The sequence below is a fragment of the Papaver somniferum genome, chromosome 5 (assembly GCF_003573695.1).
Source record: "Papaver somniferum cultivar HN1 chromosome 5, ASM357369v1, whole genome shotgun sequence".
In the NCBI taxonomy this organism is placed as follows: domain Eukaryota; kingdom Viridiplantae; phylum Streptophyta; class Magnoliopsida; order Ranunculales; family Papaveraceae; genus Papaver; species Papaver somniferum.
The window spans coordinates 87,291,062-87,363,150 of record NC_039362.1 but is presented as its reverse complement, the minus strand read 5'-3'; the positions used below and the strand labels follow the sequence as shown (position 1 = coordinate 87,363,150).

Genomic DNA, 72,089 nt, shown 5'->3' with positions numbered 1-72,089 from the left:
TGTTGATAATAATAAATCTAATACTCCCCCTAAAGGTAAGATAGGTAGATTTTTTCAATCCGCACGTCTTTGTTATTCCCATTATCATATGATATGCTACTCCCCCTTAGTCTATGCTTTACTCTTTCGTTAGATATAATGTTTAAGCACCATTGTCATTTCCCTTAGTGATATCAATCAATATAAATCAATACCAGTATCACTTGTCTACTCCATATATTTATCCCCCTTTTTGTCACAAAATGACAAAGGTACGAGCAAATAAAGGACAGACCGAAAGGATCTTACAAATCTCACAAGACTTGTCACTTATAGAGTTAAGCACGAGGGTTCCACACACCATTTTTGATAACCAATATCAAAACCGAAACTACAAAGTAATTTTGTTTTGATATGTTACCAAGGAAACAATTGCCCGAAGTAATTTTCCCTAATAGTTTAGCAAACCAAAAATCGACTAAGCACCTTAGTTCCTTTGCTAAACCGATTGTACAAATACAATCGCTTGTTCGATAAGACCAAAATAAAGATAACTCTATTTTTCTTATCAGGTTCTAATTATCCATATAACTTATACCTTTCACTTTTAAACAAGACAAGTACTAGGTTAGTTAACTAGCATTTATTGTTAAGGCATCCAATTAGACTTGAATAACCGAAACCTCCACTTTGATAAGTCTAACGAATATCATAATTAACTTAGTTTCTCTTATCCGGAATCGAATTGGACTAAACAATTCATCCCGAACACCTTTTCTTTTGTTAAGCCATAAAAAATTCATACAAACCGAATAAATCAACTTGCATAACTATTTACCTCAAGCGGAAGCAATTGAAAAAACATAGACATTAAAGCACCGCAATTGCACCGAAATTTTGTAAGCCTAAACGATTGATACCAAACAATAAAGCAAGATAACAATAGTTTTTCTTAACCGGAAACAATTGAATCACACACACATCCATACGCAATAATGGAATAAAACATCAATAGTACCGAAATTTTGTTAAGAAAAAGTAATAAATATATTCAATAAAATCAGATTTTTCTTAAACAGGAAAACGATTAACTAACAAAGTCGTTACCTCAAATTTCACATCCTCTTCTCCAATATGTTTGCATCTTCTTTCCATAGAGAATTGATACCGAAATATCATTATGTTGTCATCCTTATACAAAAAAAAAGAATAACAACAACTAACCTTTACGAGAGAAAGGTTGAAAACCGATTTTAACTATTGCAAACAAAAGTTGAAAACCCCGAAACACATATGGTTTTATGCTAAACCAAACGATTCAACATATTTTGACTTTTTCACATATTGTTTCAATCAGAACCCCTCATAATCCTTTGATAAAGCCTACCAACATGGGCTAGAACTTAATCCTGCTAAACCAAAAAGTCACCTAAACCATAAGGGTTCACAACATATGAGATCGAATATTAATATCAGAAAACCGAAATCAAACATCCCATAAACATACATAGAAATAAGATAAAGCATTCAAGCACAGGCTATGTAAACGAAAAATTATCACAAGAAAAATTATAAATCAATTAATTGTATTCATAATAAGATAGTTTTATTCATAATAGACCTTATACAATTATTGAAAGAAATCAAAAACTGATGTATATTTTCTTTGCAACTTAGTCCTTCATATAAGTGCTAAATAAAGGTGGATTATTACTTTAAGTCTTCAGCTTGTGAATTTCTTCAAGTAGATAACCTTGTTGCTTGACCAGAATTTCTTGCAGGTGAGAAATTTTCGTGAAGGATTCTGCAAGAGCATGTAATTCTGTCTTTGATTGAACACAAAAATGTGTCAATGCTTCAATACACTGGTCTTTATTTAGCATATTCTCTCTTTCCTTCTTGCTAAGCCAATCTCTCCTTTTGATTTTACTCTTAATATCAAGAGAAGATGCAGACTTATTCTTAAGTTGATCTTTCTGATCTAGCATCTTACCAAGAGAAGATGTTGGATCCAGACTCATGGTTCGTACAAGGAATGACCAAAGAAGGAGAAGGATCTTTTTATAATTTTCATACTTTCGGAAATATAATATTCCTATAAATACGAATATCTCAAATATTTTCAAATATTAGATTTTATTCCCATAATCTACACATAAGTGCCTTGATTTTTCTTCTTCCTCACTCAAAATTTGGCACACATGGTGAGGAAAGAATTCTAATACCGATCAGGTGGTATTAATATGATATTTTCTCTCATTATGGAATTTTGAACAACCAGAGTGTCCTTGATCTAGTATCGTATGAGAAATTCTCCTCTTGTTACCTCGAACTAGCGAAGTATCTTAAGATTGACTTGGGTTGCCTATGCAACTTTTAGCAATTCTGTTTTTGAGACAGTTTTTGGATGATTTAATAACATCGGAAGACATGTCCATTTTTAACATGGGTAAATAACTAATGGAGGAGGAAGAATTAAGATTGATAACTAATGCAATATTAGTTGTTTCCTCTTCTTCAGAATCATATGAATCAGAGCTCTCATCTAGAGTTACATACAGGGCCTTGCTTCCAGTGTATTTCTTGAGATTGGGACAGTCTTTAGCAATATGACCAAACCCTTTACACTTAAAGCATTGCGGCTGATATTCATCATCTTCTTCATGATCCTTTTTGACAGGAATTCGATCATGTGGACGAGAAGATCGATGAGTATCCTTTATGAATCCCTTATTTAGTTTCTTTAAGAGATCTCGAAACTGTCTAATAATCAATGATAATGATTGTTCAATTTCATCATTAGAATTTTCTACAATATGTTCATCTGAATCATCCATCTGTCTATTCATCTCTATTGGAGCTTTCAGAACTTTTGCAGCTTTAAAAGCGATTCCTTTTGTTTGAATAGACTGTGATTCATGATCAAAGATCTTTAACTTTCCAACAAGTGTGCTTCGTGAGAGAGTTGAAAGATCATTTGCTTCTATGATTTCATGTTTCTTGGAATCGTATTTAGATGGCAACGATATGAGAATTTTGCACACTATATCCTTTTCAGAAATAGTCTTTCCAAGAAAGAAAGAGGAATTAATTATCTCAGAGAGTTTGGTTCCCATATATATATGGTATATAACTTGTATTTGTTGCACATGTCCATATGATCGGTTCACAATATCTAAAAACGTGTTGCACATGTTCATAGGATCGGTTCCCAATATCTAGAAACGTATTGCACCTCTTACAAGGATCGATTACCCTCTTGTGATCGGTTGCACCTCTTACTAGGATTGGTTCCCCTTTGCCTAGAGTTGGTCATACCAATAACACTAAATCGATCATACCATATCAGGTGATTGCTTAAGATCGCTTTCACGAATAAAAGTTATACCAATACAAAAGTCAGGCCTTGTGAATAGTTTTACCAAGAACATAAGCAAGTCATGAGCGGTTATACTAATCACACATATTGGTAGTTTAAAAGATATGCAATGAATAACAATACCAATAATCCTAGCGATTTCCCTTTCGATTCACAAAACAAGTTCATGAATTTACTTCCTTTAAACAAATATAAAACATTGTTTCCTATGATGAAATCTTCGCCTCATACCCATACATAATCACAATAGCATTCGAACGATTATGTTGATGTCTTATATACGAAGTTCAAAAGATAAGCGTTACACTTCGTATTGTATTCCTTAATACTACGTCTAACTAGAGTATAATCATTCATGATTCGCAGTTATGTTTTCAATATGCACGACTTGAAAGATATGTTAGGGAATGAAACAGTTCAAGTCAAATATTACTAACCTCAAGTGGAAGGATGATGTTGTCGTTGTAGCTCCTTACTTCTTCACTTCTTCAAGTCTTCACGTAATACTTGTAATGTGTCATATCCTAATACTTTTAAGATAACCTATACGATGTTGACTCTAGTACATAATCAAGCGACTCTTTAAATGAGTTTTGGTTCACTAAAATATGACAACCAAACTTGACATACCAACGCTTGGTGGGTTCAACCGAGCTATGCTCTTTAAATGAGTTCTGCATTTGCGGTTTCCTCGTTAACAAAATCTTGCTGTTTCATTTACTTTTATTTTCTGCAATCATAATTGTTGTTACTATAATTTAATGTAAATTACACAAACGTTAATTCCTATTTACTTGATAGCAATCCTATTGTGTTTGGTTAAGTCCGAACCTATTATCAAGTAAACATACTTAGTTATTGTATTGTCTCGATCTTGTATCCATAGTCAATCACAAAAGTTATCTTTTCGTCGTATTGTCTCGATCTCGTATCATAGACGATCACACGAAGTGTGAACCGATTAGTTGTATTGTCTTGACTCGGTCTATAGACAATCACTTTCGGAGAAATGACTTATAGGTGTAAAAGTTTTAGATTGAGGTATATTTGGGTACCCTCGTCTTTTCACATATCAATAATCGTGTTTCGGAACTCAATACCAGTATAAATAGACTCAAGCGTAGCGTTAAGAAGGCAAGGAAGGCAACAACTTCAGGTATTTCTTGTCCTCCTTTTATTGATTCTCTTGAGACTAAGTCTATTGAATTCTCTAATGCTATTCAAGAAAGAAAAGGATAAATGACTTCTTTGAATACCGACACTACTTTGGTGTGTCCTAGTTGTAACTAGAGTCGTCCTCTTCTTAACCCTTTTAGGGTTTAGTGACTACAAAGACTTCATAGGAATTCGTGAAGCCAGTTATCTTTCCTTGATAACTCGAGTATCCTGATCTTGATCGATTGTTGAGTGTTCACTCGATCAAGATAGATAGAAATCATCAAAGTTATCTTCGTCTCAAACTTTGTTGATTCCACAAGTTTTATACTTGTGAGGTGAATAACAATCTAGGATGCACTTCGGGTTGCATAAGTCCGGATTTTGAGGTTAGCAAGTCTTTGTCTATCACTATCGATTTACATCACCTTTGATCAAACTATTTGATTGTAAAAATAAATCATATATAGGCTTATTTTGTGGGAAGAAAATTTGGCTTAAAATCTTCAATTGAGTTGAAGCAACTCTTAGTTGGTGTGACGTCAGCTAAGGGAATCAATTGCGCGGAGTCCTGCTGGGATTCAAGAGGCATAAGGAGCGCGATTGTACCTTAATCAGTGGGATACCTTTTAGGGATCAATTACATTCTTGTCCGAAGTTAATTGGTAGTAGGCTAATGTCTGTAGCGTCTTAATACAGTTTGGTGTTCAATCTGAACTAGGTCCTGAGGTTTTTTTGCATTTAGAGCACTGCTCAGTCGAACTCGCATGCGTTGCTATCTCAAGCATGTTTGTCAAGTTTAGTTGTCAAAACTATATGTCTTGATTTCTAGACTACTTATAGCTAAGTCTCGGTTTAGGACGCATTAGTGTAGTTGAGCTCCAGACTCCATGGCGATTATCTTACAAAGACGAAGAACTACTCGAGGAACCAGTGGAAATTCATCCGACTAAAAGGTATGTGGAGACTTGAATTTATCTATCACTCAGAAGTCTATCTCTTTATCTCCTACTCTTGAGACAAAGTCATATAAGTATGATAGTTTTCATACATACACATTTGCTATTTCGAGCCGAGTTTACTCGCCTATCTTTTTCTCGAAATACGTGTTGCTAAGCTTTTGCTTTAACCACTTTTCATCTTTATCCTTGACGAAAGTCATGATGACGTTTCAATCTTGAAAATAGCTTTGATGACGATAGTCGTGAATAATGATTGTTATAACATTATAGAAGAATGTTTCAATGATTGAAATGTAGAGTTGAGATTATGTAACCAACTATGGATATAAGCATATATAGTGTGTTCGCACATTAGTGTATAAATACATGTGCCGGAAACCAATTGTGTGCACTTGTGCATGCGACATTGGTAAAGGAGACGGGTTGGGTACGCGTACCCGTACGCGTACTGGCGGAAGTTTTCTAACCGAAAACCTTTGCTGGAGTTTGTAGTTTTCGAACCAAAAATTTCTGCTGAGTTTCCAAACTCAAATCTGGTAGCTAAGGTACACGTACCCGTACGCGTACTCAAGCTGGTTATTTCTCAAATCGGAAGTTCATGAACTTAAAACAATAAATCAATAAGGAATGCAATCTTTGAAAACCATGGTTAGATTGTTCATGAATTGATTCAATTGAATCAAACAGATTTTGTTTCAATTGTGACTATGAATAAAGACCTAAGCAATTGAACAACTCTATCAACTAGTTCTTATGAGTCATTTGAACTAGTTATGAGAAAGATGAATATGGTTGATATGAAAGTACTCATATGGCTAACCTCGGTTAACTATTTGTGAACCAACCAAGTGCACACGTTTAGGTACGGTTACTTAAACCTAAATGAAACACATTTCATTTGTGTATGACAAGCTAAGTTTCGATCTAACGGTTGAAAGATATTAGCTTGGAGAAATCAGGTTTTTCATCTAACGGTGAATATTGAATGCTTTGTTACCAAGGTAACTTAGATTGCAAACCCTGATTTGAAAACTATATAAAGGAGAATCTAGCAACTGGAAAAACTAATCCGCACACCTCAAGTGTGATACTAGTTAGTTTGCTAGAGTCGATTCTCCTTTAACCTTAGGTTTCTTTCCGAGACCCTGTAGGTTAACGACTGAAAGACTTCATTGGGATTGTGAAGTCAGACGAAACTACTTCTCTTGTAGTTGAGCGATCTGATCTTGCCATTTTCTATCGTACGAGTTCAATTGAATAATTGACTTGAGATTATATCTCCGATAGGGCAAGATAAAAAGAAATCACAAACATCTTCGTCTCATCGTTTGTGATTCCGCAACATCTCGTTTCGCTACCATACGATTAAGATTGTTGTGAGGTGATTGATAATACTAGGCTTTTCTTCGGGAATATAAGTCCGGATTATCAATTAGTTCATGTTCACCTTGATTTATCAAAAGACGGAACAAAACTCTTAGGTTTATCTGTGGAAGACAGATTTATCTATCGTCATAGACTTTTCTGTGTGATACAGATTTTTTTATTAAAGTCTTCGACTTTGGGTCATAGCAACTCTTGGTTATGGGTGAGATCAACAAAGGGAATCAAGTGCGTAGTATCCGGCTGGGATCAGAGACGTAAGGAGCGCAATTGTACCTTGAATCAGTGTGATTAGAGCTGGCAAACAAGCCGAAACCCGCGGATAAACCCGTACCCGGCCCGTGAAAACCCTAACCCGGCTTGGCTGGGTTATAAACAAGCCGGGTTAGGGTTAGAGAAATGTTGGATTGTGAGAAAACGGGTTAACCCGTGCCCGGACTGTAAACCCGCGGGTAAACCTGTTAACCCGTGTACAATATATTAACTTTCACCGTTGGATTATCTAGGGTTAATCATATCCCTACATTTAAAATATAAAAACACCAAAAACCCTAGCAGATGGATATCTTTTCATTTCTTCTTCGTCTTTCTTTTCTTTTTTCTCCCCACTGTCTTCTCCTGCGGCTGCGCCTCCTCACCACCTCCATCATTTCTCTGGCTGTTGATTCTGCTGCTGCTGCTAAGTTTCCTTCAAGAGCTGGTATACCCAATTTTCTCTTACTTTTTAAGATGTTTTTGTTTTGTATCTTTCTTTATGAAGGTTTCTATGGTCAGGGTTTTGTTTTGCTGATTTGAAGAAGATATGTTTATCGAGCAGATAAAGATGTTTCTGAATCCGAGAGAGAAGTGGGTGTTTTTGATCGAATTAATTGATGAGAAGAGAAGATTTCTTTTGTTCTTTCTCGTCTGTTGCTGAAGAAGAGCTGCGATTGATTCATAGGATATAGATCTAGTGACTGTAATCGAAGTTAAGATGGGTTTATTTGGTTCGATTTAGTGGTGGTGTTATTCAATTCTTGGTTATAATCAAAAGAAGATGAATTTGAGATGGGGTTGATCGATGGGTTTGTTCCAATTGATACTCACCTGAAGCTGCTAAATTTTAGTTCGTTAGGGTTTACTAAAATCATACGCTTTGTATATTGATTTGGCATGATGTTTTGGTGTCTGGGTTTTGTTAATATGTGCTGAAAACGAGAATTCTTGATTGAAATTTTGATTTTTGTTTTTTGTGAGAATGATTGATGTGGGTTTGTTTTGAATGTTTTTGAGATTTTTGATTACTACTTTTGCTTAATTAACTATTTTGGATTTTAAATTTTGAAATTCATTTATGTTTGTATGAATTTGTAAAAGAATTAGATCTAAGTAAAATTGCTCTTGATTTTTGTCATATTTGAATTGTGTTGCAGCTATTGATCTGTTATGGTGTTTGAATTTGAAGAACTGAAAAGAGGAGAATGTTGCGGATGTGGTGTGAGTTTATGTGAAGCTTGGGGGTGCTACTAATGGGTTGTGCAGGCATGAGGTGTTGCAGGTTATAGAATTGAAGGTGTTGGTGTTGGTGATTATCATGGGCGTGAGTCTGAGTTTGAGCAGAGAACACAACTGGAAAGAGTTCTTGTTGCGATTGAAGTCGTGAATCTCGTGATGGATTGAGATGAAAATGAAGAGATTAGATGTATGTTAGGTGTTACAGCCTTACAGGGAAGGAGTTGAAAGGCCTGAAAATGATTTAATGAATTTTTGATGGGTATTGTATTGAGGTCTAATTTTTGAAATTTGTGTTTGATAATTGTAATTTGTCATAAATTAAGTTGATTAATTAAACAAGCCGGGCTAACCCGTGAACCCGCAAGCTTTACCTGTTACGGACACGGGTAGAAGAAATGACCACCCGTGAAGAATATCAACCCGCGGGTTTTGGCCCGTGGTAAACCGTACCCGTGTAACCCATAACAATCCAGTCTCGGTCCTCCCGTTTGCCAGCTCTAAGTGTGATATTGATTAGGGTTCAACTACAGTCCAGACCGAAGTTAGTTTGTAGTAGGCTAGTGTCTGTAGCGGCTTAATACTGTATGGTGTTCAATATGAACTAGGTCCCGGGGTTTTTCTGCATTTGCGGTTTCCTTGTTAACAAAATTTCTGGTGTCTGTATTATTTCTATTCCGCATTATATTTTGTTATATAATTGAAATATCACAGGTTGTGCGTTAAGATCAATCAATTAGAATATCCAACCTTTGGTTGTTGATTTAAATTGATTGACACTTGGATATTGGTCTTTGGTACCATCCAAGTTTATCTCTCTAGTATTTGATAAAGACTCGCAGATTTACATTTGCTTGAGTAAAGATCAAATCGAGAGATTGAGATATTAACTCTTTGATATACTTTTATCTAGATTGAGTCTGACTATCTAGTTGATTCTCCAGAAAGTATATTGGAGTTAGTCCATACAGATTGCTAATCGAAATATTGAGTGAGGTTATTAGACCCCCGCTTTTTCAAAAACTTCTGGTGTCTGTATTATTTATTTTTTCGCATTATATCGTTTATCTTTATAATTAAAATTTTACAGGTTGTGCGTTAATCAATCATGGTAGATACATCCGACCTAGTTTGTTGGATACGACTTGATTGATTCTTGGACATTGGTCTTTGGTACCGTATAAGTAATCTCTTTATGATTAGCTTCACAGATGTGTTTATGTAAACGTTTTAATCACAAGAGAGAGGGAGAGATATAACTCCATATATTATTCCTTGATTGAGTTTAACTCTCGGAGTTGTATTGAGTTTGTCCATACATATTTCCTAAGAAAAAGTTGGTGGTGCATTTTAGTACCCCCGCGTTTTCATTTTCCATAAGACCTGTTGGTATTTCTGGAAGACTTGTGGATACCAAGTTTAATATTATAAATTTCCCATTAAAAATTGATTCCAGGAATACCACATCTCTTGTTTCATTCATGTATGGGGTTATCAATGACATTGGTAGGAACCTGCACTGGTAATATCTAGATGACATTAGAGATAATCATAATAATAGTTGGGTTTTGATAGGAGATTTAAATTTCATTCTTCATAGTGATGAAAATGAAGGTGGTAATATTCCTATTCAAACTGATCTAGACTATCATAATGCTTTGATTCATAACAGAGGTCTTCATTATATAAGTCATATTTGTTAGAGCATAGCTCGGTCAACCTCGTATGTGTTGCTATCTCAAGCATGTTTGTCAATGTTAGTGATCAAAACTATAAGTCTTGATTTCTATCCTACATATCTAAGTCTCGGACTAGGATAGAAAAGTGTAGTTGGGCTCAAGGACTTCATGGCGATTCATCATACAACGACGAAGATCTATACAAGGAACCGTGGAACTTCATCAACAAAAAGGTATGTGGAGACTTGAACTTATTTATCACTCAAAAGTCTATCTCTTCTATCTCCTACTTCTTATGAGACAAAAGTCGTATGCTATATAGACTAGATCATACACATTTGACATTTCGAGCTGAGCATTCATTGCTTATGTTTTATCTCGAAATCGTGTGTTGGTAAAGCGTTTCGCTTTGATCAAGTTTATCTTCACCTAGTGACGAAAGTCATGAAAAGTTTCAATCACTTTGAGAATTGCTCTGACGTGAATCAGTCTGTGAATAACGGCTACATAGCGTCCTCTGAGAATGTCTCAATGATTGAAATGAGAGTTTAGATTACATAACCATGTATTCCTTGAACCGAAGTTTTCGAACTTTCTTGATCAAGAGAAATCGGTAGGATTGTGGAATTGGCTTGCCAAGTCCGCGAACTATCGGAAGTTCTTGACCGAGAATTTCTGCTGGGATTTTTCAAATACTCGTTTGTGTGCTAAGTCCGCGAACTCAGTCCGCGAACCCAGTCCACGAACTGGCGGAAGTTCTCTTTCTGAGAATTTCTGTTGAGCTTGGAAAACTCAACCGATTAATTTAAGTCTGCGAACTTGTTTGTGAACTTAAGAGGTTATGATCTAAATATGTGCTCTGAACATGAAACATTAAATTACTAAGGAATGCTTTATGCAAACCGTGGCTATAATGTTCATGAGCCGATTCAATCGAATCGAATCATCTTTGCTTCAATTGTGTCTTGTGTAGTTACATAAGATCTCATAGCAATTGAACAACTCTGTAACTAATTCATTTGAGTCAATTGAACTAGTTATGGTGAAGAAGAACAAGATTAATATGAAATGCTCATATGGTTAATCTTTTGGGTTACTATGTTGAACCAACATATACGTATACGTTTGGGCATGGTTTTCACGAACCCAATAAACGTCTACCCAAGTGTGTGTGACAAGCTAAGTTTTCGATCTAACAGTTGAGAAATATTAGCTTTAATCTAAATCAGGTTTTCATCTAACGGTGAATATGGATTGCTTTGTAACTAAGGAAAAACCCTGATTTGAAGGCTATATAAAGGAGACATCTAGCATTGTGCAAAACTAATCCCCACACGTCTGTGTGCTACTAGTGCGCCTGCTAGAGTCGATCTCCATTAACCTTTGATTTTCTTCTCTAAAATCAGGTTAACGACTTAAAGACTTCATTGGGATTGTGAAGCCAGACCGATACTACTTTATCGTAGTTGTGTGATCTGATCTTGCATCTTCTATCGTACGAGTACAATCGATTGATTGGCTTGAGATCGTGAGAGTTCTCCGATAGGCAAGATAAAGAAGTCACAAACATCTTCGTCTCACTGTTTGTGATTCCTCGACAATCCGCTTGTGTAGTCAGGAAGGATTGTAGAGAGGTGATTGATTAATCTAGGTGTTCTTCGGGAATATAAGACCGGATTATCAATTGGTTCCTGTTACCTTGATTTTATATCAAAGACGGAACAAAACCTAGGGTTTATCTGTGGGAGACAGATTTATCCTTTAGACTTTTCTGTGTGAGACAGATCTGTTTATTATCAAGTCTGTGATTTTGGGTTACAACAACTCTTGGTTGTGGGTGAGATCAGCTAAGGGAATCAAGTGCGCATATCCTGCTGGGATCAGAGGCGTAGGAGTACAACTGTACCTTGTCGGTGGGAGACTGATTGGGGTTCAACTATAGTCCAGTCCGAAGTTAGTTTGCAGTAGGCTAGTGTCTGTAGCGGCTTAATACAGTGTGTATTCAATCTGGACTAGGTCCCGGGGTTTTTCTGCATTTGCGGTTTCCTCGTTAACAAAATTTCTGGTGTCTGTGTTATTTCTTTTCCGCATTATATTTTATATAATTGAAATAATACAGGTTGTGCGTTCGTGATCATCAATTGGAAATCCAACCTTTGGTTGTTGATTGATCCTTGGACATTGGTCTTTGGTACCGTCCAAGTTTCCTTGTATTTGATAAAGACTCGCTATTGTTTTTAGCTTGAGTAAAAATCAAATCAAGAGAGAGATATTAACTCCTTGAGATACTTTTATCTAGATTGAGTCTGACTGTCTAGTTGATTCTCTAGCAAAGTATTTCGGAGTTAGTCCATACAGATTGCTAATCGAAATATTGGGTGGTGTTGTTAGACCCCCGCTTTTTCAATTGGTATCAGAGCAGGCAAACACGTTTAAGACCTAACAAGTCTGTTTGTAGCGATCTGACTCTATGGACAAGGTGTTATCTCTATTAACGTACCACCAGTCGATGGCTCCAATTACTTATGGTGGAAAATTGCTATGCGAGCTTTTCTTCAATCGCGTGATTTTCAATCATGGGTATATGTGGTGAATGGTTATGATGCGCCCGTTGTTGCAGCTGGAGACGGAACTGTTCCCAAGAATATTGGTGAATATAATGCTGCCGAGATTCTTGCTGCAAAGCAGAATTCTGAAGGGTTAAATGCTATCATACATGCCATTGCCCCAAGTCTTCAACACCATGTGTCTAATTGCACTAGGTCTAAAGATGCTTGGGATATCTTAGAAACCGTATTTGAAGGAAACTCCAGTGAAAAGGAAGCTAGGCTTCAAAACCTTAATTCCGATTGGGAGAACCTTCGTATGGCAGATGAAGAAACATTTGATGAGTTTAATCACAAAGTGTCTGAAATTGTTAATGCATCTTTTGCATTGGGTAAGACTATTCCTGAAAAGGACATTGTGAAAAATTCTCAGATCGCTGCCATCTAGATACGAGTCTAAGAAGCATGCCATCGTTGAGGGGAATAACCTCAATAATCTTTCCAGAAACACCTTGGTTGGGAAGCTAAAGATCTTTGACCATGAGCATACATCCAAAGTCGGTAAGGATGTTGCCTTTAAAGCACAGAAGAGCACTAAATTACTTGCCAAAGGTAAAAGTGTTCATGTCTCTGAGGATGATCAGTCTGAGAATGATTTTTCAGATGAAGACCTTGACAAGTCGGTCTCCTTGATCACAAGACAGTTTAGGGATCTTCTGTTGAAGAGAAGTAAACGGTTTTCAAGAGACAAACCTAGGTCATCAGACAAACCTCACGGTCGCGTACCTCCTAAAAACAGGGATGCTGACGAGGCTGATGACGAGGACATGCCTCAGTGCTTTAAGTGTAAGGGTTTTGGCCATTTTGCTAACGAATGCCCAAATCGTAGAAAATACACTGGGAACAAAGGTCTAGCTGTAACACTTGATGAAATGTCTGAAACCTATGATTCCGATGAAGATAGGAAATCAAGTGTAGGGCTCCTTGGAAAACATCGATTTTGATACTTGTAGCAATACATATATCAACCTCAATGGGTTCGGAGAAGAAGGAAACCCAATCAAGCTGGAAGATTCTCTAACTGGAAACCCTGTCAGTAATGTTTCAGGATCTACTATGTCTAGCTGCTTGCACATCTCAGATGCCTGAATACTATCCAAGTTTGACGTGCTCGTTTTGTTCGATGAAGGGACACGAACTATCAAGGTGTTACAAGTACAAGCACCAAATAAGGCACGCCAGCAAACTTCAACGAAGAGCAGATCGATTAGCAAGGAAGCTGAAACTTGCTCAGAAGACCGCCGAGGTATGTAGGATCTTATCTTCGTCTAAGAAGTTGGTTTCCAGGGATAGAGTAAGACCATTTGAAAAGAAAGTATGGTCGAATCGTTTTGATAGACAGAAGTCTGAAGATTCCTCCCTTGAGGAAAAAGATGGACAAATCGTTGTTCATCGCAACACAACTTGATTGTGTTGTTGGGAAAATCTTGTCTCATGTGCCTGATCGAAAAGAGACAAGATTGAGTGCTGATTCAGGCTTCAGTAAAGTTTTTCCTTCTTTTCTTAGATTTGTTATTTTCTGTCTATCAAATAAAATAAAGGGTTATTATCGACAATTCTACTCTTTATAGGGTTTTAGAGTTGGGCGTATACGAACCTGTCAATAGGTTTCGAACCCTACATTCCTTTTTTTTTTGACATCCTATATAAGATTGCTTGTTGAGTTAAGTGATTCAATCACACAAATCCAGTTGTTTATAACTGTTCTCAAAGCACCATGTCAGATGGAAAGGATGTCAACATGATTGTTAAATCTTCAATCAAGGAAAAAGAAAAATCTCCTGTTTCTAAGTCCCTGAAAAGAAAAAGGAGGAATACAAGAAATCCCAGGGTTGTGCCTTCTAACTCTCAGAAGTTTTCCGATGTTCATGATGAGTTGAAGGAAGTAAGAAAGGAGATTCGTGAAATAAAGGCTTTTGTGTCAAATTCCTTAGAAATTCAGAGAGCCTTGGTACGACATAATCAGCCAAGACAGTTCGTTGACATAAACTCCTATCTTCGTGAACCATATGTTCCAATGGTTGTTGACAACAAGGAGTTTGGGAATGATGTTGAATTTCTCAAAGGCATTGTCGCCTAGGATGTCTTCTTTTTGGTTTAGTTGGAAGAATAACTAGTTCTTTGAATAGCGATGATTGTGACTACTCACAGCTATTTTTGTTTTCATCTTCTTATGTTATTTTTTTAGGTTTATTGGTTTTAAATTCTAAAAATATTTGGAGCATGATGTTTATTGCAGTATTTTAATGGTTTGTGATATTGCAATATTTTTATGGGATATGTATTTTTTGCGTCCGTGAACTTGAAGGTCCCATATTTTGTCAAAAGTAAAGTCGTTCATGAATCAGTATTCTTATTGATGAAAGGACGAATGGACTTTAGACATATACAAAAGTTAATCCTATGCAATCATGTATTTGACGGAAAATAGGATAAAATCTTTTTTTCAACAAGGATAAAGTCTATTATGTTGTTATGATGGAAAATAGAATAGATCCTTGTATGTTATCCACAATATTGATCTTTATTGATCCATTTTATTATGTTTTACCGTGAAGGCTCCATTGTGTGCCTTATGTTGAGCACCTTACAACCAAGTCGATTTACCTTGGCTTTGTTGGTTGTTCCATAAGATGTTATATGTCGAGCATTAGGAACTAAATTAATCAACTAGTTTTTTATTTAGTTAGTACTCCATAAGTCTTCTTTCTTATGTCGAGTACATGTACGGTTAAGGTTGTCATCTTCTATGATGAACTTAGTCGGGGTTCAATAAGTTCTCTTATGTTGATCCCAAAATAATTAAATTGATTACTTCGGTGATTAGTTTGGTTATTTGTATTCCAATTAGATTAATTATAGGTTCTCTTGTAATTAATCTAGTTGAGTTTTCATATATTCCACAAGTTCATGTGTTGAGTATATGAAATACTACACTATCATGTTCTTTGGTTAATGTAGTCATATATTCCGTAAGGTTTTTCTTATGTTGAGTATTTGAACGATTAAGTTAGTCATCTCCATGTGATTGACTTAGTCGTAGCTCCGTGAGTTTACTTATGTTGAGAACTTTCAATTAAATTGATCACTTTTGTAGTTTGATTTAGTTGCGTATTCCAATTGAATTAATCATGGGTTTACTTGTGATTAATTTGGTTGAGCTTTTGATATAGAAAATCATTCCTATGGTTTTTGGTGTCCAATAAAAAAATCCTTCTTTTATTTCGAAATTAAGGTCGCTCTTGTTGTTCTCTCGGGAATGACATCAAATGGGGGAGAGTTCTTTTGAACTTGTGCTTAATGGTAATATCTTGCGGGGAGTGCGGCTGTGGAATTTTATAGGGATTATCTTGTATCTTAAAACTCCTTGATGAATGTTGTTAGCTTCGGCTATTAGATTGAATCTAAATTAAGTTGGTATGTATTTTTCTTTTGGTCATGAAATGTCTCTTGTGGAAATTTCATTATGATCCCATTCTTGTACCTTTGCCAATTTTATTGACAAAAAGGGGGAGAAATATTGTAGTTCACACTACAAATACATATGGTTTTCGGATCATTGTGTAAGGGGGAGTGGTTTCCATGATCGAGATGGAGTATTGACTAAGGGGTAGTGATACATATCACCGTAGTATTATTGTTAAAGTCGTGATACAATTGGACTTTGATGTTATATAATAATACTATGACACTGTATAATAATGATCGAGAATCTCGATTTCTCTCATTGTTATAGCTACGGATCTTCAACAACAATGGTGCTAAACTTACAACCTTTGGGATCATTGGAGTACTTGGAAGGACGAAGATTTCAAGGAACGTTGGAGATTAGACTATGGAATAGGATCCACTAAAGTTTATCTTTTTTGTATTCCATATGTATTAATAGTTTTGTCGCTAAAATTGACAAAGGGGGAGATTGTTAGAGCATAGCTCGGTCAACCTCGCATGCGTTGCTATCTCAAGTATGTTTGTCAATGTTAGTGATCAAAACTATAAGTATCGATTTCTAGCCTACATATCTAAGTCTCGGACTATGATAGAAAAGTGTAGTTGAGCTCAAATACTTCATGGTGATTCATCATACAACGACGAAGATCTATACAAGGAAACGTGGAACTTCATCAACAAAAAGGTATGTGGAGACTTGAACTTATCTATCACTCAAAAGTCTATCTCTTCTATCTCCTACTTCTTTTGAGACAAAATTCGTATGCTATATAGACTAGATCATACACATTTGACATTTCGAGCTGAGCATTCATTGCTTATCTTTTATCTCAAAATCGTGTGTTGGTAAAGCGTTTCGCTTTGATCAAGTTTATCTTCACCTAGTGACGAAAGTCATGAAAAGTTTCAATCACTTTGAGAATTGCTCTGACGTGAATCGGTCTGTGAATAACGGCTACATAGAATCCTCTGAGAATGTCTCAATGATTGAAATGAGAGTTTAGATTACATAACCATGTATTCCTTGAACCGAAGTTTTCGAACTTTGTTGATCAAGAGAAATCGGGAGGATTGTGGAATTGGCTTGCCAAGTCCGCGAACTGTTGTAAGTTCTCGACCGAGAATTTCTGCAGGGATTTTCCAAATACTCGTTTGTGTGCTAAGTCCGCGAACTAGCGGAAGTTCTCTTTCCGAGAATTTCTGTTGAGTTTGGAAAACTCAACCGATTAACTTAAGTCCACGAACTTGTTTGTGAACTTAAGAGGTTATGATCTAAAGATGTGCTCTGAACATGAAACATTAAATTACTAAGGAATGCTTTATGCAAACCGTGGCTATAATGTTCATGAGCTGATTCAATCGAATCATATTTGTTTCAATTGTGTCTTGTGTATTAATATAAGATCTCATAGCAATTGAACAACTCTGTAACTAGTTCATTTGAGTCAATTGAACTAGTTATGGTGAAGAAGAACAAGGTTAATATGAAATGCTCATATGGTTAATCTTTTGGGTTACTATGTTGAACCAACATACACGTACACGTTTGGGTTGAATCTAAATCAGGTTTTCATCTAACGGTGAATATGGATTGCTTTGTAACTAAGGCAAAACCCTGATTTGAAGGCTATATAAAGGAGACATCTAGCATTGTGCAAAACTAATCCCCACACGTCTGTGTGCTACTAGTGCTCCCGCTAGAGTCGATCTCCATTAACCTTTGATTTTCTTCTCTAAAATCAGGTTAACGATTTAAAGACTTCATTGGGATTGTGAAGCAAGACCGATACTACTTTATCGTAGTTGTATGATCTGATCTTGCATCTTCTATCGTACGAGTACAATCGATTGATTGGCTTGAGATCGTGAGAGTTCTCCGATAGGCAAGATAAAGAAGTCACAAACATCTTCGTCTCACTGTTTGTGATTCCTCGACAATCCGCGTGTGTAGTCAGGAAGGATTGTAGAGAGGTGATTGATTAATCTAGGCTGTTCTTCGGGAATATACGACCGGATTATCAATTGGTTCATGTTACCTTGATTTTATATCTAAAGACGGAACAAAACCTAGGGTTTATCTGTGGGAGACAGATTTATCCTTTTATAGACTTTTCTGTGTGAGACAGATCTGTTTATTATCAAGTCTGTGATTTTGGGTTACAACAACTCTTGGTTGTGGGTGAGATCAGCTAAGGGAATCAAGTGCGCAGTATCCTGCTGGGATCAGAGGCGTAGGAGTACAACTGTACCTTGTATCAGTGGGAGATTGATAGGGGTTCAACTATAGTCCAGTCCGAAGTTAGCTTGGAATAGGCTAGTGTCTGTAGCGGCTTAATACAGTGTGTATTCAATCTGGACTAGGTCCCGGGGTTTTTCTGCATTTGCGGTTTCCTCGTTAACAAAACTTCTGGTGTCTGTGTTATTTCTTTTCCGCATTATATTTTATATAATTGAAATAATATAGGTTGTGCGTTCGTGATCATCAATTGGAAATCCAACCTTTGGTTGTTGATTGATATTGATTGATCCTTGGGCATTGGTCTTTGGTACCGTCCAAGTATTCCTTGTATTTGATAAAGACTCGCTATTGTTTTTAGCTTGAGTAAAAATCAAATCAAGAGAGAGATATTAACTCCTTGAGATACTTTTATCTAGATTGAGTCTGACTGTCTAGTTGATTCTCTATCAAAGTATTTCGGAGTTAGTCCATATAGATTTCTAACCGAAATATTGGGTGGTGTTGTTAGACCCCTGCTTTTTCAATATTGGTAATCCCTTTACTTGGACTAATAGGAAAAATGATGAATAATTGGTTCTTAAAACACTGGATAAAGCCTGTGTTAGTCTTGATTGGCATAACACCTAAAATAATGCTGGTTTGTATCATCTTACAACATTAGGAAGTTATTATTGCCCTATCATGTTTGTCACCTCTAAGATGGATAATATTACCAAAAAAAACCTTTAGAGTTAACAAAGCTTGGTTTGAGGATGATTCTTGTTCTTTTAAAAGAAAAAAAAAAGTGGGGTGGTCATAATACTGGTTCTCATGCTTTTAGGCTTATTAAGAATCTTTTTGAAACTAAATATATCCTTAAATATTGGAACTATAATTATTTTGGTAATATAAAACAAAAATTATTGAAATTCAGTCTCATCTAGTTGTCATTTCTAGGAGTAGAAGTACTCAGAACTCTGAACATATTAGAGAGTTAACTGAAAAACTTAAGTTTTGGTATCAAGTTGAAGAGGATTTCTGGAATTAAAGGAATAAGGATGATGAATTAAGGTTTGAAGATAGGAACACTGCTTATTTTCACCAAAAACCTAATTTTAGAATGAGAAGTCTCAAATTGATATTGTACAGAGTAGTACAGGTTAATGGCTTACTGTGAGGGAAGAGATTGTTGATGAACTGTTGAATCATTTTCCTAATATGAGCAAGACTACTAATCCTAACAATCCTATTAATTATTTGAATAATGTTTTTCCTTGTATTTCTTCAATTGATAATAGTATGATCATTGATATCCCTTCTTATGATGAATTTAAGTAGGTTGTTTTTGATATGAAGCCACGGACAACTCTAAGTCCAGATGGTTTCCCAGATGGCTTTTACCAAATAATATGGGAGACTGTGGGTCAGGATGTAGTAAACATGGTTAAATATTTTTTTTTGAATCTCAACACATTTTAAAACAACTCAACCATAATTTTACTACCCTCATTCCTGAGTCCAATTGTCCTAAATTTGCAGTTGATTCCAGACCAATAAGTTTATGTAATGTGGCTTATAAAATAATATCTAAAATTTTGGCTACTAGGTTAAAAAGGATCCTTCATAAGGTTATTACTCCTAACCGAACTGCTTTCATTGTTGGTAGGCTTATTCAGGATAACATTGTTATATCTCATGAAATGATTGATTCTTTAAAGAAAAGAAAAGCTAAAGATGGAGGTATTGTTATAAAACTTTAATGTGCCAAAAGCATTTGATAAAGTTGAATGGTCTTTTTTTATTGCTAAAAGCTTTGAGTTTATTTGATATTTGGTGCAAAATGATTGAACAATGCATATCTACAGTGTCAACTTCAATTCTTCTTAATGGTGCTACGGGTAAGATATGCTTTCCTCAGATTTCCTTTTGTGTATGAAAGCTTTTTCAAGGGCTACAAAAACTGCAAAAGATTTTAATCTTATCCATGGTTTTAAGGTAACTAAAGATGCTCCTCTCATAACTTATTTGTTCTTTGCTTATGACTGTTTAGTCTTCATTAAAGCTAGAATAAGTGTGTTTGAGGGTAAAAACTGGTTCTGCTGTTTTTGGAAAATTTGGGTGTGTTGATGAGAAACGAATTCAAACCCTAAACAATGCACTGCGCGGGAGTACTTTTAAATTCGAGAGATGCATCTGTAAGACTCTAGCCTAAACCAAGAAATGGTCGTTCCAGATTCAATTCGGTCACACAGTGAAGGAGAAGGGGTTGATCTTAGGGAGGGAAGCGAAGAAGGTGTTTGAGATCAGAATGTTGAATTATGAAGGTGTGGTTTTTTATGACTTGTATCAAAATGTGAAACTGGCTTGCAGAATGTAAGCTATCAGTTCTTGGTGTTTTCTGGATACTTGTGTTGATAACACTTGTTGTCTTGTCGAAATAGGTTGAAAACCTATTTTTACAAGTCATTTGAGAGCAACCTTGATCTCGTAGGAAATAGAGAAGGTTAAGTGATGGAGTAGTGGGGTTGTGTAGGAGATGGTGATCATCACGTGGTCACTACTTCACCCACTTCTCTTATTGTTGTTAACCGTTCATCTTTTCCTGACACGTTCTCGTGATGGGCGTGTTGTACGCCACACGCTGGACCGCCAGACCAATACCCAAGTAAGTATCCCCCAGTTTGTGACATGTGTGATGTCTCGAGTAAGTGGGTCAAGTGATTGGACTTGCCGTAAAGAATAGCATACAGTGCTATTATGTGAAATAACTAAGTTGTTTATGGAGTCGATATTCATAAAATATCGCATGTGTTCGGTGCATTTAATGCATCGCTTTTAAGCAAGCAGCTCAAGATAATCGATATGCATAAAGCATCGTTGTTTTAAAGCTTGATTGAATAAGTCGCGGATTCAGCGTCTTAAAATAGCAGCATGTCCGACCACCTTCGGGTGATCGTTTGAAGGCCGCATGGGCAAGCCATCATTTGGTCGATCGCTCCCCGTGACATAGTGGCGGCCGGTGATCATTGAGGTACCTCATTGATCGCCTAATATCTAATCCAAGCTTGCGAAGTTGGACGGACGAGATGGTTTACGGTATATGTTTGCCGCCGTTGATATAATTTTAGGGGTTTAGGGACGTGCATACGTCCCTTCTTTGGCTAGTTGAATCCAAGCACTGGGTGCTAATTCGAACGGACCGATTGGGCATGCGTGGAGACGAGCTTCCAACGTGCATGCCTACATCTCTTGGTCCATCAAAACCGGATCTAGGCCACTCGATTCGGCCGGCGAAGATGAGAGGGCACGATCAATTTGCGACAGAAATATATTGTCGTAAAGCGCATTAGGGTTTTGGACAGCCGCGGCTATTCCAGTTTGATCGATCAATTTGATGCTTCATTGACCTCCCATAGGTAAGTCGAACGAACACGAATAGAGTTGGGACGGTGGTGAACGCGTGTGCACTTCCCTGATCGTCCAAAATGCAATATAATCCATCCAAATAGGTTGGATATGTTGGATGGTCGTGATCGATTTAAGACGTTAATGTACTTCCGCGACCCAAATTAGGGTTTAGAAGCATCACGCCTGCCATAGTTTGGGCAAACGATTTATTGCCTTATGGTCTTGCCTTTGACAGACCGATCTAGTGGGGAAAAGATGGGTCGCCGGTGTGCGTGCTAGAACTTCCTTAATCACTCGTGGAGCAATCCAAGCCGTCCAACAAGGCTGGCAAAGCTGGACGGCTGTGACGCTTTTAAGACTGTTTAAGACAGTCTATGCTCGTTCGAGATTCTTTCCACAGTGTGACCACCCTACTTAGGGTTGGCATTTGACAACGTTGGGATGCGTTTAGGCAAGGTCCGATCAGTTGGGGCGTTGTTGGGCCCGCCGATGGTCATCATGATGGTTTCCTATTTCCACCAGGGCTTGGCTAGGCTTGTTGAATTGCGCGGCCAAATTGTGTGGTTGTGATCGTTTCTGAGACTGATATGGACAGTCTAGATTTCCTTTAGGAAATTAAACATGTTCAAGCGAGCCGCCTTTAGTTAAAAGTGCGTCGATACAAGATTCTCTTTGTCAGAGAGTGATGTAGCCTGTATGGGTATTTTCATGCAAATCTAAATACTGGCACTTCGGGAGATTCATGTTATTCTGCTGAGAATGAACACTTAATCGTCATGTCATGTCAATGATGAGAGTTCGGCTGAGAACATAGCACGGAAAATACTAGGAAAATCATGCATTAATTAATAATGCTGGTATAAAATAGAAATCACAGAATATTTGGGATTGCTACTATGCGCACCATTCTGAGTGAATTTCATATACATTGAATTGCTCAATGAGCGAGAAGGTTGTTTGCACTCGTCACTTTTCAAATGGCCTTCGGGAGATTCATGCTATTCTGCTGAGAATGAATACTTAATCGTCATGTCATGTCAATGATGAGAGTTCGGCTGAGAACATAGCACGGAAAATACTAGGAAAATCATGCATTAATTAATAATGCTGGTATAAAATAGAAATCACAGAATATTTGGGATTGTTACTACGCGCACCATTCTGAGTGAATTTCATATACATTGAATTGCTCAATGAGCGAGAAGGTTTTTTGCACTCGTCAGTTTTCAAATGGCCTTACCTCTTGCAGGGTGACAGAGTATTACTGGTTTTACAATTTTAGCCTTGAACTAAAAACCACCATCAACATTAAGTCCCCTGCTTAGCACGTAATAGTTACACTATTGCGGGGTAAGCACTAGATGGTGACAAATAAAGATAAAACTTATGAGACAAAGTTAGATGTTACCAGGAGAGATGGGTCGTCCTGTCTTTGGAACATGTCACGTTCAAGAGGCGTCCAGGTGAGCGTTCCCCTAGCATGATGTCGGTTGGACCCCAGGTAGATTAGGCATACGGTTTGTTGGGATCTCAAACTATTCATGACAATGTCGTAATCCTCGACTCTGATGTGGATGAGCCCTATCATGAGGAATATCCTTAAAAGGTTGCTGAAGCAATTTCTGAAAAAGATGTTGAAGCAGCTCCCAAAGAGAACGTTGATGCATCTTCCGAGAAGGGCGTCGAAGCGGCTTCCAGAGAGGATGTTAAAGCAGCTCCTGGAGAGGACTCTAGTGAAGGCACCATTGGCCCTGGCGTTGACGACACTTCTTTGATGTTTAGTAGTCTTTGTTTCATGCGGCTGGAGCCAGGGATTGATCGAATAATAATCCCTCATTCATGTTGTAACTTCCATTTGTTATATCACGTGTGTTGTGCTTCCGTGAACAAGAGATACGGAAGTCGTATTTGTTAGGTGCGGAGGCTCTATCTCCAATTAATAGCGCATGTGTTGTGATTGGACACGTCTGAAGAAGTAATTACAATCTGGGAGTACCGCGTGCACTAGCTCACTGCTTCCTGATTCCGTGAAGGGATTTCCCAAAATATGAAAATTACAAATGGCGAAACTTCTTTCTGAGATCTAGGCACAATGAGATGGTGATTCAGAGGTTGTTTCGTCATTGAAGCAGCTGCACTTCAGGGTACGAATGTCGCTTGCCCTAAGAAGCATGTACTGGCTGCTTGATGATTTCTTTCAGTCATCTTGCTCTTTCTGATTGCGATGATGATATGTTGGGGATGCTTGTATGGGCACAATCCTCCGTAGCCGTTAAGTGAAGTATACAAGCTGAGAGGCGTTCTGTTGTCGCCTTGCCGCTATCAAGTCTTCAAGCACTTTGTTTCAAGCAACATCCTTTGAACTGTATTCTGAATCTTGGATGGTTGTATGGAATGGGATGCGATGAGCAGTCCCCAGTTACACTTCAGAATCGATGGCGTGGCTGGACATGTGAAAACATCTCCGGTTTGTACTTTGGAGAATTTGATGCACATGTACGTCTTCATGTTGAGAATTTTCTGCGGCTCATAAGGCTTCAACAGTGATGGTTGCTAATATTCGAAATAAACCGGTTGAGGGATGTGAAGGCATCCTGTGTTGGCAGTCCCCAGGTGTAATTATCCCGAGCTTATTTTCTCTTGAAAGACGTACTTCCATTGCATTTGCTGGTAAGGTGTTGAAGCGGCTTCGACCTCTGAAGAAAGCGCTGAAGTGGCTTCGGGAAAGAGTGCTGATGCGGCTTCGGGAGAGAGAGCATTAAAGCAGCTTCTTCTGGAGAGAGCATTGAAGCGGATTCAGAAGAGAGCGTGCGTTGAAACGGCTTCTAGAGCGTGCGTTGAAGCGGCTTCTGGAGAGAACTCCAGTGAGGGAACCCTTAACTCTTGATTTCGAAAAATGAGTTCTTCCCATTCTTCTGAGGTGATACGATATGGCAAATGGGAAAACGACGCACAAATAGTGCTGGCCGGCAAGTCGTGTTTTCTCCTCATGAGAAAGAATACCGTTTCTATTGTAACATCTCAACGCATGCAACGCTCTTTTCCAGTAATTCGAAATAGGGGAGATAACAATAATGGTTAAGGATTCGACCAACCTTCAGTCTGATTTTCCTTTGCAAATTACATGCTTCTTGATTGACCGTCTCTCTTGAGTATGTCCTCGTTTTTGGACATCTTGGAATCATAATGATAGCTTGCTTGCATCTTTGAGATGGGTAGTATTGAGCAGTCCTCAGCCACACTCCTTTGCCTTTATCATTTTTGGATCGTGTCTTTGAGGAGTAGGGAAGTTCCATCATGCGGATGACTTAACTAACATATTGTTCAAATATGAAGAAGCTCTTGACATAGAGAGTTCGTATGTACCTCTTAAGTCCCGGGTGCGACCTCTTTCGGTAATGCAACTACTTCTTCTACGGGAGACGAATATCTGAAATCGTCTCTCACCGATTTTGTTGCCATCAAGATAGATATGGTATATCTCGGACGTTGTTTTATCATTGTGATAGTCGTGCATGTGGGACTGAGATTGGAGTTGGCGGTTTTGGACGCGCAGGATGTTGTATCTTGGTGGTTTTCCTCTTGCTGCTTCAGTGAAGCTGCTTACAGAAGGCTGAAGGTTTTATTGCCTATTGGTGAGATGTATGCTTCCACGAATATCATGAGGCTCTTCATTCCTGGCAGGCTTGGTTCTTTCTAGCAGGGAAGGTGATGTTGTAGCCGAGCGTTTAACAGCTTCACGAAGTTCAGAGGATGTCTGAAATTGCAGATTCTCCAGCATAACACGATAGATGTGTACCATCATATTAATGCATAATTCTGCCAATCGTTGTTCAATCATACTTGGATCGTGATAATACAGTGCCTGGATTTTGAAGCTCTTGACATAATCATTTGGATGCTCATTATTTCATTGGAACATCCTCCCCAAATCTGAAAAGGTGATTTGCTCGGATACGAAGAAACACTTCTTGTAGAAAGCGGTTACCATCTCACACAAGTTGGATACTCTGTTTGGTGCAATGTCGTTGTACTAGGTGTACGCTCTCCCGGTAAGTGACTTTGAGAACTCTTTCAAGAGGAGGAAATGATTGTATTCGTGCTCTCCTAATGAATCCAGAAAACGAGAGATGTGTTCACGAGCATAACCAGTTCCGTCATAAAGGAAAAATTGAGGAGATGAGTATCCTCATGGAAGAGAAACTCTTTGCACATCATGAGGATAAGGAGGCTGATGCTGGTGCAGGTCTACCGGGTTTTCCTTGTCTCGATGCTGGAGAATTCATTCTAGATCCTCACGCGTGATGAAATAGGACTGCTGATTCCTTTCCCTTGAGCGCTCAGGAGCAACACGAATCTCTTCATCTATGAATGCACGCCCTGTTGAAGTGATTGTGCCAAAAGTGTTGAAAGTACTCCTCATTGGTTCTATGGGCTGACACGGCTCTTGTGGTAGTCGCTCCATTAGCGTCTTGAGGAAAGTGAGTACCTCTTTCGGCCTCCTCTGGCTCCTCCGGTCTCTCGTCCTGATGGGGAAGTGACAGAAGCTCTAGTAACGACCGGGGCGTTATGCTCGAAGAAATATTGGTGGCGGAAGCGGCTCTGGATCTGGTGATCGGAGGTGTTACATATAAGGGAGCGTCTCGCTGTTGTCCGGGTTGACATAATAGGCGAACCCTTTATGATGATTTGAAGATGGGTCAAGCCTCCTTTGTTGTTGTAGATGTACGAATCGGAATTATGCCATGTTCTGGATCTACACGTTTTGTTGATGAAGTGGTAGCGGATATTCCTGAATTTAAATTGGTAGCAGTGGTGGAATAGAGATAGACCTTTTCTTTTGTGATATCTGCAGGTGTCTCCTTAGGACTCCAATGGTGTTGAGATTTTTTGTTGACTATATCCATACTGGAACAACAGCTACGCGAATCTTCACTTTGTCTTTCTGGGTGTAGACCCTTTGAGGCATTTCTGGCTTGCTCCATACAACACTTGTGGTGTTTACAGAAAAGGAGGTTGCTTCATCCGGATCTCCAGAGAAGTCGTTGCGTTCTTCTAAGCAGTAGTCACTTCTTCTTGTGTCTCCACGCGGCTCTCTGGTCCTTTCATCTGGGAGATTTACTGGTGCTCAGCTATCCAAGGCATTTCCAGTAGCATTGCTTGAAAAAACATTTTTATGAAGCTTCTTAGCGAATGGAACACCGGAATTGAAATTGGTTGTTGAACCTAAATTGAATTTAACGATTGAATTGGATCTAAGATCCACCCTTTTGAAATTGAGAAAACTGGAATGAATATTGAAATATTTATTTTGCAACCGAGAGATCAATCTCCCACTGTGGTCGCCAGTTGTTTGAGGGTAAAAATTGGTTCTGTTGTTTTTGGTAAATTTGGGTGTGTTGATGAGAAACGAATTCAAACCCTAAACAATGCACTGCACGGGAGTACTTTTATATTCGAGAGATCAATCTGTAAGACTCTGGCCTAAACCAAGAAATGGTCGTTCCAGATTCAATTCGGTCACAAAGTGAAGGAGAAGGGGATGATCTCAAGGAGGGAAGCGAAGAAGGTGTTTGAGATCAGAATGTTGAATTATGAAGGTGTGGATGTTTATGACTTGTATCAGAATGTGAAACTGGCTTGCAGAATGTAAGCTATCAGTTCTTGGTGTTTTCTGGATACTTGTGTTGATAACACTTGTTGTCTTGTCGAAATAGGTTGAAAACCTATTTATACAAGTCATTTGAGCGCAACCTTGATCTCGTAGGAAGTGGAGAAGGTTAAGTGATGGAGTAGTGGGGTTGTGTAGGAGATGGTGATCATCACGTGGTCACTCCTTTACCCACTTCTCTTATTGTTGTTAACCGTTCATCTTTTCCTGACACGTTCTCGTGATGGGAGCGTTGCACGCCGCACGCTGTAAACCGCCAGACCAACACCCCAGTAAGTATCCCCCAGTTTGTGACATGTGTGATGTCTCGAGTAAGTGGGTCAAGTCATTGGACTTGCCGTAAAGAATAGCATACAGTGCTATTAGGTGAAATAACTAAGTTGTTTATGGAGTCGATGTTCATAAAATATCGCATGTGTTCGATGCATGTAATGCATCGCTTTTAAGCAAGCATCTCAAGACAATCGATATGCATGAAGCATCGTTGTTTTAAAGCTTGATTGAATAAGTCGCGAATTGAGCATCTTAAAATAACAGCATGTCCGACCACCTTCGGGTGATCGTTTGAAGGCCGCATGGGAGAGCCATCATTTGGTCGTTCGTTATCCATGAAAGAGTAGCGGCTGGTGATCATTGAGGTACCTCATTGATCGCCTAATATCTAATCCAAACTGTCCGACCAAGCTGGAGAAGTTGGACGGACGAGATGGTTTGCGGCAGATGTTTGCCGCCGTTGATATAATTTTAGGGGTTTAGGGACGTGCGGGCGTTCCTTCTTTGGCTAGTCGAATCCAAGCACTGGTTGCTAATTCGAACGGATCGATTGGGCATGCATGGAGACGAGCCGCCAACGTGCATGCCTACATCTCTTGGTCCATCAAAACCGGATCTAGGCCACTCGATTGGGCCGAAGAAGATGAGTGGCCACGGTCAATTTGCGACAGAAATATATTGCTGTAAAGCGCATTAGGGTTTTGGACAGCCGCGGCTACTCCAGTTCGATCGATCAATTCGATGCTTCATTGACCTCCCATAGGTAAGTCGATCGAACACGAATAGTGTTGGGCCGGTGGTGAACTCGTGTGCACTTCCCTGGTCGTCCAAAACGCGATCTGAGCCATCCAAATAAGCTGGCTAAGTTGGATGGTCGTGATCGATTTAAGACACTAATGTACTTCCGCGACCCAAATTAGGGTTTAGAAGCATCACGCCTGCCATAGTTTGGGCAAACGATTTATTGCCTTATGATCTTGCCGTGGACAGACCAATCGAGTGGGGGAAAGATGGGCCGCCGGTGTGCGTGCTAGCACTTCCTTAATCACTCATGGAGTAATCCAAGTCGTCCAACCAGGCTGGCAAAGTTGGACGGCTATGACACTTTTAAGACTGTTTTAGACAGTCTATGCTCGTTCGAGCTTCTTTCCACAGCGTGACCACCCTACTTAGGGTTGGCGTTTGATAACGTTGGGATGCGTTTAGGCAAGGTCCGATCAGTTGGGGAGTTGGTGGGCCCGCCGATGGTCATCATGATGGTTGCCTATTTCCGCCAGGGCTTGGCCAGGCTTGTTGAATTGCGCGGCAAAATTATGTGGTCGTGATCGTTTCTGAGACTGATATGGACAGTCTAGATTTTCCTTAAGGAAATTAAACATGTTCAATCGAGTCTCCTTTAGTTAAAAGCGCGTCGATACAAGATTCTCTTTGTCAGAGAGTGATGTAGCCTGTGTGGGTATTTTCATGCAAATCGCAATACTGGCACTTCGGGAGATTCATGCTATTCTGCTGAGAATGAACACTTAATCGTCATGTCATGTCAATGATGAGAGTTCGGCTGAGAACATAGCACGGAAAATACTAGGAAAATCATGCATTAATTAATAATGCTGGTATAAAATAGAAATCACAGAATATTTGGGATTGCTACTACGCGCACCATTCTGAGTGAATTTCATATACATTGAATTGCTCAATAAGCGAGAAGTTTTTTTGCACTCGTCACTTTTCAAATGGCCTTACCCTTTGCAGGGTGACAGAGTATTACCGGTTTTACAATTTTATCTTTGAACTAAAAACCACCATCAACAAAGTGAAGCTAATCATCCAGCATCTATTATAAGTCAGTTCAACAAATTTTCAGGTCAAGCTGTAAATTCTAATAAATCTGTAGTTGCTTTCAATCCTAGAGTTCCAGGTAATATAAAAAACAGTATTTTTGATATCTTGTAAATTAAAAGAGTGGCTCCACAGGATAAATAGCTGGGAGTGCCACTTGTTTTACAAAGAGATAAGTCTCAGTCATTCTCTCACCTGATTGATAGTTATAAGGTAAATTTATCTACTTGGAAAGGTAAACTTTTTGCACCTTTAGGTAGAACTGTTCTTATTCAATCTGTTTTAGAGAACATGGCTAATCACCATCTCGCTGTTTTTCCCATGTCAAAAAAGATCATGGATAAAACAGATAGTGCTCAAATGAATTTCTAATAGGGAAAAAATGAAACTGGAGGGTATATATGCCCAAAAAGATGGCTAGATGTTGATCTTCCTAAAGTTCTAGGTGGCTTAAACATTAAAAGAACCCTTCTTACTAAGTTAGCTTGGAGTCTGCTTAATAATCAGGATGATTTATGGGTAAAAATAATAAGGTGTAAATATTTTTGTTAATACTAATCCTCTTATTAATGTTGTGAACTCTCAGGTTTCTTGGGTGTGGAAAGGGATATGTCAAGGTATATATATTGTCAAAAAAACATTATGTCCGGGAGGTTGGATATGGAGAGAACATATCCATTTGGGAGGAAAATTGGATACCAAACAAGAATAAGCCTCCATACTCTGTCAATTATTCTACTAATATGATATGTGTTAGTCAGCTAATAGACAATGATAGTAAAACTTGGAAAGTAGATAATCTTCAAGCTCTATTAGATGAAGAGACTGTGAAAGAGATAACTAGCATTAGGATTCCTTTCTCTGGTTATGATAAACTTAGATTCTTCATCTTATAATGGTGTTTTCTGTCAAAAATGCTCAAGAATCCACTAGAAATAATATAAGTGTAAATTGGAAATCCTTCTGGAGAATTAAGTTTCCACCTATAATTCAACAGTTTATGTGGATATGTCATGCCTGTCTCCCCACTAAGGATAGACTAGCAAGACTTACCAGACATAAAAGTGTGTCTTGTCTTCTTTGTGACAATGGTATATAAACTACCCATCATATTTAGAGATTGTCTAGTTATTATTAGTTTCTGGAATATAGTGAATCCTAAATACTTTAAGAAACTATAATTTTCATAATTGGTTATGTACTTTTTTCAATACTAATAACATAGGTGCGCAGGTTGATCAAAGAAATTTTGAGTATGTCAGTTTCATATCCTTGTATATTTGAAAGGAAGGTGCTCTAAAAGTTTTGATAATGTTCTGATGGATATTAATATCGCTTTTGAAACTATAAATAATCATGTTGAGGAGTAGAAGCTCTCAGGGACAAACATTGACAAATTGATCAGGAACAATGTTCAGGATAGACATGTCAGGATACCTCCTTCAGGATAAACATTGTAGAGAAAATTAATTTTGATGTTTCATACATTGATAACACTGTATCATTTGTCATTGGACTAATCTTTAGGAACCGTGGAGAAGAATGCAATGGAGTGCGATGCATTCCTATAGAGGCAGTAGATCCGGAAAAATCTCAAGCTTTAAGAGCTCTGGAAGCAATTTTATGGGCTAAGGAAAAAGGGGCAAGGAATATCCATCTGGAGGAAGATTACAGTAATGTTGTGAAAGCTATTCGGTAACATCCAACAACTGTGAAATGGACCAATAATAATATCACTACTAATATTCTATTTATTTTAGCAAGTGTTTATTCTTGAAAATATAGCTACATTCATAGAGATGCAAATGATTTGGCGGATTCATTAGCCAAATTTGCAAGAACTCAAATAACTAAAGTAGAATGGTACAATGAGTGTCTTGCTTGGATCGATAGTATGATCTTAAGTGACCAAAATAATGTTTAATTAATTTATTTTAAATAAAATACTTCATTTCCTATTTTGGAAAAAGAGTGTTCTTGTCTCTAAGGTTGAGCCTAGTGGTGCTCCCTTTCCACCGTTAACTTAAACATTTTCAAGAACTGGGGCTGAGTCTCTAAGGCCGAGCCTCGTAATCTTAAAAGGGAGTTAGATCTGGTGGTTTAAACTGATTCAAGACAGGTCTAAGAGCGTAGTTCAGTGATATCCCATCAACTCCAGTAAGGAGGAAGTTAGAGGTTCAATCCCCACCGCAGAGGTTGGTATTAAGTTGTATAGAGGGGTTTGGCGGAGTTGAGTCTGACAGTGGGGCCTGTCCAACTGGATGGATTCGAGTAGGGTCTTGAATCCGGTTTTAGTATAGGGGGACAAAAAGAAAATCATTCAAGACATTTTGAGTCCACCTATGTGCACCCCTACTTAACCAGGGGTACAATTCCTCCCCTCAACATTGGCTCATATCTAAACTTGGTTATTATAGTGTTTTTATGAGTTTTGTATTTTAAGAAAAAGTATATGGTGAAGTGGAACCTTGATTATAATGAATACTCTTAGTATTAGTTAATGCTATTGTCCCCTTATCACTTTTAAATCTATTGCTATTCTCTTTTTCTTTAGCTCTCTCATATTTATATTGTATTACTTCTTATTTCTTTTTTTTCCAACTTACATAAGTAAGGATCCGTGACAGTGTGTATTGAATGTTACTGCACAAGTTATGTTTCTGGTATGAGACTAACAAAAGAACGATCCAGATCTCCAATATGTAGTAAATTTCATCTGAGTAATCTTAAGGTTCTAGTTCTACAGAAAAGAAATGAATTTCTCTCTTTCTATGCTCCTATGTACTTCCCCAAGTATGAACCTCTCTTTCCAAGATGAAGAACCTTTTTTTTTAATGAAAATGGTAAGAAGAAGATAATCAAATGGGTGCTAGATTTACCAACGTGAAACACTTTTTTGTTTAGGATTCAGTAGGATGAACTTTTTATTTTGGATTTGTGAATCTATTAAAAGATAATTACTCAGTCTCTTTTAATAGCTATTGATCAAAAGAAATGAAAATATCAATCACAATAACATAAATGTAAAAGATTTTTAAAAGAAAATGAGTGGCAACAAGGTTGTACGTAATTTCAATAGCAAATCATCAACAATCATCAGTTTGCTTAGGATCATAGATTAAATTTTTTTAGATGAAAATAAAAAGAAATTAAGTCCCCATATATTTAATACTTACGAATCTGATGATGATTATGATTTTTCAATCTCCCGTAAACAAAAGTTGAACTTTTTCGCCACTTATTTTTTTCTCTTGATCAAATTGTACTTGGATAGTTGGATACATCTCTGAGTTTCTTACCTATATATTTTATTTTATTTTATTTTTTTATGAATTTGTATGTAACTAATGAGTTCATATTCCAAGGTTTGTTTCTCTTTCCCTTAAAACTAAGGAAATGATTATAGTTAGATATGACCCAATAATGAGGGGAGGAATGTGCACCCCTGGTTAAGCAGGGTTGCTCATAGATGGACTCAGACATTCTCGTTAAAAGGTTTAGTGTAATGAATACATGTCGTTAATCTATAATGGTAGGCCAACCCAAATCATTTTCAAAAAAAGTAAAAAATATTGCACAAAATGGTTTAACTAGCAATCCCTTGAACAAAGAAGATCTAGAGAAGAACGGTGCTAAAATTGCTTTCCAGTGGGAAACACAATGGAGTGGTCATGAAGTAACTTTTCAGAGTGATTTAATTTACCTACTTTGATGCTGCTTAAAGGAATGTATATTGAAGCAAGAAAACTGAGATACTCTATTAGTAATGATTTCCAAAGTATCAATCCTGAAGTAGTGAACTTAAAATTTCAGAACTTATTTTTTGCAATAGATTAAATGTAATTTGGGAAGCGCACACCACAACTTTTTGTAATATCTGATAGGAAATGATCTAGGAGGCTTGCTTAACTCTTTTAATTATCAGTTTTTTAATGAACCTGTTCCTTGGTCGAATTCCAATCCGATCTTGGTAACAGACTATGAAATGTAATGTTAGAGGGTATCTTCCTATTTTTTATGAAAAAAAAGGCAATCCCTTGAATCATAAGTTGAACCAAGTGAACGGGCAGCGGTTTTAACAGTTGAATCCCAATCTTAGACGACCACCGGACTTATGATTCGTTTGGTTGCGGAATTCTTTTTTTTTTTTTGAAGGAATAGGGAGCATGAAAGCCCCGAAATTTATTGATACTTGAAAATAATTACATAATGTTCAATTACATCCATAAATAGAAATACATGATTAATACAATAATCTTGAACCGAAAGAAATCGAAAACAAAATTATGTACCAAATATATGTAAATTGAATGGGGAATTGAAATCTTCTAATGGTTTAATACCATTTTGTAGGATACTCTCCGAGAAGATATGATGCTTCCATAAAAGAAGTAATATGCCCAAATTCCACATCGAATTCTGTAATCTTTGATCATCACGTCTGTAAATGGCTGATTGAAAGATTGAACGAAATCGAAAGCCCTCAAGGAAGTATGAGAAACCGTAATGGAATACAGTTGGCATACGTATGAGAATTAAAAGACACGGTAAATACATATCAATCATTGCTATAAGTAGGAATTACCTATAGGTACTAGTTTAGTGATACTAATTAGTGGCAGGTCCACCCACTAAAGCCCAGTAAGCATAGGTCCATAATTAAAAGAAAACATGAAACTAGACCTAATTTTTTAAGCCTAGGTCCTGTACACTTACGGGACACATGAGACGTATTATCATAATTCCCAAAACACCCTGCACCGTATAAAAACGGATAGAGACGTTCGTTTCTTTTTCATTCTCTCAATTTATGTTTTCATAGAAGAGCTCTGCAACTGAAGATTATTTGAGGTCCTTGTTCGATTCGTGAGTTTGATTCATGAGTTCGAGCTCTGCAAGTGTAATCGGTAGGTGGAATTTTTGTTCTTACGATATTCATGCTTGATTTTTTAATTTTTTTACTTCGATTTTGATAAAAAAATACTTCAGATCTAGATAGATAATTATGTTTTATGTTCATTTCATTAGTAGATCTGATATTTTAATTTCATTTGGTTGGTCTTTGATTTGTTTTTAGTTTGATTTTGTATATTAATCATCAGTACATATATGATGTACTGGTGGTTTTTGATGAAAATAGTTCATATCTAGTTATAAAATCATGTTTTATGTTCATTTCGTTAGTAGATCTGATATTTTAGTTTCATTTTGTTGGCTTTTGGTTTGGTTTCAATTTGCCTTTGTGTATTAACCATCAGTACGTATATGACGTACTATTAATCTGTGTTTACTATGCATCTATAGGTTTGGTTTCAGTTTTTTACAGTGTTTTTTTGGTATGAATTGACAGTACATATATGGCGTACTCTTCTGATTTTGTTTTATTCGAAGTTTTTCCAGTTTTTTTTGTTCGATCCATGAGTATGTATGTATAATACTGAAGTTTTGTCACCTTTTTTAGTCTTATCCGTCAGTACATATACGAAATACTGTAATATTTGTTTCGATCCTCTTATTTTTCATAGATCTATTACCTATTCTTGTCATGCAGTTGATTTGTTGTTCATGAATCTTAAGTACATATGTCGCATACTGATAGGAAATGCTATTTGGATGTGCTTTGTCTCATTTTTTAGTCCTATCCGTCAGTACATATACGAAATACTATAATATCTGTTTCGATCCTCTTATTTTTCATAGTTTTGTCACCTATTCTTGTCATGCAATTGAGTTTTGCCACTTCTTTGACATGAAGTTCAGTTTTTAGTTCATGACTCCGCAGTACGTATATGTCAAACTGATATAAACTTCTTCTAATTCTGTTTTATTCACGAGTACGTATGTGAGATACTAAAATATGTGCTTTGATTCGGTTATATTCATGGAATCATCACTTCTTGACATGCAATTGAGTTTTTAGTTTATGAATCTGCAGTACGTATATGACGTACTGATAGAAACTTCTTTTGATTCTGTTTTGTTCATAGTTTTGCCACTTTTTTTTTGTTTGACCCATGAGTACGTATGCGAAATACTGAAATAGATGGTAGCTTTGTTGATGTGTTTTAATATTGTTATATTATGATCACATTTACAGGTTCCATATGTCCAACGGATAGACACTCTATATGTAAGCAGTGCGGCAGATATATACTCAGATTTGTAAGTAGTGCAGCAGATATGTACTCAGATTTGTAAAAAGTGCAGCAGATATGTACTCAAATTTTAAGCATGGTGGCAGATATGTACTCAAATTTGTAAGCAGTGTGGCAGATATGTACTCAAATTTGTAACACAAATGTAGCAGATATGTACTCAAATTTGTGGTATTTTATATGTGTTAATTAAATTTGGACCTCCCGATAAATAAAATCTCGATTTGGTAGAAGTATGTTATTTCACACATATTTAACCAGTAGGGTATATTAGTTATTTCCATGTTTTCAAAAAACTTTGGACCCTAGGATAAGAATAAAATCCGGTTGGACCCTACTATAAATAACCTTATGGGCTTAGGACCAAACAAGAAATTTTCCTTGCTATAATACAATTTTATCGGTGCGGCTACGATGTGGTCGGGCCACATCATTCAAGTATGTGGCCCATCTTTAAATAGTGACACATAGATTTTTTGTTCTCCAAAACAGTTTATTACCTAACTTTTTGTCTTAACTTCCTACTTTTTCTCAAAAAGATAAAACAATTACGGGGATTTAGAGGGGGCAGGTTTTTAATATGAGTACGTGTCAAAATATGAAGACGGGCCACATACAAAATATATGTGGCCCGACCACATCATAATCCGAGCGCAATTTTATTTATTCAAACATTAAAAAAAAAAAAAACTAAACTACTCTAACTGATTTTGTGGATGAAGATAACTACCTACTTGCAGAGCGTTTTTTAGGAGAGAGAAAGAAAACAAACTCCGGACTTCATATGCCTTTTCTAGAGTAACCGCCGCCTTCGATGACTAGAAACCCAAGCCACAGGATGTTGTTCCGGTACTCACGAAAACCTAATTATTTTCGCTCTTTTTCTTATTTAATTCCTCTCGTCCTTCGCTTCTTTTCCAAAAACTTCTGCGCCGCGCTTATCCATTGACGTAACTTCTGTTAATCAATCCACGAGTTTTATATTCTTCCTTTGCGCTTTTAATTGCTGAGGTTGACTGGGAACAATCTTGTTTTATTCAATCTCTTTGATTATGTGTTTTTAGTCGATTTTTTTTTATTAGGGTTTTTAACTAAAACTTTGTTGTACTAGATTATGTTGATTCAAGAATTCCTCCCTTTAACAAGAGTACTTCTTGTTCTTTCACAAAAGCAGAAGGGCGTTACTTGCTCAGAGAAGGTACTTCAACTCAATCGCAACTGTAGATTTCCTATTTTGGCCAGTAACAGCTGCTCTAAGTTATCAGTGTTTACCAGTAGCATACTTTGAAATTTGGTACCATGAACTTTTTGATGCCTAAAATCCTAGTGAACAAAGAACAAGGCAATGAGTTTTTTAAATGGGCTCCCAAATGTGCTGATGCAATTGTGGATCAACTTGTTGTATATAAGTTTCTCGGTTTTGACCGGTTTTATCGTATGGATCCTATTAGTATTTAGGATGCCTTTTACCAAGAATGAGTTATGAAATGATCTTCAAATACAGTTTAGTTTTCAAAACAATGAAATTTATTCTTTCAATTCCATTATTCATAATTAGTTAGATGAAAATTAATAATAATTTCGAACTATAGAAAAACAATTTTTTATGATATTGCTCTTCTTATAAATGATTATATCCCAACTTCGTCATCAAATGTTTCGGGATCCATTTCTGATATGTTTTCTTTAGATTTTGTTTGTTTCAAAAATCTAGATAAATTCTACCTTTTAGCAGCTTGAACAATGGTTTAGTTTTATGTTCAACAACTAAACATTGTGAGACTAAATACAATAGATGTAATATCCACTTTCAAAGATATCAGATTTACTACACAAACCAGATTAGTGGTTTTATTAATCTTAAGATTAGTATTTTTTCGGGTTTGATTCATGCTTCCTTTGAAATTGGTTACAAAGTGATTTGTATCTCATAATTTGATAAAAAGATAAAGTAATTTAGTACCAACTTTTCTTTTTGCCAAATTGTGGGATATGAATTACTTTGTAACCAATTTCAGGTGAAGTACTAATCAAACCAGAGAAGATAATAGCCTTAAGATTAAGTAGTTTGGGCAACAAACCGATATTTTCAAAAGTGGATTACATACATGATATTTTGGTATAACAATGTTTTGTTGTTGAACATAAAATTAGACCATTATTTAAAAACGCCAAAAGGTATAACTTATGGAGATTTACTTTGGAATCCAGAGAAAACATACCAGAAATGAATTTCAAACAAATATTTGGTGATGAAGTTGTGACACAGTCGTTCATTGGGAGAGAGTAGTATCATTGATGACTTTCATCTGACCAGTAATGAGGACTTGCAAGAATTGAATACAATTGTTTGGAAACTAACCTGCGTATGAGGATTAAATTTCTCGCATGGGTTTCAATTGGTCTTGTCATATGGATTCTAGGTTTGTATTGAAATGGGTTTCAATTGGTCTAGGTTTGTATTGAAATGAATGTTAATCGGCAGTCAGACGATTTTTGTTGTTATTGAGAAGGAGGCTGTAGTAACTATGCTTGGGTGTTGCAACTTTGATAGTGATAGTGAAAAGTGGTACTTTTTGAGGAAAAAAATTTGAAGGGGTAAATTGTATTTAATTAATGTACCCAAAAATCAAAGTTACGATTTATCAAGAAAACAGTCCTTTGGAGAATGCATGCTCCTTATACCGAGGCTTTTTCATTGTCAGTTAAAAGAGATTGGGTCCTCGGTAAGTCTTGGACCTTTGTAGTCTTCATGAATTTTCATGACCCATCATTGATGTAATACGGTTTGACCAACGAATAACTTTTTGTGTCTATTCATACGCAGAGTTTTTGCGCTGAAGTATAAAAAAGACCAAGTTCAATTAAGAAAGAGTTTGCCGCGCTAGTTCCAGTTACATCCTGCCAGGCAATGCAGGTTGGGGTTCTCCTTGCTCCTTGGTCCTCCACTGAGAGTCCATATGATGAAATTCAAGGGCACATCCTTGCAAAGTTACGTGAAATTGCTCGGAGCCATGCCCCGTCAATGACTGAAGACAACCGACTTGGCCATTTGCTCACTTGCATTATAATTCAGAGAAAATCTTTCTATCATGTGTGCATGTTAAATCAAGATCAGATCAACACACTGTGACATTTTGATTCAGGATGAAAAAAAAGAAAAAAAAAGGTGGGTTTTGCTTTTAAAAAGAGAATTTTACTTGTTAGAGCCAACTTTTAAAGTATGTGCAGTGCTTTTTAGTTGATGGATATTCTTTGGGGAGAGGGCAAAGAATCAAAGATCACATGCTAAGAAGAGATTTTCTTAGTCTTTCTGAGCTTTGTTTTCGGTATTTGGATTCAAGGCTGTATTTCATACAATGATACAAACATTAACTCAAATGAACCGAAGGTATGCTACAATTACAAGCCCAGTCATTTACAACCACCAACCTCACTAATTGAAAACCAAACAAAAATAAATTAAAAGAAAATTCACATGATCAAGCATGGAAAATGGCCTTTAATGGTAGCTTCAAGCCGGTGACTACCAACATGTCTTGTGTGCATCGACCTGTGAGGAAAAAAGTTGACGGGCCGCTACATAACTGGTTCTGGCACTATTATACAAACTCCACACTTTGGGATTGAACCTCGCATTTCTCTAGTCGGAGTGGCCGCAACCACTATAGGAGATAATTCATATTGGATGGATGTACACCGACTAACCTTCAATGGGCTTGTACCACCTGGAACATCCAGTACAATCCTGCCAAGAAGTGAAAACTACTACAACACCCATTTCTCAGATTTTTCCAACTGTCAAACGCACCGTCCCAAAACTTGAGGGACGCACCCATTTATTCGGAAAAAAATTATTAGGAGACCCATATTTTTCTTAATTAGAAATGGAGAAAGAGGCGAGACAACCGAAGAAGAAGCTGTTTATTTTGTTCTCTCCAAGTTCTATCAATTTCTACTCTTGATTCTTATCAACTCTTGTTTATTTTGTTCTCTCCAAGTTCGATTTTATTTTTAGGTTTTCGTTTTGAATCGGAATTTTCTATTAGGCTTTAGATCTCAATTTTCGATTGGAGTGTAATTCCATTGCAAATGATTTCTAAAAGACGGTTCTGGTGGATAAATCAAACGATTTTAGAATGGGTTTGTAGTGATGACTGATTGGAAACGGATGAAGAAGAAATTGGGTTTTCTGCCATAAAGAATCAGGGAAGATTAGGGTTTTCGCTGATGTTCATGGGAATGATGGGGGTTTGTTGTTGAAATGAAGAGATGATGCTGTTGGAATCGAAGGTGTGGTAGTTGTTGATGAACCGAGATGAATTCAGTGGAAGAATGGGTTTTTGGAATGATATTTCGGTGATATTGGGATTGTGATGGTACTACAATGAGCCAGATGCTTACTGCCGAGCATTGGAGGATTTACTTTGCTTAATAATAAAGCTTGGATGACACAATGGGAAGCCAATCTTCCTTCACGGAGTGAAAGGACAGGGTAAGTATTGCAGGTTCGTGCAAAGTTGTTTTTCCATTGTCTTAAGATTTAATTTGTTTGATGGGATCTTATTGTTCCCATCTATGCTGTAGACGTTGATTTTGAGTAAATAGTACATTTTGATAGAGCAAAAATAGAAATGCTCTTTGTATCTTGGGACCCTAGTTAGTAAGTTCCCGAATGATTCGCGAATTTTTCCGTATCACGAATTTTACCGTCTTATTCGCGTACGTTTGCAACTCCGAACCCAAGTCGCGTATTATGTGGCATTCCCGGATTATTCGCGAATCGTTCACGAATTTTACGTATCCCGAATGATACGTCCGCTTACTTCGCCATAAATTCTTTAGCTTTTACTTTTCAAAGACTCCATTTTTTGGGCTTTACTGCCTCCCGAGCATACACGACCAAATATTAGACGTGTTGTAATTTTTATGAAACAAAAACGACTGAAGAGATTTGAAGGTGAAGGTGAGAGAGATCTCAAACTCACTAACCAAGCATCTAAACCACCATACGACGTCCTCTTGGATAACTAATGTTGTATATATTATTAATATCATCATATTAAGTTTATTTTTTCTTTAAATAACTCTCACATATGCATAAAAATTGGTCTATGACCTTATAAATACAAATTATTTGTTATATATAGATACCGAATTTTCAGATCCGAACTCACATTTATAAATCGAATTATACACGTACATATGCCGTTCCGAATTACTGACGAATCACGTCCCGTTGACCGAATTTTGGACCGACTCTGGATTTTACAAAACCGTATAATACTCGTACGTTTGTCGTTCCGTACGTTTGCCGAATCCCGAATTGCTAACTAGGCTTGGGACTAGAGCTGGCAATCCGAGCCAAAACCCGCGGGTTGGCCCGTCCCGTCCCGTGAAAACCCGCACCCGTCCCGGATCGTAACTAAACAAGACGGGCGCGGGTTGTATAATTAGTGGCTTGTGAAGAAACGGGTTGGCCCGTCCCGTCCCGTGAAACCCGCGGGTAACCCGGCTCAGTTCACTAGGCCGCGTGTCACACAAACACAATGACACGAAAACCACTAAAAACAAAAACCCTCTTCACCAGAAAAAGAAAACAAAAACTCTCTAACCCTGCAACCCAGAAGCAATCTCTCGATCTCTAAATCTCTCAAAAGATAACCCATAATCAGAAAACCCTAACTCAGAAGCAATCTCTCAATCTATTCAGCAGAAACTCAAAGGATTAATCTCTCGAACTCAATCAGATCTCACCAAGGGGTAAGAATCTCTCATACTCTCAAATCTTAAGAATAATTTCTGTTCCAGTTTTCTGTTTTAGGGATTGTATAATTTTGAGTTTTTTTTTTCCTCTCAGAAATGTTTAGAACTTTAGATCTTAACATGCAACTTAAGTTTTGTTGCTTATATGATGAAATTTATATTGGGTCCTGTTTAATTTTGGGGATTTTTGATTTTAGATCTTTAATTTTGGTCTTTGATTTTCATGATGATTTTCATCATAATTTTGGTCTTTTTGATGATTTTGTCTCTGTAGCTCATTTATGCAAATCAACTCATTTGTTAACATGCTTTGATTGATGATAAGTACGCACAAATCAACTGAATTTTATTTCTTTGGTTGATGATAAGTATTTGAAATGATTTCTATTCATCTCATTTGTCTATATCCGAAATCCATGTTTAAATTGCATATGCATACACACAGAGAGATGTCAGTATTTCTTATGTGGATTTGAATTTTTAAAAATCCTGCAGATAATTTGAAATGCACATGAACTGTTTGATACTATTTCTGGTGGAAATAATGTTCCTGGACTAGTTTAGAGGAGTCCCGTCTCATTTCTGATTCCGTCCAGTTTTCTGTTTTGTGGCATAAATTAAGCCTTGTATGGTTTTATCCTCTCATAGTGTATGCATGACATATCTCCTATTTTACATGATTGTTTGTTGTTATGTGGATTTATGATTGATTTTGACTTTCATAGTCAGAATTAGATAAACTACTTCTGCATATTGTGTATAAGTTGGATACTGTAAACCAGTAAGAGTGTCAATCGACGTACAGAGAACTGAAACCATGAAATATGTCTTGTCATTAATTATAATGTCTGCAAAAGAGAGCCAGACCCAAAGAGTAGTGACTGAGATGCTATATGGGTTTGAAGATTTCCTTTTTATTATTCACATGCTTTATTTAGTATTTGAAATAATAATAATATGCACAAGAGTTCATGTTCTGGATATGAAATGATGGTTTTGTGTTAGCTTTTGAGCCACATTGATAATTGAATTCTGTTTTTGCAAGGCATAACTGCAATAATGAAGACTAGCAAGGAAGCAGTAAAGAAGAAGCCGGTCAAGCAGTTGGAAATAAAGGTTAAGACTTGTCATCTCAATTGCAGTGTAAAGAAATTTCCGTATAGCTTCTCATTTTAACTAAGCTATGGTTGTTGCAGATGAAAAACAAAGAGAAGACTGATGAAGCATCCCTGATAAATAACAAGTCCAAAACTGATAATGCTGAAGCAGCTGAACCATCTTCTAATATAATTGCAAAGTAGTTTAGTTTTGCAATTTTGAGTTTTTGAATCGAAATCAAATGAATTAGATGAAATGATGAATGTTAAATTAAGTACTTAGGTTGGGAATGAGCTTTAGATGGCCTGAATGTGGCCGGAAATAGCCCAGAAATCGATTTCTGACGAGTTGACTCAACAAAAACCAGCTAACCCGTGAGCTCCCGTGAACCCGCAAGCTTTACCCGGGACGGGCGCGGGTTGGAGAAATGACCACCCGTGAAGAATTTCAACCCGCAAGCTTAGGCTTGTATTAACCCGTAACCCGCGGGTTGGTCACAAGCCAGCCCCGGCCCGCCCGTTTGCCAGCTCTACTTGGGACGTGCTCTGGATTTCCATTTACCATTCTAAGGATGCTGCTGGTACACATACACATTTAGTGAGTCACCACATTAAAACTAGGATATGGTGGGATGAACCTTACTAATTTTGATTTTTTGTTTTCTAGTAAGTGAAACTGGGGTTAAAAGCAGCAGTTAACTGCAGTTGGGCGACAATGAATTTCTTATAAGGCCTTTGCAGCAGTCAGTGGTGGTGAACTGGTGATTAGAGACGTAAACTAAGAAGCTAGAACTGGAGTTTGTTGTGAACGGAAAGTGGGTCTGAAATGGTTGTGGGACGCTGGTGATGTTGTACAAGAATGAACGGGGTAGCCTGAACTGGGGTTAAGAGTAGAAGTTAACTGCAGTTGGGCTTAATTGGACATTTTAAGAGACTAGACTTGATTGAGATGATGTGCCTGCGAAGAAAAGATGGAAAATGTGGAAATAGTCGAGAATTGATGGCCGTCGTTGTGGGTACTTTGCTGGAATCGGTTTGTTGACGGGTAAGCACCGGAACTGTAAAGTGAAACTGGTGGTGTCATCTCATTTAGAGTGCAGGAGGCTGTGGAGAATTATTGGCTCGAGTTGATAATAACTTCAGGTGGTATTTGGCTTGAATCTGTAGTATTTGGCTTGAATCTGTAGCTGACGAGAATGTTGCAGTCAAAGTTAGCCGTGAACTGGCTAATTGTATATAGATTTTGAGGGTTCTTGTATAGTTCGAGATTAGGTTTTAATGACATTTCTCAATTTTAATATATACATCAACACATCACTGGTAGGGAGGCTACGAATGTGTTGGTGTTGGTGTTAGTCATAATGGTTGAATAATTCGTTATGCAGTTATGAAAATGGTTGCATAACCTGTTATGCATCTACAAAATTTGTTGCATAACCTGTTATGTAGTTCCGAAAATGATTGCATAACATATTACACAGCTATTATTGTAGGTGAATGACAAGTTATGCAGCCTTTTTTTTTTTTGCATAACTTGTTATGTAGTCCAGAGATAGTAGTAGGGCTGGCAATGGATAAATATCCGCCGGATATTGGCCATACCGATAAGGTTAAGGTTAAGGGTTATCGGATATCCGATAACATCCGACGGATATCAAAAATCCAATTCGATAAGGTTAAGGTTAACCTATCGGATATCGGATTTTTATCCGTTAATATCCAGTTTTGTTGGACAGAAGCAAAATCTGAAATTTAACGGAATTTTCAAGTGTTTAGCTTAACTGAAAGACAGAAAAACCCACACAAACACTACTCCAGTGTCTCAGTCACATCACACATGAAGAAAAAAACTACAAACACCCAACCAAACAGTCTGCAAACTAAAGTACACAACAGCAAAAGAGAAAAAACCATGTCTTCTTGTACATAGACTTAACAATAATGTCAAACAACTTGCTAGTGATGATCTTCCTTGGATGCCTGGTTATATGTTGCATCATTGCATCAACTTCAGTCGATGACTTCCATATCTGCATTCACAAACGAAACAAAAGAGAAGCAAACATGGTTTATACTAGCAACAGGGTTTAAACGAAACAAAATGAAACAAACGAAACAATATATTCTTTATGATAAAAGCGCATTTGCAGGTGGAGTTATACTAGCAACAGGGTTTATACATGTTTGTCCATACTCATGCTACTCAGTACTCATGGTCATGCTCATGGTTATGCTTTCCTTGGTTGTTGCAGAAAATGAAAGATTCAATTGTTGTTCGATCAGCTAATGGTACATGATGCATCACAGAAAAGCAAAGGAAAAGAACTAAGCAAAGGAAAAGAAGATTTACCTGCATCAAAGGAGCCTGGCAGCTAATCACTTAAGCATAGAAGTGCTTGGACTAATTCTGGACTTAATGAAGCTCTGTGTGTTGTTAGAACCCTTCCACCATCGCTGAACATGGACTCTGATGCTACACTGGTCACCGGAACAGCCAACACATCCCTTGCTATCTTTGATAGAATTGGGTACTTAGCGGCACTTAGCTTCCACCAACTCAATATATCAAAATTGTATTCATCTTGGGGTGACACAGTTGGAAGAATTGGTTCTTCTAAGTACGTCTCTAGCTCAGATTTTTGAACAACATATTCATCATTTTCCAACAGAAAAGTAGCATAATCTGGGTTAGTTGTACCTGGGCCTCTTACATCCATGCGAGAGACAAAGTTGCTAAAGAAAGCAGGAGCTGAAGTGTTGTTTTGAGATTCATATGCCTTGAAAATTTTGGTCAAGTTTATTCTGAACTTCTCATACTCAACTGATGCACGTTCATTATCCCCAAAAATTATCTTATATGTGAACCTAACCCATTTTGCCTTATATCTTGGATTTAAAACCACTCCAATGCTCATAATCAAGTTACTTTCACTCCAGTATGCATTAAACTTTTCTCTCATTTTCAACCCCATTTCTCTGACATACTCAAAAGTACTATCTTCCCAACTTGTGATGCTTTGGTTAATTTTGTATACCCCATTGTAATAAAGATTCGCAGTTGGATACTTAATCCCTGCAAACTCAGTTGAAATATTATTAAAAGCCTCTAAACAATTACAAATTTCTATTCCTTGGTCCCACTGCTCACTTGATGGCAGAATATCGAAGTCAGAATCGAACTCACTAAGTCTATGAAAACCTTCTCGCAGTTTAATTGCATTCTTAAGCATCGTAAAAGTGGAGTTCCACCTTGTGTCCACATCTAAACTAACTTCTCCAGACAATCTACATTGTGTCAATGCTGTTTCAAACTTCTCTTTCCTAGCTTGTGAAGACTTTACATACTTAACATAATCTCTAATACCCTCTATAAACACAACAACTACTTTCATGCCATACAATACAATCAAATGCAGTATATGGTTACTACACCTCATGTGAAACAATTTTCCTTGAAGCAACAAACAATTCTTACCATCTAGCCAGTTAATAAGATTCCTCATCATAACACCATTAGCTGGAGCATTATCAGCAGTCAAAGCGAAAAACTTCCTATCAATGTTCCATTCCAATGTGCAAGTTTTGATAAAATCTGAGAGAACATCTCCTGTATGCGGAGATGGCACTACAATGTAAGCTAAGGTTTTGGCAATCAAATTCCACTCATCATCTATAAAATGGCATGTAACACAACAATAACCATCTTTAGTGTGTTTGGCAGTCCACATATCAGTTGTGAGACTACATTTGGAAGTCAAATTCTCTAACTGTAATTGAAATTCACCTTTCATTTCAGCGTAACACCTCAACACATCAGCTTTACTTGTATTCCTACATGACATTCTCGCAGCAGGGTTCAAAGACTTAACAAAATCTCTAAAATAGAAATGCTCAACCATGTTGAGTGGGTAATCATGTTTATCAATCATTTTAGCAAGGCAGTTCCTAGTAACTATTGGATCAATACTTGTAATTAAGTAATTTAACTTGGTTAGTACCTGCTTTTTTAACTGCAGTGGTAATCTTCATCTGGCCTGGCTTGTTTTGAGGCTTCTGGGGACATATTCTTAGATGTTGAGCCAAGCGGGTAGTTCCTTGTTCACTACAAGCAGGTACCAACTTTTTGCAATGATGACATTCACCCATAAGGACAGCCACTTCCTTACCCGGGTTATCTTTATCAGGCTCTACAATGATTTTCCTAGTGAATTCCCATGAAGGTGACCTTGTTGTGCGCAATTTCTCCAATAAAGCAATAACAAGTGGATGATTTTCATCTTCTACTTCTGCTAATGATCTCTTATTACTCGAAGAAGGTGCTGTTGAAGCAATTGTTGAAGCAACACTTTGATCTTCTTGTTCTGGCTGTTGGGAAATTGGTTGACTGCAGCTTGGAGTTCCAACTCTATTGGATGCTTTTTCACTTTGAGACATTCTGAGAACAACGACAACCCAGAAATAAACACACGGTTCATGAGTTCATTAATGTACATATGACATAAAAAAGGATTAAACAGAAACAATCAATTAGAAAGAAAAACAAATAGTGATGCAGACAAACAAATAGTGATTCCAAATAGTATAAAAATGAAAGTAGCAGGGGCAAAATCTCACAAAGATTTCTTGAAATCAGTTGACATATTAACATAGAAATGACAAAATTAAACTAAAAGGAAGATTCAAATTCGAAACAATCGATTAGGCATTAACTTGCTTTAACAGATAGAAAACTAACAGATAGAAAACCTACTTGATATGTGCCAAGAAGATGATCCTCCAGACGATACAAAAGCTTTAACCCTTGGATCAATCTTGCTTCTTCAAACTATTTCCTGTGGCAACTAGCTATTGCTGAAGGAACAAAGGAAGTAAAGACAAAATAATTGTGATCAGGTGAAAAGCTAAGAAACTTAGTTCAAAAAGGATAAGGCAAACGAAGCGCAAAACTTTACAATTGTAGGGAGAAACAGGTTTCTGCTTGTGTATATATATGCCAGAAATAAGGTTAAACAAGATAGATACGTGGGTTCCAAAATATTTGGTTAGCATCAAATATTTAGAAATCCAAAAAAAGTGTATTGTTAGATATTTACATTTTGCTGTAACTTGTTAACAATCAACAAAATTAGTTCTCAAATACTTTGATTTTTTCATACCATACAACAAAGAATTTCAAATTCATATAAATCCAATAGAAACTCAAACAGTTATTTCCCTTCTAAGTTCTTCTTATAAACCCTAATTTCTAATTTAGGGAAGAACATCACAAACCCTAACTCTCTAAAATCAAAATTAAACATCATACAATTTTATAATTCAAAATATACATCAAACCCACCTATAATCCGCTATTCGCAACAATAATAGACAACAAAAACAATTAAATACGCAATCGATTTGGGGAAAAAAAACCTAAACTTCGAAACAATAATAGAAAACACAAACAATGACTTACTTTTTGATTGAGAGTCTTTAATCATCAATATTCTCGACCAAATCACGATCAAATCGATCGCTCAGTCCCCCTCTCTCGATCAAATCACGAACCAGTGAATCACTGTTAGAGAATGAGAAAAAACGGACTTTTGGTAGAATGAATGAAATGGGTTATTCTCTTCCGACATGCGACACATATACCTAGGGGTAGGAAATTACAAGTACACCCCTAGACTATCGGATATCGGATATTAACCTAACGGAAACAGCCTATTCCGATATCGATATCGTTAAGAGGAAATATCCAATAGAATATCGGATTCCGATATCCGATATGTCGGATTAAATCCTATAGGATGTCGGCTTTCGGAAATGGATATCGGATATCGGTTATCCATTGCCAGCCCTAGATAGTAGCATAACACGTTATGCAACTACTTTTTTGTTAGTATTGAAACCAACAAAAAAAGGCTGCATAATATCTGCATAACATGTTATGCAGTCGAGAAAATGGATGCATAACCTGTTATGCATCCGAAAATATGAATGCATAATGCATTATGCATCGAGAAATTGTTGCACAATCTTTTATGCATCGAGAAAATATATGCATCCGTAAATATGGATGCATAATGCATTATGCATCAATTTTTTTATGTACCCACTAAAATCAACCAAAATAATGGTTACATAACTTGTTATAGATGCATAACTTTGTTATCCAAATGCATAATTTGTCATGTAGTGGAGAAAATGGTTGCATAATTCGTTATGCGTCTGCAGAATGTATTATGCATCTTTTTGGTGGCTGCATAATGGTTATGTATCAAGTTTTCGAAAATTTTGCCTAAAATGATATTCACCTCCGATTTTTTCGTGAAAAACTAAAATTTGATATTCTTGTTTATACTCGTTGCTTAGCTCTCTTAAAAAAATTTCCAACGATATAAAATTTGTAAAATTCTAAGGCGCGGATTTTTAGATATGTTGTATCCAAATTGCGTTGGCAATTATATTTTTAGATATGTTATATCCAAATTGCGTTGGCAATTATACTCCTGATGCGTAATCCGTCATGCGGACATTTTTAATAATTTCATATTATTATGGGTGTCACGGTACGTAAAATTAATTGTAGGCCTGACAATGAGAATATTATTTTTTTTTGGGCCTGCGCTAAGTTTCCCTATCAAGAATCCTCAAGAACTCGAAGAATAGGACAATTATTTGGCAAAACTATTGGATTTTGGATTGCTCTAATATTATTATAGTGGTAATTGGGAAAGCTGTAGACATACGGTGCCGCAGGGAGAAAGCAAACCATATGGCTTGATCGCAGTTTGTGAAGGAATAAATCTTGACAATGTTTCATCTTTTCATCTTTAAGTCGAGTGGACATATACAAGTAAATAGGCATATTATTAGACATCCTTTAGAGGTGACATAAAACACAATTTCAAACCAAGGAACGAGCTCTAAACACATTATTTAAAGGATCCACAACTCCCACTTATGTATACAAAATACAAATACAACCAACGTATTCAGTCTCGTACACTGTTAAAACTACTTAAGCTTACTTATTCACCAGCTAATGGCCCGCAGTGGCAGGTCATTCTTTCTGAGAGTTGAAGTAGAAAGCCGAGACAGGGATTCCAAGATCATACTGTTGAGCAAAGTTTCGAGTGTTGAAGTGCGGACGGCACGCAGGTTCCTCCACAACCATTTTAAGCTCGCCCTTCTGCTCGAAGGCCACCATCACATACCTGTGCATCCCCACAGGTGGTTTTGGCCCCATATATCTTACTACCTCTTTCCCTGGCAATGTAAAATTATCAACTTGAAACACGAAACTAAATTTTGATACTGTAACAAGATATATGTGCTTTAATAATGCCTAAATGAAAAAACAAGATTAGTGCTTTTAAGTTTGATGGATGGATTTAGATTGACTAACCTTCGGATGGGCTTGTACCACCTGGAACATCCACTACAATCCTGCCAGTAATTCGCAAGAACTCGATAAGATGATCATTTGGCAAAACTATTGGATGACTGTAGTATTAACCCTGCTATCAGTAAGCATATTTAAGATTTCTTAGATTATCAGTGAATATACTCTCGCATGGTGGGTTCGCTTGGGCTAGGGGCATCAGGATCTACCATCACCTGCATGTACATGAAGCGCTGGTGAGTCACAAAATAAAGATGTAGGCTATGTGGATTATTTCCTCAATAAGAATGGAGCAATTAACATGTACTACCAGCGTATAGAGATGTTGAGGAGAACCAGAAATCTGAACTTTGGGAGGATCAGCAGCAACGGAAGGCTCAATTTCGCAACCACTAGTGAGATGCTTAGAGCCGTAACAAACAGATATGTTTAATCTCGGTACAAACATGCCAACCACATCTCCTATCACTCTCCCGACTACTAGTGGATCAACTTGTCTTGGATCCACCCAATCATCAGTGCCGGACATCATCCAAAAGAGGAACTACAAGAAACCTAGATTGCGAGAAATGGGTTAGACTACGAATACAAACTGGTTTTCTGACCTTGCTTAACCAGGCTTTGTTTATTGAAAAAGATAGTGGCAATCTGTCGCACGTGTTGCAACTTGGAGGAGATAACTCACCCCATTTTCATCATTGTATGACACGCGCTTGTTTGTACTTGCTTGGAAACTCAAAAGAGGAGGATAGAAGCCAACTCTCGCACCAGGCACTATTATACTGCACTGGGCTTCAACTTGCCAATCTGGTCACCAGGGACCAGGGTGACAGGGTCAGATTATGGTTCCGCCAGCCTTCTTCGTTAAGGAAGATCCAATTTTGGGGTAGCTACTTAATAAATAAGCGATTTGGAGCTGTGTTCTTTAAGAACCAGTTTGTACAAATTCAGTATACAACAAAACAAAAATAAAGATTAAGATTCTCCTGCCAATCAGAATCACACAAACAATGTACAACATAAGCTTTACTCATGATCTCCGCACTCCTGGTGTACTGGCAGAGAGATTAATTAATCGCCCAGTATACAAAGTGGTTGTCGCATGCTAAGTTCAGCTTTGAGCTTTGGAAATTGCTCTAGATCATGGGAAGCAATCAAAGTTTTCTGCATAGAAGCCAAAAGAAGGAAAAAGAAAGTCTCGTTAACATTTAAGGAATAACATAAACCTAAATGGTCTAAGATGCAAACATGGAAACTACAAAACGGGAAGAAGAACCAAAAAGAAATAAGAAAGCGTAGCTTGTAGCTATGCAGGCTAGTAAAAAAAGTTACGATTTGGAGAAGGCAAGGGCAAATCATCCACACATGGAATCTGATAGAAGATGCAATTAAAGCATATAGGAAATAAAAATGACTGAGGCACAGAGATTACCAGTGCAGCAATATGTGCATCTTCAAGAATACCTCCATCCACTTCCAACCTTGCTATAGGAAACTCTGGAAGGTGCCCTGACTGTTTCTTACCCAGCAAATCTCCTGGACCACGAAGAGCAAGGTCCATATTCGCTAAGTGAAATCCATCAGATGATTCTGCTAAGGTCTTCAATCGGTTTATACCACTAGCCGTAGATGAAAGAAATATACACTTTGACTTCCTCGACCCTCGTCCGACTCGGCCTCTTAGTTGATGTAGCTGTGCAAATCCAAATCTCTCAGAATTCATAACAACCATCATGGATGCATCGGGGACATCAACTCCAATTTCAATCACTTGAGTCGAAAGCAGTATACGAATTTCTCCGGATCTAAACTTCTGCAGAGCTTCTTCTTTCTCATCACCTTTCATTCTTCCATGTAATAAACCACATTTGTAAACCTCAAAAACACACGATACAGCGTCGAAATCTGTTGCAGCTGCACGAACCTGTGGCAGCTTCTCAGATGTTTCTATTATTGGATAAACAATAAAGACCTTTCCTCCTGCTTCTAATTCATCTCGTATCATCTGTTGCGTAGAAAGATCGGTCAGACTCTATAAACATCCTAAAGTTCCCACCTCACTTGTTTCAGTTTATTAACAGCATATAATCAAGTAGCCAAATTAGTTAAATCACCTGATTCACATTATCATCACAAACACTGTTCCCTTGCAAAACAAATGTCTCTACTGGTATTCTCCCAGGAGGTAAATCTGTAATCTGTTATCAAACAATAAAAAAGTTACCATCAGATGATTCGTTATAATTTATTTATCCAGTGGATACATTTATCAATGAGGAAAGTACAACGTACTTGGGTGAGAGACATGTCTCCATATAATGCCAAAGCAAGTGATCTTGGAATAGGTGTGGCAGACATGGCTAGAACATGAGGGGCCATGTAGACTTCGTCTTTGGGTAAACAAGCCGTGCTCTCACTCATCTTTGAGTTTCCTGATCCCGTATATAACTGCAGAATTTAGAAGCTTTATTTTACTCCCCAATGATGATTAAAACAGAAACCAGTCCATCCGTTTAACTTTTGACCGTATACAGCCTTGTACGACTATCGACAGTCAGAAGAAATTATTTTTTAACCCCATAGCATGCGTGCCTCCATGAGAGCAAGCTACCAACATTGCCTAACTTATAATAGGCAAAGATATATAAATAGCAGAAAAGAAGTTAATCGAGTTATATTAAATTATCATGCTAAACCAAAAGGTCTCACCTTACTAGTGAAAGTTCCTCTCTGGATCACACCAAAACGGTGTTGCTCATCTACTATAGCAATACGTAAAGCTGAAAATTCCACTTTGTCGGCAAATAGACTGTGAGTCCCAATTACCAACGAGATATCTCCATTTTGGAGACCCTGTAGGAAATAAGAATTTCAGACTATGTGCGATCCACCGACAAAGAAATAAGAAACAGTACATACCTGACGAATTATCCTCGATTGTCTTGCTGTGGTAGAACCAGTTAGTAGAGCGATTGAAGGTTTAGACTGGTCATCAACGTTCTCAAGCAACTTAAGCAAGTGCTCATGATGCTGTATTGCGAGCAGTTCAGTTGGAACCATGAAAGCTGCCTGCAGTTAGGACCAAATACATACAACTCAAACTCATTCAGTGAATCCCTTAAAAATTGGATGAAAAATTTGCAGTAGCAAGATTGGAGATGAATGTAAAACATATTATTGTAATTATACAAAATCTTATCAATGATTGATCCATAATTCTGTAATACAGAAAGGGGTGAATGCAACAAACCTGAAAACCAGAAGTAACAACCTCCATGCATGCCAAAAAAGCAACCACAGTTTTCCCACATCCAACTTCTCCCTGGAATACCATGATCATTTCACATGTTATTCATCCGCTGGATAAAATATATGTCATGACAAGTTTTGTGTTATGAGCCCTCCAATAAGATCTTTTAACTTCTCTAATCTCACACTTGGCGGGTTATGGAGTTGCACAAGCCTATGTGCAATTGTGCATATTCAGGCTAAGGAATTTGCAAGAGCACTAACAACTAATCTCGTATAGGATAAGTTATCTCAACATTTTAGTAAACAAAAGATACAAGAAAGGGTTGCCAGGTACAACACCTGTACAAGCCGGTTCATAGGAACTGGACGCTTCAGATCCCGAATAATTTCTGAGATTGCATTTAGCTGACTAGGTGTAAGTTTATAAGGAAGAGCCTCCACAAACTTCTTGGTGAGGCTGGACCACCCTTCAGCAACAGCAGCATCAGGTTCATGTTTTCTATAACTATCCAACAATTCATCTCTTTCTATCCATGATCCAAGCGGTTCGACCATTTGAAACAGTCGTCCCAACTGCAGTAAATTAATAATTACGTTAAGTAGAACTAATTACTCTCGAGTACAACATCATTTGTTCCAATAAGTAGAAAAACTTGTACAGGAAAACAGAGTCGTTGCAATTTTTATAGGATGACTGTCTAATATACGCTCATAAGCAGTTAGCCACTGTCTCATTGTTTTTTTGGGGTAAACTGAGGCAGTAAATTGATTCACAATTTGCAAACAGCTTAATAATTGCAGCATGAAGTGCACCTGAAGGTAGAAGAAGTCATCGAATATTAGCCTCTTGCGAGCTAAATCAGCTTCTTTTGAGTCCTTTGGACAGTGGATTCCCATATATGCCTGCAACCATGGTAGAAGAATTTAACCAATCACGTAACTGTAAGTTTAATTATCATGCATGGTCTCTATTTTTCTGCAATGGCAGTATGGTTATTTGATGTTTCCTGCAACCATAATTAGAAGGTCCCTCAGATTCACTTTTTGTGCAAACAGCATCAAAATAAACACAACTCTGCTTGACTGAATTGAGAACCTGGTAATACCCACATACTTTAAGTTTATTGTAGAAGGTTGTCATCTCACTACCCCCACTATATCAATCTGGAAAATAGTAGATGCTACTCCAAACCTTGCTAGTTCATAGAAAAATTTAGTATATGTTTTAAACGTGTTGGTTGACTAACTTCATTAAACTTTTTCCAATAGCTTTATTTGAGAGGGGTTAGTCCTAAATCCTAATCAATGGTCATGAATTAAGGATTTACTTTGTGCAAGAACCATATAAGCTTCGAGGTTGTTGAAAATAAGAAAACCGTTAACAACTTTTTTTTAACTAAAGTGACTATGGGTAAGATTCTAAGCCTTGTTCTCTATTTATCAGACACTTAGTAAATTTCCCCCAATTTCTTGAAAAGTATTTGATAGGACAGAGTCAGTTACTATGCTAGATAAAACAATGAGAGGAGCGCCATTTGTGTAGTGAGTGAAAGTTACCAACTTGAATTACAAAACCATGAGCTAAAAACATGGAGCATGACCAGAAACACATTAAAACAAACTCAACAATTTAACTTACGTCATGAAGACCTAATAATGCGTACTCCTCGCAGATATTTTTGGGAAGAGGATCTATATCTGTTGATAATGATTGCAAGGCTCTGGACACGTAAAAGAAATAGAAAGGTAAGGCGGACAGTTAATGGTTCGCAACAGTTCAACTATAAGAGCGTATAGAAAATGCAAAACCATGCCTTTATCACATCTTACTAAGACATCTTGAAAGAAAGGATAGAGAAATGATGACAGTCAGCGAAAAATACCTGCAAGTATGAAGGAACTCACCTGGAAATGGTTTCTCTAAGAAAAGTTGGAGTCAAGCCTACTTTTGATGGATATATAGGATATGGCCTTCCTTCTCCGTGAACTGATGATTCTTTCTCACTTTGGATGATGTCAATATTGTATTCTTTCAACTCATAGTGATCTTTGGCAGGCATTAACTTGACCTGGAGTACAATTATCGGAACACATGAGCCAATGTTAATAACAAAAACAATAGAAAATTCTTAAACTTAAACAGCAGATTCTGTCATCCGAGTGAAAAAGAAAAGATGAGATATTCTTCGCATCCCAAAAAGCTCTTTGTATCAGATCAAATGAATGTGCCACCAACAACCGCAATACCAAGATTTACAAATGACAATAATTGTTTAGCAACTTTTTAATTAAAACAAGTGTCATCTGAGAAGCTTTAGAGAAGCTATACCAACAGAAGTATGTAGGTGGCTTGACTTCCTTATCTGGTTAGACTCGATAACTCTTCCCCTTTCCCCTTCACAAAAATTTGGAGTTTTTCGCCATTTTGTTTATATATTTTGGTTTCCTCTACCGGAGATTTTCTGAACTATGCATGTAGGGTTTGTAAACCGGTTCTCAAAACAGCTCGAGTTAGACTCGTCTGCAGATCGCCCAAGTTCGACTGCCGAACATAAAAATAGCTTCAGCACTATGGTGTTAAGCTTGTAAAAGTCATGAACAGGTTGTATTTAGCATGAGACAGTACGAGCTACTCAGGTTTTACCTCAACTCTTTCTAAGCTCTACTATACGTTGTATTTTTTTAAGGTTTTAAGATACTATTGATTTTCTAAAACTGATATTAAGTAAGTAGTGCAAATCCTTACAGTCTAAAGGTGTGTTTGACTTGCTAATTCATAAACATGCCAAGTCCGGCGGACCTAAGCATGTGTGACCTCGTAAAAGAAAGAGTCCACGAAGGCCAAAGTCAAAATCAGAAAAACCCAAGCCAAACTTGAGCAGAAAACTTAAGCTTGGGTGTGAACAAAGACAAAAGAAAAACAGACTGACTTCATATTGTATCCGCTTCAAAATGCAACAGAGGAGACAGAAAACAAAGGGAAGACCTACCTTACCAGTAACACATACGAAATCTCCCGCTTTATGCTTGGACTGAATGATATCTAGAAAATACTGATTGGTAAATCGAGGACCACGGAAGAATTTCTTTAGATGCAAATAAACCATCTTTCTTTTTGTAGTATCACCAGAATGATCATCATCATGACCACGTCTAGATGCTAATATATCATTTCTAATTTCACAACCCACGATAACCTCTAGGAATGAGAGAAACGAACTCGCTCTAATCCCCCTGCACAAAAGAACATCTCAAGTAATCAAGAATCTTTTCAAGGATTCCCAATCATCTCGCCCGAAATAATAATATCAAGATCAAACCATAACTACTAAAAAGAGCAAATCGTGCTGCCCTAACTTAAATGTAGATCAGCTAAAAAGCATCAGAAAATGGAGAATCTAATTTACCTTGAAGATATGACTTTCCCTGTGGATATCAAATAGTTACCCTCGTCAACTTCACCCTGGACATTTTGTAGATCGGCGTATGTGCGAGGAAAATGATTTAGCAACTTTCTCACCTGTAATGAAGCAAATGATAAACGTGAATATAAGCCTCGCACTTTTGATCAGTAATCACAAGCCTTCTTGCAAGGAATACATAATAAATTACTATTTGCGTAAGGTTCAGAGATATCAACCGTGTGAAAGCCAACTTTTTCAAGCTGCTGACACTGTCTGCTACTTAATCTTGGTATACTGCTCAGAGGAGTGTCAAGATTCAACTTGGGCAATGATGTATTTTGTTGTGATTCCCTGACCAAATTAATGTGAGACTCCTTTGCAGTAGCTTTATGAATCGAATTCTTTTGGGGAGGAGGAGATAAAGGAACCACATCAGTAGTTCCCTCCTCTAATGAAAAAAGTTTATCATCAGAAATGGGAAGAGCCAGAGACGACCTTTCATTCAGTCTCTCTACGTCAAGAGGCTGCCCTTCAGAAAGTGCAAGAAACGCATTGGAAGATTCATCCTCTAGTGAAGATATTTTTTCATCAGAAATGGGAGGGCCCAAAGAATAAGGTTTTTGGTTCTGCCCCTCTTGATTAAGTAATTTCCCACCTGGAGAACTTGGGAAAACCTTATCACTTTGAGCTGGTAACTGATTTCCTCCCGACTTAATCTCGCCATACAATTCAATTGGTGAAGCACTACCCAAAGTGATACATGCAAATCTTTCGCAGGTCAGTAGAAACCCTAAGTCGTCTACCCCATCTTTTAGATCTACAACTGATTTTGCCAGGAAATTTTCATTTCCAAGTAAATCTTTCACACTTTTATAACCCAAACAAACGGAAATCTGTGAAACAAAGCAAGAAATAAGCAACATGATGGAATTAATTCAAAAAAAATAAAATGGAACGCAAAATCTAGTGAAGAATAACAACGCCATTAAACTACCTCAATGAAAGAATAAGCACAATCTCAAATGTATATATCAAGAAATGAAGATATACTGAAGCATCGCCATGCAAATAAGCACTTCGACTCATGATAAATTGAACATGTTCTTTCAAGATGTGCAGTGCAACACCTTCAAATTCATAGTTTTCTTTTATCTAGCAAGCTAGATCGCATGCGACAATCACTTACTATCTATCACTTTTCCTGGTCACTACATGAGTGACTGATAGGGAACCAATTAGAGCAAATGATTAAACTACCAATTAGTTTAAAAAACCAACTGACCAGCACAGTAGGATATGCAAAAAACAAAAACAAATACATCTGATCTTGTATTTTGATTGAATCAGTTTCATTATCAGAACTTCTCAGTTGTACATGTTTTGTGCGTGTGTGGATGGGTAGTTCAGAAGATAAAGTAAATTAGCAGAAGAAACGGAAGATGCAAACACTCCCCGATAATACGGAACTAATACCTTACTCAACAACTTCGCACGATCTGAGGTGCTTGCAGTGCCATAATGGTTCATCTCCTGCAATAGCTTTTGAGCACCCTCATTGTTTGATCGAGAACACAACTTGGATAGTTTCGAGCGAACAATACTGCTAATTCTGTGACAAGTAGTTGACCAGCATGGTGAACCAAATTCCTAATTCTCAAGCTTAAACCCATAAACAATTATGTATAACAAAGCATGAATAGCCTACCGCATATTTCTACCAATTGCATTCGTGTATCCTTTCTCTGCCTCGAATGATTTTGCACTTTTAAAGTTCTTCTCATTGAAATACTGAAAGAAAATACTGGTTCATTTAGGTTCTACAGAGTTGAACAGTTGATACATTTATGACATGTCCAATATTAGAAAATATGAAGCTAAGCAAATGGAGTGTGGAGTGGTCTTGTCACATCATTAAAATGAAATTTGCCAATGGTGGCAAATCATTATTGTTATGCAGAGTAGTCTGTGCTGACAACCCAGGAAACTGACTGAATAATTTCCCAAGTAAATAGGTGCACATTGTTCAGAACGGTCTCACATGGACAGTGATCTTAAGCCACTCCAGTCAATGGCTAGTGGTTGTAAGTTGTATATCCACAAATGTTACACCCATCTACAAACAAACACATCCAAAATCACTAAATTTCTACCATGACTAGCACCATTAAGCCAATCAACTTGACAGAACTACATAGGTAGGGAAGCAACCACAATCTATTAAATAGAACTGAGATTTTTTTTCTCCCTAAACAAACTGAATAGAGCTATTTTTGACAAAATTCATAAACCTATTCGAATTGTTAATAGCAACACTAGCATGGGTCAGACAACTAAAACTATAACACCAATAAGATAAGATGAATTTACTTACCGAGCAACAACGCACAACTGATGATGTCAGTGCCATGTAAAGGCACTGCTCACATAATACATGGAAAATTGGGCTTGAACCAGACCTGTAGAATACAAATAACCACATTGAAATCAGAGGATATCAAAGATCCTAGAACAACATGCCCTGATGAAAAGAGGCCAGTGGATTGAGAGGCCATCAAAGCATTCAATTTATTTAACTAATAATCCAACAACAAAAAAGAAAAAAATTGTATGTGAAGAAATGGAGAAGCGAAGTAAGTAGTGATGATAAAGAGTAAAAATTACCTGTTGGAATGGAAAAGGAAGATGAACTTTGGAAACCCTAGATTTGATCAAGTATCGTCTGAGTTGGTGCTGGTAAAAGAATTCTTGTTGTTGTAGTTCCGGTTTGTCTCTCACTCTCGACGGACTCGAGGTTAAGCTTTGGGCAAATGGGTAAGTGTATAGGAATTAGGAGGGAGATAGAGGGGGAAAAATCTACAGCATCGACGGTTGCCTTGCCTCGAGGTTATAGACTGACACGTAGTTAGGGCAGCCCAATGTTTGCTTCACCAACCCAATTACACACCGATTGGATGAAAAGTATAGGTCCATCTTGGATTTTTCTGGAACGATTTTTTGGGACCATGGTTTTTTTGGGGAACATGATTTTATTTTGGGTAAAAACATTAGAAGTAAATCTAGGTCACCTCTTATCTAGATATTTATACTAATACCTAAATTACCTTTCTGATTAATTTTGGGTGATGATTAGTTAGTGTTAATAATAGTTAGTGTAATGATTAGTGAGATGATTAAGTTAAAGATAATTAGTGAGATTAAAAAATCAGATGGTTTTTTTTTAAAGAAATAGAATTATTGAGAGAGTAAAGTTAGAGAAGATGAAGAAGGAAAACATGAAAAACGATGGATTTTACCAATCACAACCGGAGGAAGGGTATTTGGGTACCCAGGTAGGCTTCAAACTTAGATAATGTTGGTTGAATTGCTCCAAACTTTCAAAAAAAATGAAACTTTTTATGTAGATTTGGACCAGTTCGGTTACCATATGTCAAGAACATGTAACCGAACACACCTGAAAGTGTAGTTCGGTTACGTGTTCCAAACACGCGGGTTACCGAACTCGCTCGTTAATGGAGGTTTTGGTCGTACAGTGTAATGTTCGGTTACCTAGGATAAAATGGTAGGTAACCGAACTTTGAACTTAACAATTTATTTGGGTACATCTTGTGTGTTCGGTTAGTTCGCAAACTTCAACGCAACCAAGTTCCCAACCGAACTGCAGGTTAAAAGTAACCTAGTGTTAGAAGTTCGGTTGGTTCGCGAACTTCAACATATTTTGCGAATCAACCGAACTGGGCTTATATATGCATATATGCAATTAGGCAAACGTTAGGTTACTACGAAATTTATTTCTTGGCGAATTAGGTAGAGTTTGGTTACGAAGTTTCAAAGGTAGAGTTCGGTTACAAAGAAAACTTAACATTTTTGCGAACGAACCGAACTTGTGGACTTCTCATTATTTTCGTAAACTAAAGTTCGGTGATATCCTTATTTTGCGAAGGAACCGAACTTATGGACTTGTGTTGTTCTAATACAAGGAGTTCGGTTAAAAGTATTTTTTGCGAATCAACCGAACTCTGAGTTCGGTTAAGAAAAAATTAATTCTTGATAACCGAACTTTTCTCTGAAAAAAACCCTCCATTAAACCTCTCTGCAACTTCCATTTTCAACTCATTTTAATGATTACTTCTCATTTAGTCAACCAAAAACGAATAACAAGTAATGGGTTTGTGAGAATATCTTTGTTAATGTTTTAAATTAAGTTATATATACATATATATATATATATAGTGGTGGTGGTGGTTGGTGGTGGTGATAATCGGAGGTGGTGGTGGTGGTAATCGACGGTGGTGGGCGGTGGTGGTGGTGGTAATCGGTGGTTGGTGGTGGTGATAATCGGAGGTGGTGGTGGTGGTAATCGACGATGGTGGGAGGTGGTGGTGGGAGGAGGTGGTGGTTATATATATATATATATATATAGGTGGTTATTAGGTTGGTTTTAAATTAAATTAGGTTAAGGGTAGGTTAGTCATTTCAATGCTTTAGGACACCCCTTATAATTATAGGGTAGGTGGCCTAATAGGACCATGGTCCCCCCAAAAAAACCATGGTCCCCAAAAAATCATTCTTTTTCTGAGGATAATCCCGAATTATTCAAAAAATTGGGCCCTTTTCTGATGATAAAAGGGTTTTCCCGATTATAGGAAATACCATATGGTCCTATAAATAATATATTATAGGAAGTTTGGTCCAGCTGACTCTGTCAATTGTCTGTTTGGTCCTTTTTTGAAAAATATATAGTTTGGTCCTGGAAATTATGGTTTGGTCCTAGGATGACGCCATGAATGATGTAATTATCATCTTGTAGTGGCAGAAATACCCTTTTAGATTAGGACCATATATATATAGTCAAAAGGTAAGAGAAAAGAAATCATTTTTCAAAGAATCTACTTTCTCTCTCCTCTCGGTCTCTCTCTTTTTCTCCTTGCTACAACAATTTTTTTAGGTTTTTTTTTCTTTTGCTGTTGCAATTGTTTTACAGGGATTCGAAGATTAATTTATAATGATGTCGTCGGTTAATTTACAGAGATTACAAAGATGAATTCGAAAATTGATTTGATTGCAAAGATTTACAGAGATTGATTTCAAGATTTGATTTTAACTTTTTCTGCTGCTGTCAAAGAAGATGAAGATTGAAACGAAGATGATGAAGACGATTTGATGTTGTTGTTGCTGTTTGATGACGATCGATGTTGTTGCTGCTGTTGAAATCGATGAAGATGATGAAGAAGATGAAGATTTGTGTGTTTTTTCGTCGTTTTTTTTTGTTGTTGTTGTTGAAGATGAATGACGACGATGAATTTTGATGAAGTTCATTGTTGCTGCTGTTGTTGAAGATAACGAAGGATTTATTTTTGTTGCTGTTGAAGACGACGAAGATGATGAAGATGATGATGCTGCAGTTCATTCCATAAATGAACTCTGTTTTTGTAGGTTTTTTATATGGAGTTCACTTCTGGAATGAACTCTGTTTTTTTTTTTGGTTTTTATATGGAGTTCATTTCTGGAATGAACTCTGGGTTTTTTAGGTTTTTATACGGAGTTCATTTCTGGAATGAACTTTGGTTTTTTTAGGTTTTTATATGGAGTTCATTTCTGGATTGAACTCTGTTTTTTTAGGTTTTTATATGGAGTTCATTTCTGGAATAAACTTTGTTTTATATAGGTGATTTCTGGAAAAAAAAATAAGTAGAAATTAACATGATTTCATTTTGAAGAATGAACTGCTACAAAAAAATAAGTAGAAATTAACACGGAAGGATATTTTTGTCCATTTAATATATTTAAATAATTATGGACCAAACAATAAAGGCGTTTTCCCAAAGGAACAAATTGACTTTGGACCACCTAAAAAAGGACCAAACGATATTTTCCCCTTTCCCGATTGTCATTGGATCTGATATCTCCCATTTTTTATGGTCGTCCTTCGAGAGCTTGACTTGTTAGAAGCAATATGTAATTTGTGATGTATCATATTTAACAAAGTTTTCGATCAAAGATTCTCAACAACTAATAAGAATAAAAAAAGAGATAAAATTTTTATCTTATTAAAATTAATTAATTATAATTGCTACTCACCTATGATTGTAATTATAATTGTAATTTTTGATTAAAGTTTTATGTTGCTACTCACCTATGATTGTTATTAATTATATTACGATTCGGAGGTATACTAACAACAACTTTGTGGGAATATCTTTTAAATTATTAAGCTCTGCTAATGAAAAAATTAGAATATATTATGGTTCCATAAAGGTTTTTATTGGAAACATTTTTGAAATGGGTCTCATTATTTCACCATATCTCTGCATCAGCAGTTGAACAGAGTCTTTGTTGTCACTTTTTTATCTCTATCTTAGTTCTCAGCTCATTTGTGGCTGCTTCAGCTCATTTTCTTTTCATATCTTATGGATTAGTGAAGAAGGTCATGAGCTTCCTCTTGCCCCTATGCAGAATCCTGTATAATCAATTAGATGAACCACATAACCACAATTTGTCCAATATGAGGACGACAATGCCATTGAAGATGACGAAGACATTCATTAGTTTAAGTTAGTTTAGTTTCTGAACAAGAAAGGGTACCAAGTACACCACCAACTTTTTCGTTCGGCAACCTGTATGGACAAAACCTAATACGATTGCAAGTAGACCAACTTAATGACCCTTGAAAATATGTATATAAAGTTTATATCTCTACATCTTCTCAATCAAAAATTCTAGACAATGACGTATGCGAACCTGATTGTTAAGAAGAGTATTTGGACGATCTCAAAAATTATTATTCGAGATCAATCTAGTCGTATCTGATATATACAAATCCGAATTATGCCAAGTATGAAACTTGTTATCTATCTTTCAAGACACGAATTCCATAAGAAACCAGTCTCGTAATTGATCTTAATTATATAAATGTTATACTAGAATTGAGTATGTTACTACTTGTGTAAATCATATTATAAAGATAAACAATATAATGTGAAAATGAAAAACACAAGACACGAAAAGTTTTGTTAGAAAGAAAACTGCAACTGCAGAAAAACCACGGGACCTCGTCCAGATTTGAATACCAAATTGTATTAAGCAGCTACAGACACTAGCCTACTATCAGACTTCGGACTATAATGTAGTTGCGACAGAATTTTCCCTCCAAGCAATTCAGTTACAGTCGCGTTCCTTACGTCTCTTTAACCTCACAAGGCTCTATGCAATTAATTTTCTTAGATTTCGTTTTTTACAGCCTAAGTGAGGACTTTTGATACCAATCTCCCTCTAACAGAGAAGCCTATTTTATTTTCATTTGGATCAAAGATCAACAGTTGGAAATTTGTTTGCAATAGACAAAGCTAGCAAACCTCATAAATCCAGAATACTTACACTCTGTTAGATGAGAAGCCTGGACTCTTAACCATCTCTCAAGAATAATCGTGAACTAATCAATTAAGAATAGTTTTCATATATCTATATTAAAGAATTATAAAGTCCGAGATGAAGAGAACTTTGTGATTCCTATCTATCTCGCTCCTGAAAGAGATCACTAAGACCTCAATAACAGAAAGAGCAGGTCAGGATACACGAAGTATCAAGGTAAAGATAGTCGAACCTGGCTTAACGAATCTCTAAGTGAAGTCTTTTAGTCGTAGACCTAATGATGTTTCTCATAGGAAATTTAGATCAATTGAGGACGACTTTAGCAATCAACCAGGACACAAAATGTCAGGGATTTCATTTACCAGTTGAATAAGTGTTTCTATTTATAGATGTTCAAGACTAAGGGTTACTTTGAATTCAAGCTAGGCAACTTGAGATTCAAGCAGATACTTAATCAATTTAGATGAAACTCTAATTAGGCTTTCAAGTAAGCATGTGAGAATTTTGTCTTGAAATCGCATAAAAAAATATACACAGTGGTCCGGGTACGTGAATCGTGTATAATGATAATTCTTAGAAGATATTCCTTTCGAACTAGAAGCAATATCGTGTTCATATAAACACTTAAGACTTTAATCATGATACACATACATAAGGTGTTTTAGTGATCATACATGTCTTATAAGTGTTTACGAGAGTCGTTGCAATGTTAAACATATTTAAAAAAATAAGTCTTTGACCGTCTGCTAATATTTACTGGGACCGTTGTTGAAACGGTTCGTGAACCATTAGGAAATTCATGAATTCAGGGCGCTACGGTTTGTGAACCATTTACGAGAACCGTGACTCATGAACTCAAATAACAACGGTTTGTGAACTTGGTTCACCAACCGTTGTCCTTTCACCAGTTTCAGATCGCCGCAGTTTGTGAACTAGGTTGGTGAACTGTCTCATTCAGAACCTTATGGTTTGCGAACTGGGTTCGCCAACTTACCAATATTTTGAACTTCAGATATCTATGATTTGCGAAGTGGTTCGCCAATCTACCCTGAGTCCAAATTTCAGTACTCCTTACAAATCTTTTTTTATGTTTGAAACCTTCCTATTTTCCATAAATATAAGTATCATTTCTTGGGCAGTTTCCAAAATTATCCACAACATTAGTTCTTGACCAATAAATTGTTTCGAACTAATATTGCTAAAAGACCAATGAACATCCATTGCTTGAATCATATTTTGAGATATTTAACAATACAAGCTTGACTCAAAATTTCTTATTTGCAATAAATCTACTAGAAGTCATGCGACAGAGCCTCACAAACATATAATGGTAAAGCTTGTGAGTAAATACAATGGTTCAGTCTTCACATACCTTGTTGATGAAGTTATCCAAATGTCTTCGTAGATCTTAAGTCTTCGAGGCTTATTTTTATGATGTATGATACTCAACTAACAACTTCTATACCTAGTACGAAACTTCACTTAGTAGACTAGAAATCAAAATATAATTTTGTTCATATAATTTTATTCATATAACATTGACAACAATCTTGAGACAACAAAACTTGTGAGTTTGACCGAGCAGTGGTCTAACAGTTCCAACTAAACATAGTATATAACAGTTATGCTTAACTGCAATAGTTTGTTTTAAATATAAATAATTATGATTAAATGTGGTATTTGGTTTAACTTAAATACAATAGTTATGCAAAATTTAATTGTATTAGCTTTTAACTTATTCGTGAATTTAAAATTCTTATTTTTATTAAATTCCCATTCAAATTACACAAATAACTACAATAGTTAAAAGAAAATAACATCTTAAAATCTCAAAATCAAAGTAAACTTGAATTGGTTGCATTAAGGAGCGTGTCTGTCTCATTTTAGATCCCAAATATGCACATCCAAATCATGTCTAAGATATTGATGGAAATGTGTGTGTGTGTTGTGTGTGGGGGGGGGGGGGGGGGGGGGGGGGTTCAACAATAGAAAAATTAATATTATACCAATTAACTGAGTTGAAACTCGTCACAACAACAACTTTGTGATTGATCACTCTGATGATGCTTGTGATGTAATTATAAACCAATTTCTGATGGAATATATGTTAGCTGAGGAATACATTGTTTGGCGCCAAGAGGAAAGATACTTCAATTTTGGAGGATGGTGTTGTCAATGTTAAAGAAGCAAATAACTCTGTGAATGAAGGTACAACTGAAGTTACTATTTAAGAGGAAAATAAACTATGAATGAAGGTACAATTTTTTTTTCTTTTTTTTTTATGCTAGGCATAGGCCCGTCCTGCCCCCTGGCAGCGTAGCCACCGGCTTACTCCCCACTGAGCAAACTCGGCCCTCTTAAACCCATGCTAAAGTTAGTATAATTTATGTTTGAGCGGAGACTTGAACCGATGACCTCCTACTTGAAAGTTAGGCTCCTGACCAACTGGGCTAATCCCTGATGGTATGAATGAAAAAAAAAAATGAATGAAGTTACAACTGAAGTTACTATTTAAGAGGAAAATAAAAAATCTGACACTAGTACAAATGAACCTAGACAAAACAAAAGAATGAGAATTATCCTTTTAATTTTGAAATCCTATCTAAAGCCATCATAACTCAAGGTCCCTTAAGCACCAGCAATGAGAAAACAAAGACAAATAGCAACATGGAAGTGATGGAAATGGATGGAGCTGAGGAAGAAGCAAATGCTACTAAAAATCTTGCATAAAAAAATAATCAAGGAATGGCTGCAAACATGGTAAATAATCTCTTCATAATTTTGTCTTCTGAAATTTTGAAAGTTGTTTTTTCATTTTATTACTCTGAAATTATTGTTTATGTTTTACAAAAAAAATAAAATAAAAAAATCCTCTCATCATGAAAATCAGTGCATAAAATTTGCAAGGTTTTAATTCTAACGTACTAGAGAGCATATCAAACATCTTTTAAACCTGGACAACCCAAACATAACTTTTTATCTGAAACAAAAATTAATTCTGAAAAAATCTAAAAAAATCTAGTTATTTACAATTTCTGAATAGTTATTATGTTCCCTCTATTGGTCTTGTTGTTGAACTACTCCTTTTTTGGAAGGATGGTTTTGGGCTTGAAATCATGCATACTTCGAAATACTGATCCAATTGATTGTGAAACATGATCCTGCTAAACCTAAATGGTTACTATCTTGTGTCTATGGTACTCATAATCCCTAAGAAAGAATAAAACTGTGGGAGTACATTAGAAATCTAGGTAAAGCTATTTTCTTCATTGGGTCCTCATTGGGGAACTAAATGTAAGTTTTATTATTGAAAAAGTATAAATAATAAAGCTAGGGCTTCTAGTTCTAGCTCTCAGGCTATTTTTGAATTGCATAAATCAGACTGGATTAGTGGATCTTGGATTTACTGGTATACTCTTTACTTAGTCTAGTAATAAGCATGGTACCGGTCATATAAATTCATGTTAGATATGACTCTTATCAACAGTGAGTGTTTATTAATAGTTGCATTCTTTGCACTAGTTTGGTACTCAAATGCTTTACATTCTTGTTAGTTTTCATATCATTATGCTTATATTTTTTTTTGTCTTTGAGTTTCATAAATATTTTAGAGTTATCTCAACCAAAGAAGAAGAAAGGAGTTCACTCCGACATGAAATGTACGAGGAAGTCAAGTTGTACAAGTGAAAAGGGGACAACTACCAAGAAAAACTCATTAAATATAGCAGTTATGCTCATCATCTTAAATAAAACTGGAATACAAAGCGAACGCAAAAAAAATGAGGTCGTTCTGAGTTTGGATGAAGAAGTTATAGGTAAAACAGCCGAAGTGAAAAAGAACGAACTACAACACAACTTTCGACACAATTACCAACCATGCCGAAAGTAACACTACTTCAGACAACATTTTTGTATATTTTTGTCCCAAAATTCACTAGGAAATCAACCATGCTGAAAGTTACTCTTTTCCGAATAGAAAACTTAGATTTTTGAAGTCCCAAAGTCGGCACAGTTTATCGAGATTTGACCATTCCAACCGTAACAAGTTTCTACACACACTACGCTAGGAATAACCTTTTTTAACAGGGTGACTCTGTCGTTAATTAGGATTATCAATAGTGGCAAGTTTTCGAAGGGATTATCGTGCTTTAAGGTTTCGAAAACCTTAATTTATGGTTTCCTACTTGAAAACGAGGGGGTACCAAGTACACCACCAACTTCTTCGTTCGGCAACCTGTATGGAAAAAACCTTAATACAATTCCAAGTATACCAACTTCATTAACGATCCTTGGAAAAAATTGTACAAAGAGATTATATATCTTTCTCTTACAATTAGAAAGTTCTAGACAAAGAGTCTGTGAACCTGATATATCCGTAAGAGTACTTGGACGATTTCAAAGGTCAATGTCCAAGTTCAATCTAGTTTAACCCAATAACCGGATTGGAATTCTTCCAGGCACGGAACTTGTTATCTATCTTTCAAGACACGAGTTCTACAAGAACAAGTTCTTATAATCGATCACAATCAATATGAATTATATAACTACGATTAGTTACGTAATATAGTGGGGACAAGAACAAACATAAGACACCAGAAGTTTTGTTAAATAAGAAACCGCAACTGCAGAAAAACCCGGGAGCTTGTCCAGATTTGAACACCAAATTGTATTAAGCCGCTACAAACACTAGGCTACTATCATATTTCAGACTGGAATGTAGTTGAGACCTAATCCACCCTCCAAGCAATTCAGTTACAGTCGTGCTACTTACGTCTATAGAATCTCGAAAGATTCTACCCAATTGATTCACATAGGTGACGTCCTTTTTATAGCCTAAGAGTTTCTTCAACCTAAGTGGAGACTTTTGATACCAATTCGCCGCTAACAGATAACCCTATATGATTTTCATTTAGATCGTAAGATCAAGGTGAGGAAATCTGTTTTCAATTGACAAACCTAGAAAACCTCAAAATACGGTAGTTGTAACTCCCAAAGAGCAGCCTAGATTATTATTCACCTCGCAAGAACAATCTTAAACGAGTTCAATTAAGAATCATTATCAGATATCTATCTTGCGGAATCACAACGTCTGAGATGAATAAAATTTGCGATTACTATATATCTTGCCAGAAAGAGATTACGAAAACCTCGATAACAGAAAAGCAAGATCAGGATACGCGAACTATCAAGGTAAAATATAGTCTTGGCTTCACGAATCCCTAAGTGAAGTCTGTAAGTCGTTAACCTAATTATGTTTCATAGAGGAAACCTAGGTTAATAGAGGAAAACTCTAGCATACAACTAGGACACACGAAAGTGTCAGGAATTGAATTTTCCTAGTTGTTTGAGTATCTCTGTTTAAAGACTTTTTAGATCGAAGATCGCTTAAGATTCAAGATAAGGTAGCTTTGGAATCAAGCAAACACTATCTCTATTTAGATGAAACTCTGATTAGAGTTTCACGTAAGCATGTGAGAAATTCACCTTGAAATCACATAGCAGAATATATATTACGGTCAGTCGTAACCAAACAACGTATAATAATAGTTCATGGTCGGTTAACCATTTGAAACATAAGCTTAGTCATATTCATTTAACACTTTAGACTTTAATCTCGATGCACAATCACAAGTGATTAAGTGATAAAATATGTCTTAGAGGTGTTTTCGAGAGTTAATCAAATGCAAAACATATTGTAGAAATAGTTTGAATGCATCTAAAATATTCAGTATGGGTAAGTAGGTGAAACGAGTACGTGTACTAGACCCAATATGTGAACTGAGACTGCCAAGGTACGTGTACCGGGTATGTGTACCCTTAAGGGAATTATCAGACAGACTATTTTGGCACGCATACTAGCTACGTGTACCATAAATCAGTTTCTAAACTCAAGCTATTTTGGTATGCGAAATGGGTACGTGTACCATAAGCCAATTCACGAACTCAAGATGTTTCGGTATGCGTACTGGGTACGTGTATCATGAGATGTTACCGAACTAGAGTTACGTCGGCACCACTGATCCAGATCTTATATAATTATGCCAATTCGTGTATATTCTATGTATCCATATTTTCAGTAGTTCTATTACTCTCTTATAATCAATTCGAAACATTCCCAAATGACATAAATGATGAATATCATCTCTCGGACTATTTTCAAATGATTAACTTGAATCATAACTTAGATCATAAATAATAAATTGTTCTTAACTAAATTCATCAAGTATATGAATGATTATTTCTTTGAATCATCTTTCGAGATATTTAACAAGACAAGCTTGACTCGAAACTTCTTCTATGCAATGTTTAAAGTCCACGTAGTCATACGACTTAGTCTCAAAGATATAAAGTTGAATATTTGAGTAATGGGTAGGTTCAGTCTTCACATACCTTTTGTTGATGAAGTTCTCCAAATGTCTTAGGTTGTCCTCCGTCTTCAACATGTGATTCAGTGATGTCTGATACTCAACTACACACTTATAATCCTAGTCCGAGACCTAGATAATATGTATACTAGAAATAAAGATATATTTTTGTGCAACTAAATTTGACAACAAGCTTGAGATAGAAAAACTTGCGAGTTCGACCGAGTAGTGCTCTAACACTTCGATTAATAACTATCAAAAATAAACTACAAGCTTTACTTGTCAATAATTTTGACGATCCTTGCTTGTCAGTTAATCCTAAATTTATTTTCCAGAAACTACATGGATACTCTTTTCTTATTGCTCAATTTATAAATAAACGTAATATGAACTAAGAACATTTTCAGTTTCAAATTAAATTAATATATATTGATAAATTTCAATATCATACGAATATTTTGTCCACTAAACATCCAAAACGACGCAAAAAAAATAGTAATATTAGAATCCAAAAACAACAGTGGAGCATATATGGTTTATTGCCGAAAATGCTTAACACTTGGTTCTGTGTGATTGATCAATAATAGAAACAAGTTGCTGGTAGCGGTTACTTTGAAGATTAAATTGAAGACTGTAGACTTTGAATATTTGAAGACTTTTCTTTTTGGTTATGATCTTTGCAGGATTTTCTGCATGCTTGATTCTATGGGAATAACAAACAGTTTATGCCGATAAATATAAGAATTGTGAGATCGAACAAACCGTGTAGCGACACTCATTTGCTTGGATACATCTTGTTCATCAAGATTAATAATTTCGATAATTGTTGTCTTGGTTTGATCTTTTGACCAAAGGACTTTATTAATATTAATGGAAGATCATTACTCTTCTTTATCACTGATCAAACTTTTGATATTTGTGACTGACGAGTGTGTTGGTTACTTTAAAAAATTAGATTTTTGTTGTTTCGGGTTATGGTCCAAAAGAGTTAGGTACAAAAATCTTCACAATAGGTGAAGCAACTCAAGATAGTAAATTATGTCTTTAAATTCACGTGCGTTGGACATATTAGTTATACGCGCAGCGATACTGAGAAAACTGAGTAATTAAGAGTAGTGTACTTGGTCTCGACACGAAGTTTCCGGTAGGTTTTTGTGTAGCGCCTTAATTTTGAGAGTATTCAAAACTGGACTAGGTCCCGGGGTTTTTCTGCTAGACAGTTTTTATCTTTAGCAAAAACTTTATATTGTGCAACTGTTTTACCTTTTGCATTGTGATTGTCATAATTATAATTAAGTAATCATACTTGTACAGTCTTGTTAACTAATAGGTGTGTCTGCACAAATTGATATCAAAAAAATTATTTTGTAATTTATAGTCTCGCCATTTTTCATATTATTCGTCAGGTTCAAGAAATATCGTCAGTGGTATCTGAAAGTATAAAGTAGTTTAACAGATACGATGATCTTTGATGTAAGAACTTTGCTTGTATGCTTATAAAGAAGTTTATAAAATCCATAAATAATCCTTTTGAAAGATAAAATCTTCAATAAATTGGTAATCACATTGATAAATCGATGAATATTTATTCGGTAAAATTAAATTGGTCCGAAAAGTTTGAAAACTCGGTTCTTAAGTGGCATATTGGAAAGTTGAAACTTCCAAGTAGGTCGAATATTGACCTATTAAATGAAGAAAAAAAATCGGTACGACATATTAGCATAATAAAAACCACCAAATGAAGGGTCATGACAAGGACCCCAAAAACCAAAATGTAAAAGAGCCATTGAAATCAGCCT

At 36.7% G+C, this 72,089-nt stretch overlaps 2 protein-coding genes and 2 long non-coding RNA genes across 6 annotated transcripts; 2 read left to right on the top strand and 2 right to left on the bottom strand.

Moving 5' to 3' along the window:
* The first annotated feature begins 41,107 nt into the window (after window positions 1-41,107).
* Window positions 41,108-42,802, top strand: LOC113277614. The gene is made up of 3 exons (XR_003325021.1): window positions 41,108-41,411; window positions 42,460-42,530; window positions 42,611-42,802. It is a non-coding gene; the product is annotated as an uncharacterized LOC113277614 (long non-coding RNA).
* A 164-nt stretch (window positions 42,803-42,966) lies between these two features.
* LOC113277613 lies at window positions 42,967-43,870 on the top strand. Its single transcript, XR_003325020.1, has 2 exons — window positions 42,967-43,092; window positions 43,179-43,870. It is a non-coding gene; the product is annotated as an uncharacterized LOC113277613 (long non-coding RNA).
* A 5,581-nt stretch (window positions 43,871-49,451) lies between these two features.
* Window positions 49,452-50,693, bottom strand: LOC113282130 (protein MOTHER of FT and TFL1-like). Its single transcript, XM_026531073.1, has 5 exons — window positions 50,587-50,693; window positions 50,212-50,456; window positions 50,067-50,116; window positions 49,905-49,945; window positions 49,452-49,765 (listed from the first exon to the last, which is right to left on the bottom strand). Exons 2-5 carry the CDS (start codon window positions 50,431-50,433, stop codon window positions 49,560-49,562), a joined length of 519 nt encoding a protein of 172 aa, XP_026386858.1. The 5' UTR covers window positions 50,434-50,456; window positions 50,587-50,693; the 3' UTR covers window positions 49,452-49,559.
* A 72-nt stretch (window positions 50,694-50,765) lies between these two features.
* Window positions 50,766-59,390, bottom strand: LOC113282129 (ATP-dependent DNA helicase homolog RECG, chloroplastic-like). Of its 3 annotated transcripts, XM_026531070.1 has the most exons (18): window positions 59,219-59,390; window positions 58,929-59,013; window positions 58,263-58,345; window positions 58,031-58,166; window positions 56,794-57,450; window positions 56,561-56,673; window positions 56,144-56,387; window positions 55,059-55,222; window positions 54,793-54,874; window positions 53,967-54,056; window positions 53,493-53,726; window positions 53,152-53,223; window positions 52,821-52,970; window positions 52,611-52,754; window positions 52,194-52,349; window positions 52,016-52,099; window positions 51,334-51,906; window positions 50,766-51,065 (listed from the first exon to the last, which is right to left on the bottom strand). In XM_026531070.1, exons 2-18 carry the CDS (start codon window positions 58,962-58,964, stop codon window positions 50,973-50,975), a joined length of 3,111 nt encoding a protein of 1,036 aa, XP_026386855.1. In that variant the 5' UTR covers window positions 58,965-59,013; window positions 59,219-59,390; the 3' UTR covers window positions 50,766-50,972. The 3 variants fall into 3 exon arrangements, with proteins under 3 accessions (XP_026386855.1, XP_026386857.1, XP_026386856.1); XM_026531072.1 differs by lacking the exons at window positions 58,031-58,166; window positions 58,263-58,345 and having other exon boundaries at window positions 59,219-59,389; XM_026531071.1 differs by lacking the exons at window positions 58,263-58,345; window positions 59,219-59,390.
* Between the last annotated feature and the right edge of the window lie 12,699 nt (window positions 59,391-72,089).

Coding starts and splice junctions, on each gene's coding strand:
- LOC113282130 (XM_026531073.1), bottom strand. CDS start 50,433: ATGATGTCCGGCACTGATGATTGGGTGGATCCAAGACAAGTTGATCCA. Junction 50,117..50,211: donor CTCAACATCTCTATACGCTG/GTAGTACATGTT, acceptor ATGTACATGCAG/GTGATGGTAGATCCTGATGC. Junction 49,766..49,904: donor TGGTACAAGCCCATCCGAAG/GTTAGTCAATCT, acceptor TTACATTGCCAG/GGAAAGAGGTAGTAAGATAT.
- LOC113282129 (XM_026531070.1), bottom strand. CDS start 58,964: ATGGCACTGACATCATCAGTTGTGCGTTGTTGCTCG. Junction 54,875..55,058: donor CTTAGAGAAACCATTTCCAG/GTGAGTTCCTTC, acceptor TTACGTGTCCAG/AGCCTTGCAATCATTATCAA. Junction 52,100..52,193: donor GAGACATGTCTCTCACCCAA/GTACGTTGTACT, acceptor GTTTGATAACAG/ATTACAGATTTACCTCCTGG.